Here is a 65,487-nt window from a genome sequence, read left to right on the forward strand (position 1 = left end):
ACGTATTTCCAGTGTTGCGAACAATATACACCGGTGCCATAGTTCTTTTTGTGCTTCATTGCAAAAAACTACGTTTTCATAAAAAAATACGAAGGGTCCCCGAAACACCTATTGAACATGGAAAGAAAAGGTTGCCGATATGTCGCAGAGGCAGCTGTGAAGATGCGAGCCAAATATTACTGCACTGTATGCCGCAGGGAAATTCACAAGCTCACGTTGCAAAAAGAAAAAGAAATCGTTTGTTCTCATTTCCGCAATGCTCTCATGCAACGTCATCGAAAGCAGCTGGCCCGCCAAATGTCATCGCGTGATCGCGAGCGCATACTCAGTAGTACCTAAACGGCGATTTAGAGGGAACTGAAAGGGAAACATATATGTCTGCAATCTCAAAACGACCGACAACTAATTTCACATTTGCGCTGCGCCAGCTGTTCGTGGCCTCCGAGATGGCCGCAGCGTGCTACGTCGTGCAGTCGACCGCGGCCGTCGCGGAGTACTGTGACGAGCGCACTCGCCGCCGCGACAGCCAATTTTTGCCCGAGGCTTTACGCTGTTCGCTTCGCGTTGTGCAGCTTCCAGCGTGCTGACGTATAGATGGAAAAAGAGACGAAGCCGGGTACCGGCGCGATACTCCCCTTACATTTTAAGATGCGAAACACATTTTTGGGCCATGAGATTCGTTAGGCGACGTCTTTCACCAGTGAGACCCTTCATTGATGAGTTAGAAAAGAGTTTCGGGCGCTTTAAGTGGAACAACCGCGCATTTTCCCGGAAGCTTGACAGAACTTATCTCGAAGTCGGTGACTTGCTCAGTATTGGTTTTTCGTGACTATATCGTTTAAGTGAATTGACTCGTGACTGGCCGCTCGAGGCACTTGGTGTGCAGTCACCGGCTTCTTTCACGCTCGGAAAAACACTTTTACACGTAGCACGTGTTGAGCAACAGAAAGCTGTATGTGGAGTTTTTTGCTTGATTCCGGTAAACTTTTGGTGCGCTCTCGGGTCCCACCTTTTACGTCAACATAAAGTGCTAGAGAAGCCCGTTACTATATAATTGGGAAACACATCTGCAAGAGGATTGTAGAAGAGGCGGGGAAATGAGTCTGGTTGTGTTGAACATCGGGCACGCGGGCAACCACGGCGACGTTCCTGTCCGTTCCCTCTTCTGGTTCAGCTTGACCGGAATCTGGCCTTCCTTTGTCAACAGATCCAGATTGTGAATGGCCCAATGCATCTGTCGACCAGTGCAATGAACTGCGGGACATGGTCCTATGAAACAATCACCCGTCACCGACAGGCCTTACGAGAGGTACACAAGTGCTCGTCGGCAAAATCCTTCGCACTGATTGAACACGCCCATGCATAAAATAAATGGTGGGCTTACGTGCCCGTGGCGAAGCGCCGATCGCTTGAGGCATAAAACGACCGATGTCAATCGCAGCTGCCCACGGTCAAGTGCTCGACACCCCGAAATGGAACCCTCCCCAGCATTCACCGCAGGCTCTAGAACTGCCCAGACTTCAAAGGTGTTTGCAACCGCAATCGTTTCAGTTCCAGCACTCTGTATGAGTGAATGTTCCCGCCCGCGGCGGTGGCTACGTCTGTCCTAAAATCTCTGTGGAACATTGTGCTGGAGACTGGCCTGCCCTGCCACGTCTATGCCTTAAGGGGCGGAGCAGGATGTGCCGTCGCTACCGAGTACAATAAAGTCTTTTGAACACCCGTATTCGGCGGCAGCTGTAGACATCGCGCCGCCTCTCTTCTCTGTGCCTGGAAATCTTTCCGCACCAGTGGCATATAAGCACAGCCATCGCTTCATAAATAAAATTTGTATATATACCCACAAGTATATCGGGCGAAATACTGGCTGACTGAACAGCCGCTTGACGCGAAACCTTGGTGGTCCAGAAATAAAGAAGGTTCGCTTTAAAAGCGAGCACGAGTGTCAGAAGAATTTTTCATCCTTAAGCTTTTACTTTCCAAAGTAACTAACTAGGTGTAACGGCTTTCTAGCATTTCGTGCGAACCAAGGCAAATAGGGCATTCGCAAGAAATCGAGGCAATGTAAATTCATCCAGAACTCAAGACGACGAGTGAACTCTGGGAAGAGTAAGGATTATTGCAATACCTAGTTTTTACCTTTATTATAGCACTATAGCACAGTACAAAGATGACGAGGGTAATACTTGATCATACGACAAAAATGACGGCAACGACACGAACACCGTACTACGACTAAACTTGACTGGTATCTACTGCAGCCAAGAGCTGCCTTGTGAGAACTTTGAAAATGACAGCTTCTCTGAAAGCTACGGTGTAATTTATTTTGTTAAATATCACCCATTCAGAAACACTTGAAAACTGATTAATTTATTGACTCGTGGCGGTGGCGAGGAACCTAGGGGCTCGAATTTTGTCATGATTGACAAAAAGCGAGAACCTCGGCTTCCCTTCTCGTCTATTTTATTCATAGCAAGGGTATCGAATCTGGCAGCCTTGATGTCGTTAGCTAGCACACGAGGGTTTAGTAGCCCCCCTGCTAGCTCTCCTAAGGTCACGTATTACGTGAAGCCATCGGGCAAGAAATGATGTTCTACATCCGCCCACCATGGCTTTGAGTGGTACTGACTAGCACTCCTAGGGCTAGATCTAGCAAACATAAATACTCAAGCTAATGGACGCTTTGAGAGCCGTCGCCGGAGCACAATTGGTAGTGCAACGCACGCTTAATGAGGAGGTTGTGGATTCGAATTCTTCCGGCGACACATTATATCTTCCACTTCCATTTCTCTTTCTTTAGTTTATACATTTCCATTTCAACCACAGCTAATTTCCCCAATGCTTTCCGTCGCTTCATTGTCTGTTGGCTTTATACGCTCATGTTTATCGAAAATCGAGCCCCTCGGTTCCCCTCTTCTCGTTTCGTCACGCGATGTAAGATGCGCGCCGCGTAGCGTCTATACGTGCAAACTTCGCATTGCAAACACGCGTGTTGCATCAGGTATGACGACATGTAACAGTTGCATCGTATCGTGCTACGTGTCAGGGACTGTGAAAAGTGCACCGCGTAGTCTCAATACCTGTGTTTACTCTTCGGTGCACGTTATGGCGCCTCCTCGCAAGGTAGGAACCACTGCTGAAGAATGGAATCATGGAGCTACGCGGGCGGCTGCATCCAGCCAACGTCGGGCTCAGCAAACTGCTGCGCAGAGAGCAGCACAAGCCGCAGCTCGCCGTCGACGCCGGGCGGACAGTGCTGTTCGTTTTCGTGAGAACGACGCAAACAGGTTTCGCGGCCAAGTCCGTCTAGTGCGTGCAGCGAAAAATCAGACACGACAGTTTCGCCGCGAGGACCCTCATGTGCATGCAGCAGAAAATGAGACCCGCGACCTTCGCCGCGGAGACCCTCAGATGCGCAGACCTTAATTGTTGCGGATAATTTAAACGTAAATATAAAGGATTTAGCCCAACGCTTGGCTCGTTGTGTGTGCACAGAGACATCGGCATCTTCTTTGTGTCCAAAACAGAATGCAGCTCTTTGCGTACCGGGTCTTGTTTCAACTTCGTATTTATAAACAACGAAGTAACCGTAGCGCCCCACTGCGTGTCATTCGCGACCTACGCTTCGGATCATAAAGCACACCTGAGTGTGTTGCAATAAATGTGTGGAAATCGAAACACGACTTTCTGTATACTCAGTAGTTGCAGTTACCGTTTACAAGCAGTTTACGGCGGTCTCCTATGAAGCCGCTCCTCCACCTCACGCTGTGAGTGTGCTGCGTGGGCTGTGCAGGCCTGCGACCTTAATTTTTATTGCACTATATTTGGGGTCGGCTTACATTTTCACGAGCGGTGACGCGTTAAATGATTTTAAATAATTTTCTGAATTTAAAATTTCAGAGCTATGCAATCTGAAAAGCGTTGATGGCGTAATGGTTACAGTATCGCGTATCTGTGTGTTATAGAGGTCCTGAGTTTCGAATGCGGCCGCTGGCCAATATTACTATTTATTTATTCATTCAGGAAACCACAATTCCGCTATAAGGAAGAAGGAATGAATGCGATAGCAACATGGTGGAGTATTGCACGAAGTAACGCTCGTACATTTAGTAGCAGTATGAGTGGCAGTAAATATCAGCTGGCTAAGTAAAGACGCGCGGTTTGGCGTGCGCAGGCATACATTGTCCGAAAGCACTCAGTGACCGCGAGCAAAACTGCCTAGAACTATATCTGCCTTGCCGGCGTTGTCGCCTTGCCTCGGTCTTGTGTTCCCCTACTGCGGCATGCCCACGGCATTGCCCCTGTTTCCATAGAACCGCAACTGGATGCCATGCGGCGTTGAGCTGCAGCTTGCGCCACACACACCACAGAAGGATATTTCTCCGCCTGGAGTACCGAGGTCTATTTGCGCAGTCGGATAACACGTGGCAGCACGTCTGCACGATGTTGTGGGCGCGGTGCTTCACTGCCGAAACCACGCACCAACAGGTACTACCGTGAGCACTATACGCCTGAGAAAAGAAAAACAAAATAGCCGAAGCTGGTAGGGTCTCCATTACACTTTATAACTGTGATACAGCTCGTTCAGGCAAGCAAATCAGTGTAACTTGATGTCACTGAATACAGCTGCTTCTGCGCGCCGGCCTGTGCAGTTGGAACACCAACATGGCTAGAGGTATTTCGGCACCTGGCGTTCAAGTTCTGACGCAAAGGGAAAGCGTACAGTTAATGGGAAATCAGTATCTTTATTTGTAATTATAAATGGCAACGAAAGATCGCGTGGAGGGTTCATATAAATTATATTTCAATAAAACGCGCTAAGCGCCTCAATGCACTGGTTTGCACAAGGGGAGCAGCTCAGCATGCTCTATGGAAACGGGCTGCTGCGCTAAAGGCGTTCCAATCCGGCTGGGAAATAAGGTTATTTATGTGTATGTCATATATATATATATATATATATATATATATATATATATATATATATATATATATATATATATATATATATATATATATATATATATATATATATATATATATACATGTATGCATTCAGAAAATTACGATTGCAAGTGGTCTGAGGGGCGTATACCTAGTAGCTCGTGCCGGCGCACATCTGGGGAAAAATGGTAGGAGCTCATTGAGAATCACAATGTCGTAAAATACTGTGGCATTCCCACTTGACCTAGCGTCTTGCCAGAACTAAGGACGTAGTTTCTGGACATGATTTTTCCTGGTTAATCAAACTTGCAGTCCTGCCACATACATCAAATTTGTATTTCCACAATCTTTCTCAAGGGCGCTCCCAATGTATTATCTTGTGCCTCAATCTTGTTCAACTCCTAGCATATTAACTGCCTATCTTCCAAGCCCACTCTTGGAATATACTTTCCTTCCACTCCTGCTGCGAAGTGGTCATAACATAGGAGGCTTGAGGTCGCACCTATCCAGACTGCTGGCTTTACAAGTATGGTCGTAGCCGCCTGGTATTCGACATCTTGCGAATTAACCAAGAGTGGCATCCTAAAGAGACTTTTCCTTTAACTTAGCGAACACAGTTTGTTAGTTATCACTATATTGGGGTTTCTGCTGTGGCCTTGGTGGTGCTGCCGCAGTACCTTCTTTAATAACATGAGTGGTTAACGATCACTGTTACTGTGTCTATTTAACGACTATTGATTGTTGCTATTTTGTCGTTCGGTCCCAGTTCGGCACAGAAGGAGCGCACACACGGAGCTGCTAGGATGTTTCCATTTTGTTGCGTGCACTGTGCCCCAGCAGAATTTTCAATTTTTGCGGAACGTTCACAGCTGGTGGAAACGAAAACATTCTCTACTAGCGGGACAACAATGGCCGTACTGTCACATGCGCTGTATACCGCACTGGCAGCGCATTGCTCATAGTGAAAGTTTGCGTGCAACGGCTTCGGCACGGGTATCTGACTCCTTTTCTGTTGACACGTTTATACGTTGTCGCTGATCCAGGGCTGCAGACGAGGTTAAAACTCCAGTACCCGTGCGTCACTTTTGCATCGCGTTCGTGGGATGACAGCTGCATGATTTCAAAGGCGTAGGCTTTATTTTCTGGTTAAATCATTCTTCCAGCGCCTTAAGTGGACCCTATTGCACATTCCTTCTGGTGAGTAGATATGTTCTTACACCGTGTATGAATATTTAAGGCACTCCTGTAACCCATTTAGCGGTAAAACGCGGAGTCGGGTTAGCTGAATGGAAAAAAACTCACACACTTGGGCGCACGCATGCGCTATCACACGCAGTGCTGCCGTGCATCATCTGTTCGTAATAAGAGCCAACATTACAACCGCGTTCGGCGTTAACGATTGGTATATCAATAGCTATAGGAAGCAGCATCTACACTTGGCCTGGTGTGTGTGTCGTGTTGTCAAACGGCACATTTCTGTTAGCAGCGCGACGCAGGACAATAAAAAGAAAAGGAAGCGCGGCGGACAGAGCCGGTGTACTTATTTTCTTGGAGCACGCTTTGTCTTGTTCCCTTTTCTTTGTCTTTTGTCACGCTGTTGAAGAGATTTGCTTTTTCAGCCATAGGAACTATAGAACTTAGAGCAGCGTAGGTTGTGACGCACGATTCCCTATTACTACTGCTATCGACCAAGCACTTAAATTTTGTTGCGATTTTACCATAATGCCGCACCTCTTGGGGGAATGATTGAAAGTGCCGGCATTTCAGAAGATTGTGTTTAAATCTAATGTTTTATTGATCGAGGTGATTTGCTTAAGCGAAATACAGCGAGGTCAACATAGGGCGGAGTTCTGTTGCCTACTACGTAGGCTACGCGACGTCGGGCAGAAAGGTAGAAACAAGTGTGATGAGTCCAGAACGCAGAAGGCGCCATTGCATGAACAAATGTGCACGCAAAGTCCAACAATGCCATTACTGACTATCTCGCACAACCTCCACTTTCTTTAACAATGCGAACATGGGTATGCCCATGATGTGCCGAATGTTCTGCAAACATCCAGCGTGCTGACCATGACTTGAATTTTACATTGCCTCCATCGCACAGTTTTGATGCCGAGTGCCTCCACGTAATATTAGTCGTATATGTTAACATATTACCTTTAATATTGGCAGCTAAATCTTGAAGCGATATGTCAGTCACACAATTCACGTACTTTTCGTGCGAAAACAGCAACATATGGATGATGCAGGCAAGGAAATAGTAGGGACACTGCGACAGCACATGCTCGCACTTCCTGCAAGAGCGCAGGGCTGTGATATTCCAGCGTGGTCTTTCTTTTCATAGCATGAGGGAAATTGCGGGAGAAATGAAGTCCATCAGCACTATTCTTGTGCTTAATAAAAATCTTATAAAAAGAAGTCATGGGTGATATTCTAAGGCTCCAAAATACATTTCGCTTTGCTCCAAATGACGCTTTCCTGTTTCTAGATTGGCAGCTTTGCTGGGAACGACGAATTGGACAAGACCTTTTTATATGTGATCAGAATTGCATTCATTTTACTCGTGTCATGTTTTGCGACGACTTCGTCAGCGATTCAGCCGCTTATGCAGCTCCGTGTCCCACCTTGCCAAATCCTCAACCTTCAATGACACGTCATCACAGGATTGAGATGTTCCTTACGAACGGCTGTTTTACATTCATGGCATCAGTGGACATGTCTGCTTCAGAAACATGCTGATAGCAGAAGCTGCCCATGAGGGGGTTTTCGTTTTCTGACGCCGTTGGCAAAAAAAGAAAAAGAAAAAACACTGCCTCTCTACCACGACCGGAAAAGTGGAGAATGACTGGTTTTTCGATCAGAGAGAAAGAGAGAGAAAGAGAGAATTCATAGGGGAAATGCAAAGAGCTCTGTAGCAAGAATGAGCCCTGTAGGCCACCGTAGTTTAGTCAGAGGATTCAAGTAAACAATGGCAAACTGGCAAATGGCAAATGGAAATCTGTTGGTCCTGAAAACAAAGCGGAGAACAAAGCCTTCTGGGAGTGCCGCATCGCTGTTTACATCCGTGTTTCCTGCACTGTTTGCTTGCTAGCAAGCCCAAACTAAACAATATGTCGCCCGAGTTAACACCCCATAATTGGAGAAAGAGATACTTTTATTCACTCATAAATCTGAGTGTACGTATGGGTGGAGTCTCCAAATAACTGGAAAAATTGTCGTTAGCGGCTGTATTGCTCTGGCAATAGTGCATTTTGCATTATTGTCAGAATTAGACAAAAAAAAATGGAAAACCGTTTTCAGACAATGTGAAGCTGCAGTCCCATGAACATTATCTTGTGCAATGGCATTCGTTGTCTGCCTAATAAAATATGTAATCGCAAACAATGCATACTCTGCTGGTACCACTTTACAGTGCAAAGGTCATAATTTCAAAAGTTTCAGGCGTTTCAAGCCCTCAATGCTCCCCCCCCCCCCATTATCGGCAAACACCTACTTCAAACACGTCAACACTGCCAGTGAACGATAAAACCTTAAGAACGATTCTACTCACGAGCTTCGTAATCCTTCAGCATAATAATATTGAACACGTCTGCTGTGCGTACAAGGCCCAATAATTGGTCGTGGTTGCGATACTTTCCAGTTACTTGAAATTGCTCTTTTTAGTGAATAAGTAGCATGTTTTCATTGGTAAAAAGTAACATGAGCACACAGCAACAAACTTGGAGCTATCGTGTCTTGGTACTTCGACCGTAATATTTTTTTTTCGCATCTTTTGCGCTCGCAACATAGTCCGCTCAACTTGGCAATTCTTTGCAGCCTAGACAGTTTTCTCAGGCAGACAGCCATCCAAGAAATGTAGAGGGGGGAGAGAAACCTGATAAAGATGTTCTTTAGAGCACCTTCTACACACGAATCCTGACGCAACTCTATACTGATGAGGCAGCAATAAAGCACAAGTACTATGAACATAATAACATTCACAATTCAAGAATAAATTTGCAGCAGGAGCTCGGGCGACGATCTGGCGCGACGTTTCTTGTGTTTGTTTTTTTCCCTAGAAGTTTCAACTGTATGAACACAATGGATAATTGTCTTTTTCGCGGAGAAGCGTGCGATGGGGTCGGCTTTCGCGGTCAATGCAAAGCATTGGGACACAAAATATAATTTCTTTTACAGCGCAACTCCAAGGCGCCCGTTCCGTTCTTGCAGCGTGGGTCGGCGTCGGGACCCCTCGTAACCGAGCTAAGGAGCATAAAGAAGGGTGAAAGAGGATCTAAGACGGCGATGGCGATTAGAGTTGGAGGGGGACAGAGGAGGAGGGTGGTTCAATGGAACCATGAGGAGGAAAGCGGTAGAGAAGGGTATGGCGAAAACTTGAGAAAAAAATAGTAGTGCCGCACGAGACGTGCTCTACTGCGACGGTCGCTACGAGATGGCGCCAGAGTAGCGCGCGTCGTCTATTCACTGATGACGCCATCAATGCCATATATAGAAACAAAGCGCTGCATGAGCCGAGGTCATCTGCGGCGGCTGCTCTGAAACGCGCACACGCGTCTCTTACGCGCTGCCTCTCGCGATCTCCCGAATAGCGAGGACCTGTTTCCAACGTGCGGCACGAGATAGGTTGTTCTCGCAAGCCAATATATCACGAAATAGAAATACTTGCAGAGTTGTGCTCAAATTTGGCATTAGTGATTATCGTAATCGCCAGTGAATTTTTGTTATGCAAAATAAACTTGCGTATACTGTTTCCCGCAGAGTTGAGCAGTAGCGCGAGATGTTCTAGACAGTTCATGTCGGGAAAAGCGAAGGGTGCTTATTCAGAATCGGACGGAGACATGAAGGCATTGTAAACAAAACGGTCGAGAAAATTCGGAGGAACAGCAGGTATTGTTTGTAAAAACAAAAGCAACCAAATATAAAGAACAGACACTGAGCATTGGGTGTGCAAAATGCTTCTGTTGAGCGAAACTTCTCGTTGCTTACTACTCCAGCGCAAGCTGCCGCTATATTGTCGCATGACTTCAAAGAGGACTGGCGATGTTTAATGAGGGCAGCTGGCTCCTGACAAACAACGGCAATGGGACCGGGCTATCGAGTGAGGGGGGGGGGGAGCCGTTGCATGCGCACTTCTTCCTTCTTGACCTCCCAGCACTGTGCCGACTACTGGAGGTCGCATTTAGCCCACTCCTTGATAAGAGAATCGGCTCGATGGTTATGAATCCGCGTTAGAAAAAGAGAAGCAAAAGAACAATGGTAAGGCACATGCTCCCGCAAAGAACACATTGACAGCTACAGGGAACACACAAATACAGCAGTGGTGAAGCGTGACGTGCACAGCCTCAAGAAAAAGAGAGGTAACCGAGTTGACTGCAGATATGAGCGGAAATATAAAAATTAATGAACGAAGAAAACATAATCACGAACGCGCAACATAGCGTTACATGCGTACGACGCGAACGATCTCAGCGCCAAGTTGTTGTCTACGCCGTGTTTCAGCCGCACTGTCAGGGACGTCTTCGTAGTTCACATCAATAATGCGGCGCAGCACCTTGTATGAGCCAAAATACCAGCTGACCAACTTTTCATTAGGCCACGGTGGAGAACAGGAGCCCGCACTCGCACTACGTCGCCGTAGTTGAAGCATACTTGCCTGTGACGGATGTTATAGCGCCGTGCATCTGCGTGCTGCTGCTGACCGATGCGCAGCCTCACAAGGTGGCGAGCTTCCTCAGTACGATGTGCAAGTTATTCGGCGTCAGTAGTTACACGCTCGTTGTCTTGACACGGCATCATAGCATCCAGCATCGTCTGAATTTCGCGACCGCAAAGTAGACGAAAGGGTGTAAAGCGCTTTGTTCCTTGTACGGCGGTATTGTACACGAAGGTCGCGTAAGGCAAGCTATGATCCCATGTAGCGTGCTCGACGTCGATGTACGTAAAGATCATGTACGTGATGGTCTTGTTTTATCGCTCCGTAAGTACGCTGGAGTGCGAATGGTAAGCAGTCGTCTTTCGATGCCTGATGTTGCTCAAGTGAAAAATGGCGTGCATGAGCTGTGCTGTGAACGCCGTCCTTTTGTCTGTGATTGCAATAGACGGGACACTATGAGGCAGCGCAATGCGGCATTCGAAGAACTGCGCTACTTCAGAAGACGTGGCTCGTGGGAGCTCCTCTGTCTCGGCATAGCTCGTTAGTCAGTCGTGACAGTCACACACTTGCCGTTGGTTGAGAGAGAAAAAGCCCCAAGAATGTCCAAGCCACCTAAGTCGACTGGCTAATGAGGTGCTTCGATGGGTTGTAATAAGCCGGCGGGCTTCATATGCTTATGAGTGCTGCCTTCCGACGACGACTGAACAAGCTCCTCACCCCAGCGTCGGCACGCGTCGTCCGCGTTGCGGATGGCGGTACTGTGCCAGTCATCGGCATGTGTACGGCACGTGTCAGCATCGCCGGCCGCCACACTCCTGTGCTCTTCGCCGTAATTGCTCATTGCCCCCACGACCTTATTCTCGCTCTCGATTTTCTATACGCCCATTCTGCTCTTATTGACTGCTCTTCCAGTAACCTTCGCCTTGAGTTGCCGATGCTCGCAGAACCTTCTGACGCACCCGATTGCCGCTTACGCTCCACCAGCTTTCTTCGCCTGCCGCCAAAGTGCATAGCCTACATGGAAATGTTGTCTTTCCCACCAGTTCCGCATGGCGAGTACCTCGCCACTCCTCTGCCATACATCCCAATACAGTATGACGTCACCGTGCCTCACAGTATACTTACTATTACTGCGAACCACACTCGCATGCATGTCTGCAACTTTGGATTGGCAAAGCAAATTCTACCGCAAGGTATTTGCCTTGCCACCATTGATTGTCTCGGTGACCAATACGTGGCAGCGTTATCGACCGACGGTTCTCGCGAGCTTAGCAGGCCCCTCGCGCCATCCTCAGGCGTCGATCGCAACACAAAGAAAATAGTTGCGACGGACCTGTCCTCTACGCAGGCTGAATACCTTTGCGAAGTATTACCGTCCTACCGTCATATTTTCGACTTCAGCGATCGCCCTTTAGGCCAGACGCTCGCGGTCAAGCATCGCATTCTTAATGGCGATGATGCGCCTATTCAGCGACGACCGTATCGAGTTTCTGTGTCGGAACGCCGAGTAATTCAAGATGAAGTGAACAAAATGCTCGATAACAACATCATAGAGCCTTCATCGAGTCCCTGGGCGTCACCTGTGGTGTTGGTTAAGAAGGACGGCACGTGGCGCTTCTGTGTAGACTACCGTCACCTGAACAACATTACTAAGAAGGACGTCTACCCGCTCCCACGTATAGACGACGCCCTTGGCTGCCTGCACGATTCCAGCTATTTCTCGTCTATTGATCTTCGTTCCCGATATTGGCAGATTGCTGATGACGATATGGACAGAGAAAAAACCGCGTTCATCACACCTGATGGCCTATACCAATTTAAATTAGTGCCGTTTGGATGATGCAACGCCCCTGCCACCTTTGAGCGTATGATGGACTCCTTGCTCCAAGGTTTCAAATGGTCCACATGCCTGTGCTACCTCGCCAACGTTCGACACTCACGTTGAGCGCCTCACAACTATACTTGATGCATTTCGAAAGGCGAAGCTGCAACTTAACTCGTCCAAATGTCGTTTTGGCCACCGACAAATTACTCTTCTGGGCCATCTCGTTGACGCTTCCGGAGTACAGCCTGATCCCGACAAAACTCGCGCTCTCCGAGGTTTTCTGGTTCGGAAGACAGCCGCGGACGTTCGAAGTTTTGTAGGGCTGTGCTCGTACTTTCGTCATTTTGTTCCAGGTATTGCGACAATTGCTAGGCCCCTAACTAATCTTTTGATGAAAGGCGTACAATCCTCGTGGGGTACTGCAAAAGCCGCCGCCTTCTCATGTCTCGTCACTCTTCTAACCTCACCACACATTCTCGCCCACATCGACCCTGATGCCCCTACAGAATTACGTACAGATGCCAGCGTTCATGGCGTAGGTGCCGTCTTAGCACAGCGTCAGCGTGGCAAGGATCGCGTTATTGCTTATGCGAGCCGCCTCCTAGCACCATCAGAGCGCAACTATTCCATAACGGAACGCGAATGCCTTGCTGTTGTCTGCGCGGTTGCGAAGTTCCGTCCTTACCTTTACGGTCGCCCTTTTTACGCAGCCACTGACCATCATGCTCTCTGCTGACTCTCATCGCTAAAAGATCCTACAGGCCGGCTTGGTCGATGGGCTTTGAGGCTACAGGAAGTTTCGTATTCCGTGGTGTACAAGTCTGGCCACCTGCACCAAGACGCCGACAGTTTGTCGCCTTACCCTGTTGACGACTCTGACTCCTCCAATATTGCCAGTGCTTCTTGCGTATTCTTCTTGCGTATAAATTCGCCGACGAGCAACGACGTGACGCCTACATCAGAGCACTCATCGACCGTTTTGTACACTCTGCGGCCGATGCTGCTCTACGCCTCTTCGTCCTCCGCGACGGTATACTCTGTACCGTCGTAACCTTCATCCGGACGGCTCTGAGTTCCTGCTTGTAGTACCTAAACACCTCCGCTCCACCGTTCTAGAAGAGCTTCACGACGCACCAACGGCAGGAGACCTCGGCGTATCTCGAACCTATGACCGTGTAAGTCGCCGTTTTTTCTGGCCGGGCCTTATCCGTTCCATACAACGTTACGTCACCGCTTGCGAACTTTGCCAACGACGCAAGAAGCCTTCCCAGCTCCCCGCGGGTTACCTGCAGCCGCTCGACATCCCTGCCGAGTCCTTCCATCGTGTCGGCTTGGACCTTCTCGGCCCATTTCCAGAATCGACGTCAGGAAACAAGTGGGTTGCAGTCGCGGCGGACTACGCGACCCGGTACGCCGTAACCCGTGCTCTTCCGACCAGTTGTGCAACTGATTTTTCGGACTTCCTCCTACATGATATCATTTTGATGCATGGTGCTCCGCGTCAATTGCTTACAGACCGCGGCCGCGCTTTTTTGGCTAAAGTCATTGACCATCTCATGCGTGCCTGCTCAATACAAGACGAATTTACCACCTCCTACCAGCCCCAAACGAAAGGCCTCACTGAGCGTTTGAACCGCACCCTTACAGACATGCTATCCGAATAAGTTTCAGACAACCACCGTGACTGGGACCTGGCTGTAACTTACGTTAACTTTGCATACAGCTCTTCCCGTCTCGAAACTGCTGGCTTTTCCCCGTGTTTCCTCTTGTATGGCTGCGAACCGACGCTACCACTGGACGCTGTGCTTCCGTCCGGCACAGTTTCAACTAGCAATTATGCCCGTGATGCAATCGCCCATGCTGACCATGCTCGCCAACTTGCGCGTGCTCGTCTACAAGTGTCTCAAGACAAGCAGAAACAACGCTACGACCTCCGTCACCATGATGTCCAATTTGTGCCCGGCGCCCTCGTGTTGGTTTGGCCACCATCTCGTAAAGTCGGCCTTTGTGAAAAACTGCTTTCCTATTACACAGGCCCATATCGCGTGATACGCAAAGTGACCGATGTCACCCATGAAATCGTTCTTGCCACGCCCACTACGTCGTCCGTTGTGATAACCAGTGACGCTGTCCACGTTGCCCGACTCAAGCCCTACAACTCTCCATGCACCTTGGATATTTAACAGCACCGTGTCGGTGCTTCTGCCGCCGGGGGTAATATTACGATATCGTTGAGCGATGCTCAAGAGACGAGCCGCCGCGAGAACGACGAAGAATTTGGTCGGTGCCCTTGGCACGAGCGAGTGTCAGCCTGGCTGCCTTGCTACAGTGTAAAAAGCGTGTAAATAGCATCTTTCGTCTGTGTCTTTCCACACGTAACAATATCAAGTGTACGTACGTCCCCCTTCTGCCCCACCCGCTTCTGCGCACGTCACCTTCCTATTTGTTATTCCGATTTATGTCCCCCCTCGTCCCTTTTTTGTCTGTTTTTATTATGTTTTTTGAAACACCATCACCAACACATTTCGAAGTGCCAGACGTAAGTATACCTTTTTAGGCGTCTCAGCCACACATGGTATCGCCATTTCTGTATGCCGTCGTAACGACACCTACGTTGAGCTACTGGGGCTGACGGCCCTTGAAAGACCATGTCGCTGCCTTCCAGTTACATTGCACTTGTCGCCATTGCACTTACACTACACTCCTTGTCAAGATTATAACTACTTCAAAAGTCAGCATTGCTACTATGCTGCTGAAGTCACTCTTTTAACTCACGTTTTTTTTTTTTGTGTTACTCGTGCACTGACCGGCTCTTCTAATGCCACAAGAGACATGCCGCCAACGACAGCCCTGAATGCTCCCTAACATCTCGCTTCTCCAACGCTCTCCCATGCCCCCTTCTTTTCTTTTTTTCTTGTTCTTCCTTTTTTTTCCTCTTGTTGTCCCCCCCTCTGTTTTCTTTCTCTGCTTGTCTTTCTTTTCTTTTCTCCCCGCCTTCCCACTCTCCCGCTCTTGTCCCCTCGTCTTGGGAACGACGCTCACAGACGTCAGGCGACAGCGCTCATCACCTCTAAAGTCTCTCCCTTTATAACCAACCGCCACCGACAACTGCACGTGACGTCACTGCGCTAACCCTTTAAAGCTAACATGCCGAGGAAGACGAGGCCGCCTTTGACGAAGCTAGGTCCTCCTATCGGAACGTTGGCCAGCCTTTCTGAGGCACCTTATCCCTGTTTACAAACTTTGTACCACACATGATGGACATTGACACAGGCACTCATCGTGAGATGGGTTTAACCTCCTTAGCTGACAGACCCATTGTTCCCGCTGTTGCGCCTGATGTGTCGCTTGTTTTTGTAGCTGTAAAGGCAAATGCCCTCCCATTCGAAGAAGCCAAAGTTACTCGCTCGCGAACAGTGCTCGCTCCTCTCATACATCGTAATGCCTTTCATGCTAAGTAGAGTTTTTATCCTGTATATCACCTTAGTCGCGCGTTTTGCGCGCCCCTTCCACCATATTTGGCGTCGAGCCATGAGGCTTACCGCCCTGCGGGCCCGGCTTGACTTCCTCGAGGGGGGCTCAGCTTTTTCCTTCTAAATTTTTTTTTTGACGACTGCTACTGAGTCATCCTGTCGAGGCGAAATGTTTAGCTAGGACAAAGTCGGTACGCGTAAGCAAAAAAAGGCTATCGCATTTAAAACAATGTGGAATTCAGGTGTACGTGTACCGATGCAGAAGCGATTTTGCCCTAAAAAGAAAGAACAGGTGTCTGAATGAAGCGTGTGAGGTGATCGCGTGTGATTTGTGGCGCAGAATAAGAGTGTGCATTTCCCTTCGCCAGCACGTTGATTCCGACAATCTCTGTGTACACGGTTCTCAATGACGAGCAACGTTTTCAGTACACGCATTTTTTAAAGGAAGTGATTGCTTTGCGTCATAGAGAAGACAGGAACCACTGAAAAACCTACGAGCATAGCTCATGAATTTTTACGCATGCGAAAGAATTTACCTTCTTCTGAGAGATTTTGCAGTGGGAAGTAGAAAAAAAGGCTTCGCGTAATACCTCCACAGCATAACATACCTACCTATGAAAAATCTGCGTGCGTCGCATTTGATCTAACAGTGCCCATGGGCCTCAACAGCTCATGAGGGTTTGTATGGCTGGGCATCATTGTGATCGAAACGCATGGAAAGCATGGATGTACTCCTGAGAAATGTTATGGGCCTTTCCATTGGTGCCGGCGTGCAAGTGTACCTTGTGAAATTTTCAAGGTTCTGACAACACAAGTAATTCTAATGTAATAATGGGAATATAAGATTTGTTGACTTAAAGGTGGCTATATGTCACAAACAATCAATTAAGAAAAAAAAACGAATATTTTTTTCTATATTTAGCATGCTCTCGCGCGAACAGGAGGTTGTCAGGTAACGTATTTCGCTGTTCTGCTGCATTTTTGAGTACAAGCAAACCTGCAAACAATGTAAGCGAGGATCGAGTTTGGGATGTCATAAATAGATAGTATCGTTATCACATCTAATGTTCGCTGCCGCAGCAGCAGCACAAAATTCCCATTGCTCAGTAGAACGCCTCCACCCCACTGTGCCGTTCTATAAAATGGTCTTGAAACACTTCCTTAAGGCCGCTATTATTGCTCTAGGCCATTTCTTAGCATTTCATAAAAATAACAGCAAAAGGAAGCATTATAGTCAACGCATGCCATTTCATATTACCAGTCGCAAAAGTTCAAAACACAAGCAAAATAAGAGGAACCTTCAACTCCAATTTTCGTGGCTCTGGATGTCACATGTCACTCCTATTACGTTTTCGAGTGGCACCGAGCACTTGCAAGGTATCGACATTACGTAAAGGCAGTTGGCGCACCATGGTGGTCGAGCGTGCTCAGCCTGTTAGTGGTGTCCCCATGGCATCTGAGATTGGGTACCGCGCGGTCAGATGACAGAGGCCATAACATCACAGGTGTTTTGTGGCGAACTTCTGCGCTTGCAATAGCTCCTGGGAGGCGGCCGTTGGCACGACTTGCGCTAGGCGTGTTGCTGCGTTGTTCCCATTGTTACAGCACCTAGCCCGTGGCTGTGCGATGATCAGACAATGCCAAATATGGCCGTAAAACGCAATGTGGCATGGTGTTCTTCACCTACTGGCAATATTATGCGAACGAAAATGGCACATTTTCAACCAATTATTAGTGTGCCACGCATTGGTGTCACGCCCGTCACACGGACTTCACGAAATCGTCGCATCCTGATGCTTGCATTGGTGCCGCCCAAGAAGCTTTCTCGGAAGCATTGTAGGGCACCCCTAATGCACTGAACCATTGAAATATATAACGCGGCTGGCGCATAAGAAAGCTGGGGGATCATATTATAGTATTACTCTTAGCGAGTGAGCACCTGCGTATTTGTAAGCGGTACCTAATTTCGTGAGAACTTGCACTTCTTTCAGAACTGATGGCTGCCTTTCGACGTGCTTCTATTTTGGGCGTGGTCACTTGTCTGTTCGGCAGCATGAACGGCTTCCGAAGTCTTCAAGATATGTCGAAAATGTCGCAAACTGCTTCCCCGTGGACAGAGTCGCTTTTTCTAAGCCAGTAAGCATTCTTTTATTGATACTGAATGAAAGCGATAACCGCGAAATGCACCTTAGTGTTTTTTCGATATCTTAAGCATCGAAAACTTGAGACAAGTGAAAGCACACAACAGCCGGTGATTCTATCAGAAATGTTTCATTGAGTGATTATATCTTTACCTGTTCTTGACTTGCTTGTGCTTTTGTACGAAGGACTGTTTTAGGGGTGCACTTAAATTGCGAAATTGTTTCCAGAAGTTCAACGTTACATCACATCGAGCGTTCCTCCTAATATTTTCAACAGAAAGAAAACGTCATTCTTTGATTTAAAATAAACGTTACATACTTAAAGGGAAGCTGAAGAGTCTGGCGAATTCAATAAGACGCGCATATACGAATGCGGAAACCTTATAAACCATGCACGTAAAAGTTTGGGCGGAATTCTTCACTTAGGAACGACGTAATGGCAGGTTAAAATTGCGCTGTCGCTCCACCCCACGTCGAGCGCCGCGCGCTGCTGCTGACGCTGACGATGCGAGCGGAGACCGGAAACCTCGGCGTAGTGACGTCAGCGCTGGTGTTCCTCTCCTTCGCAGTCTCCGCGACCGTGCCTGACCACGTTTGTCTCTGCGTGCGTGCCGTCATAATCTGCTTCGCTCGAGCCTGCATTCCTTTATTTGTGTGTTTGTAGAGTGGCAGTTGACGTGCGCAGCATCAACTGAAGTGGTGGGCCAATCATGCCGGCGTTCTGTGCAGCCTACGGTTGCACGAACACCAGCTGCCGCGACGATGTTCCACTACTCCCCGCAAGACAAGAAGCTTGCTGCTAAGTGGGAGGCTGCTGTCAATCAAAAGAACTTCAAGCGCTCAAGAACAACACTGCTGTACTCTAACCACTTTCGCGACGACGATTACTACCAGAGTTTATCAATAAGGCGTGAATGAGTGAGAGTACGACTTTCTGCTAGTAGGCATTCTAAACGCAGCGCGAAAAGGTCGGGGCAACGAACGCACAAAGGCGGAATGGATGCGGGCGGACGGGTGGTAACTGGTCTTGGAAGACCTTATGAATACACGAACTCATCCAAACCTGGATTTTGATTTATTGCTAGCTCCTTCGTGTTATCAAGCTGAACGGAAGGTAAACGTTCATCTCCCACCCTTGACGCAGGTTTGGTCGCAAACCGCCGTTAATTTTGTATTCGCACGTGTATTGTGAAACAGCCAACATGCAGCTACCGTAATGCAGTACAAGTGTAAAGTTTTCATGTGTTTGAAAGCTGGCGCACGCCAGGACGCTGCGCTCCCCCTCGCGCACAGAGAGAAAGCGGCTGTCTTACGTAGCCGACGGAATTCGCCGCCTTTACGGCTCCGGTTACGATTAGCGTGCGGATGGCGCGCTGATGAAGGCCACTACACGTGCTACAAGAGCCGGAAAACTTTTCCCGCATATAAACGGTCTGTGTAGATTGCCAACAGCTTTGGGGCAGCACACAAATGCCGACGATCGCATCCCTCCTTACGTTCCACGAGGAGGCATGCAGGAACATAACAGTACAGTTGTTTGCCCGGAAACAAACTCACTGGATCGCTGAATACAGCTTTGCAAAAAACATACTCACCAAAGAACATTTCTAACCTGAGGAGATGCTAACACTTCGCTTTCATTCGCGTCGAAAGTACTGCTTGCTACCAGCATCTTTTGCTTCTTGGAGAGGCCGGCTACGTATGCATGTAGGGAGCAACGCCGAACACCTGAAAGAAACACAAGCCCTCGAAATTTACCATTACCGTCTCACCAAACCACAGCGCCAAGCCACCTTGCACCGAGCTTCATGTGTGGCAGCAGCGGCCGGTCCGGACGAACACCACTGTTGAGGTCACGAGGCGCCCGACCAATCACAGGCGGAAACGAGACGCGCGAGCTGCCCGAGTCTGCTGCTGCACTTTTCGCCGAAATAAAATCTGTTTGCGCTTTCTTTCGCTCAATTTCGATGCGCTATTCGGATTCGGAGGGTTAAAAACCATTACGTTCAGCTCTGCACTCATTTTTTATGGAAAACTCTTCAGCTTCCCTTTAAGGTAGCAAATAAAAAAGGAGCTTACGATATTGAATTGTTTCGTAACTTGTAAACAGTTGAGAGAGAAAACTTGAAGATGGCCGCTGTACGATGTCCTATTTCAAACCGCAATATTAGAACTTTTATGAGATGCGCATGGTAAGAATAAAAGACTGGTAATCTTTTACTTGTATCTACGTCGAGGTTGAAACAATGCACCAACCTCTCCTTCTGGAACTAAAAGACATTGCATGTAGTCGCGTTGTTACAGATGTATATTTCGGGGGTCGCCGGCTTGCGGAAGTTTTTATGGACGGAGAAGGCTTCATCCACTACTGCAACATGCTTGGCGATAGGTGAGACCCTTTAATGTGAAGCTTTCGTTGTAGTGTCGGAAGGTTTTGATTAACTGGTTAATTTTGGACTATTACTGTGCAGGTTCGTTTCATGCTTTCCTGCGCGATTATTGCGGAGGTTATATTGTTTAAAAAGAAAGCTTGCCTTGTGGCAGTCGGCATGTTTAGATACTGTTGTCAGTGGTGGTGTTGCCTGGACTGCGGAAAGAAGGATGCGGAGTTGAGAATCGGGAGAGGGGATTCGCCAAGAAAGTAATAATAAATAATATTTGGGGTTTTACGTGCCAAAACCACTTTCTGATTATGAGGCACGCCGTAGTGGAGGACTCCGGAAATTTTGACCACCTGGGGTTCTTTAACGTGCGCCTAAATCTAAGTACACGGGTGTTTTCGCCCCCATCGAAATGCGGCCGCCGTGGCCGGGATTCGATCCCGCGACCTCGTGCTCAGCAGCCCAACACCATAGCCACTGAGCAACCACGGCGGGTCGCCAAGAAAGTAAATGGCGGGAAAGGTTAGAACTTGCCTTAACAAAAGAAACAACTAAATCTCATTTATTGAGTAGGCATTCCGTACCCGTAGACGGGCTACAAAGAAAAAATTTCTGCTATGTTTCGACAGAAACTTTAGAAAATAGCACTGATCTAGCTAATGTGAACAAAATCGCTCAACTTTGCTCTGCCTGTTTCCCTCCAAGGTAACAAAACATGACATATAAATAACTTTCGCCCGTAGGGGGAAGTCGCGATGGTGAGAGAAAAATGTTAGGATATTTTATGAAGTAAGGCTCTCACAGTTGTGGACAGTATAAAGTGCAGCAAAACATTCGATCACCAACTAAAGATATGTGATAAACAATGGTTCACAGATGAAACACAGATAAACAATGGTTCATTCGATGACCGTGAATACACGCGCTCACTGAGCTGGCGTGTTGATACGCCCCGACGAGGAAGTGTACACGTGCTTCTGCCAAGCCAAACGCTCCGCGGGGCCGCACCCTGCACTGTTTCATAAGTTGCGTGCCTTGGAAAAATTATACGTCATATAACAACCAGGACTGTGTGCGCGGAGGGATAGGGTCATTCGAGGGCAAAATCTGCAGAGGTTTGACAGCAGCAACGCCTAAAATCCTGTCCAGGTCAACGTGATGACAAATGAAATAATACACGCAGGAAGGACAGCACTTAATAGACACATAACGCACGTTAGGTAACATAGAGAATGAATGCATCTCGGTGGGAATAGTGTCTCGACGAAGAGGGTAAATGTACCTTCGTAGCTTGGGACCCACAGGCAGCTCTAGTCCACGGTTCAAGCACCCCTTCTGAATACAGCTGTGAGCACTGAGGCAAATAGTGCAGCAACCTTGTCGGCTTCCCCTCGCGTTCTTTTTAACTGTAAAACAACGCAGCAAAAGAAGGCCGGGCAGAGGAAAGAACACACAGCACAAAGGAATCACTAGCACATGAAGAGTTTATTGCGACGAGGGCAGCATAAAAAGCAAAAATAACCAAGCCTGTGACAGCAGGGGCTCGTTCAAGGCGTTTGCATAAAACCGACAAAAACCGGTCGAGTCCGCTTGTGGGGATGTAATCTGCCTATCGCGCACGTGCAACCAATGGCCTTGTAGCCCTGAGCAAGCGTCGAGCACGGTTGAACCAACGGGACTGCACGGAATAAATTGACACAGCCCAGTCCATCCGAAGGGCACATGTAATGCCGACAGGTCGGTTTGGTGACTCGCACCGAGCATCAATTAATCATACGCGTTGTCATATTTCTGGCCTTGACGAATGTTGTCGTAGCAATTCTGTTGGGTAATCCGTCCTGACGGCGCTAAATAAATGTGAACACGAATGAACTTTAATAAAGCAAATAAAAGAACTTCGTTACCAACATCAAATTATGCAACTTTCTGCTCACTGATCCAATGTCAAGCTGCGTGACCTCTTTTTGTAGACAAGGTCTACTTAGCTGACTTCACACAGGGTTGGTGTATCTTATAATCACTTCCACACAAGAAATTGTGCAGGTCCCACGCACTGTGGGAATCGTTGTATGCGAAGATTTTCGTGCTGGATGCTTTGATTGACGACAACTAGTGGTGATGTTGCCGGCTAACGCTTAATTTCTTCATTGTTTAGGCTAACCGAGAGTGGCGGGTTCATGTTAAACGTTACCTTGCGTGCACCACTGCTGTTTGTCTGCTTAGTGCAGAGAACACACAGGGAGAGGTGCTTTTTCTTAAATTATGGGGTGTAACGTGCCAAAACCACTTTCTGATTATGAGGCACGCCGTAGTGGAGGACTTCGGAAATTCCTACCACCTGGGGTTCTCTAATGTGCACCTAAATCTAAGTACACCGGTGTTTTCGCATTTCGCCCCCATCGGAATGCTGCCGCCGCGGCCGGGATTCGATCCCGCGACCTCGTGCTCAGCAGCCCAGCACCGTAGCCATAGAGCAACCACGGCAGGTAGGCCGTATCTCAGGAAGCCCATATATATTGCATGGTAGAGCCGCACCATCGGTTCCACAGATGCACCCTAAGACATTCCGGCGACAAATTTGAATACATGGGCTATTTCAGTCAACTTCATTTTCATATATTGGAACGAACAGTACAAGGAGTTCAGATACAGCTATTTATTGTGGGCTAACTTGTGCCCGGTGAGTAAATAAACAGGTGACTGGCTGCGTTGCAAACAGGAGATCCGAAACGCCTTCTTTTGTTTTTACTCTCGAGCCAGCTCTTCCCCTCTTCCTCTTCTTGCATCGCTCGACAACTGTCACATACGATGCGAGTGCGCGCGGCGAATTCACGTGCCATTACGTCTTCGTCTCTGTTTTCTAGCTATTGCGCCGTTGTCCTCTTAGAGAGCGCACGAACCTGCACGCATTGTTTAAATATGGTTTCTGTCTTGTATCGTTAAACTTTCCAAGAACGCATCGTCCCGATGTGTAAAGCGATGAAATTGTTGACAAGCTGTTGTCCGTACTAAAGTGCTACATGGTACTGAATAGATGTGTCTGGTAGAATACTCACGGCCTGCCATAATATGGCTTCATGCTGACCACATGCACAGTTTCTGTGCGACGTCGGCATCGTGATGGGCTCACTTGTCCCTCCGGCGTAACTTCGTAGTTTAAGAGACTGATGCGACGAAGTACTTGGTAAGGGCCGAAATGGCGGCAGAAATGCTTTTAGAACAGGCCGCGCGTCTGCACGGGAGTTCACACCCATACTCAGTCGCCTGGTGCATACTCGACTTCTCTTCACCGCAAGTTGTATCGGTCCGCGTCGATGAGCGGCCTTTGTTGAATGCGGTGTCGCGTCCGCTAACGTGTTCTTCTACCTTCTGTGTAAAGTCGTTAATGTCAGGGTTCTGCTCTGCACTGTCGCTGACAGGCAGCATTGCATCCAAGGGTGTGGCAACCGTTTGGCCAAAAACAAGCTGGAATGGCGCTACTTGATTGGTCTCTTCCAATGAGGCATTGTAAGCGAATGTTGCATAGGGTAGTATCTTGTCCCATGTACTGTACACTAAGGCTACATAAATTGACAAAAAATCCGTCAGCGTCCTGTTCAATCGGTCGGTTAGCCCATTTGTTTGAGGGTGATGGGCGGTTGTTTTCCTGTGGCTGGCATGCGTCAGTTTTATAATGGATTGCGTGAAATCGGCTGTGAACGCAGTTCCTTGCAACGAGATAATAATCTCAGGGGCACTGTGCCGTAATGCTATCTTGGTGACAAAGAATTCAGCCACTTCAACGGCCGTTGCACTGATTAGAGAGGATGTCTCGGCATATCGGGTTACGTAATCCATCGCTACTACAATCCAAGTTTTCCCTGAGGGCGGCGGCCACATTTTAATGGGGGCGAAATGCGAAAATACCCGTGTACTTAGATTTACGTGCACGTTAAGGAACCCCAGGTGGTAGAAATTTCTGGAGTCCTCCACTACGGCGTGTCTCATAATGAGAAAGTGATTTTGTCACGTAAAAACCCATAATTTAATTATTTTAGTTCCCTGAGGATGATGAGGATGATTCTTGTTTGAATGGGGCTTCTGGTGGCTATGTTGGTTGAAGGAGGCCTGCGGGTTTTAATGGAGGCGTTTTGGGTCTTTGGCAATTCCGACATGTTCTTACATAATGCCGTACCGAACTCAATAGCTTTGGCCAGTAGTACTTGGCATGAATTCGGACCAATGTTCTCACTCCGAGGTGTCCAACTGATGGGTCATCGTGACAGGCTTCCAACGATGACAATCCCCGTCTGAAAAATCGCGGAACATGGCCGGTGTGCCCTTGCAGATGCATGATGAGTAAGAACAACTCGGCGTCAGACTGTTGGTGTTTGGCCATCTCAGATGTAGGAAACGGCTCCAAGAAACGGAAAGTCATGTCCACCTTCCACAGGAGCGGATTCGACCGGCGCACTTGACAAGCAATCAGCGTCACTGTGCTTTCGACAAGGCTTGTACCTGACCGTTATGTCGTTTTCCTGCAGCCCCAGACTCAATCGAGCAAGTCGCCCAGCAGCATACTTCAGGTTTGCAAGCCAGCACAATGAGTGATGGTCGCTGATTGCTCGGGACGGTCAACCGTATAAGTGTGGTCGGAAGCTTCCTATGGTCCATATAATTGCGAGGCATTCTTTTTCTGTTGCTGAACAGTTAATTTCAGCTCTCAAAAAAGTGCGACTAGCGCGTGTAATCACTTTTTCCTCCCCGCTCTCCCACTGAACGAGGACGGCACCAAGTTCTAAATTGCTGGCGTTCGTGTGGATGTCTGTTTCCGCTTCGTCATCCAAGTGCGAAAGAACCGGGTAGTTTTGAAGTCACCGCAATAGTTCATTAAATGCATCTTCTTATTCACTTAGACAACAAAAGGTACATCTTTAGCCAATCGCGTTAACGACTCGGCAATCTTCAAAAATTTTTTGACGAGACATCTGTAGTAGGCACAAAGTATAATCACCTAAGGGCGTTTTTGTCGGTTGGTGTAAGAAACTGTTATACTGCTGCGGTGTTCTCAATGTAAAGACGGATGCCTTCATAACTAATCACATGGCCAAGGAAAAGGAGGTCATGGAAGCGGAAGTGACATTTTTTGGCCTTATTATCAGCCCTGCTGAACTAATAGCTTTGAGCACAGTTCCTAGTCTTTCCACATGGTGATCAGAGGTGGTAGAAATATCACTACATCATCAAGATAAACAAGGCAGGACTGCCACTTTAACCTGGAAAGCACAGTGTCCATCATCCGCTGAAAGGTGGCAGGTGCGGAAGAGAGGCCGAACGGAAGTACCTCGAACTTATATAGCCCGTCTGGTGTGAAAAATGCTGTCTTCTCACGATCACTTTCCTCCACTTCTATTTGCCAATATCCGCTTTTTGAGGTCAAGAGGAAAATAATTTCACATCCTGTAGTCTATCAAGGGTGTTATCGATCCTCGTAAGTGGATAGACATCCCGCTTTTTGACAACGTTCAACTTCTTCAAACTTCAACGTTAAACGTCAAAAAGGATCAGACAAGATCTGATCCTATTTCTTTACCGGCACCACAGGCGAAACCCACGGGCTGGTCAACGGTTGAATTACGTCCTCTCTAATCATTTCTTTGACTTGGTAGCTGATGACCTCTCTCTCCTTTGGCGACACTCTGTAGGGATGGTGGCAAATAGGTTTCACAGCTTCATCGACAATGATACGGTGTTTGGCGACGGATATTCTCTGGACTTTTGATGTCGTTGAGAAGTACGAGGCGAATTCTCGCACACGGTTTCCTATTTGCTGCTTCTGGTTCCGTGATAGTGCTGCCTCGATGTTGATGGATGCGATTATAGACTCTACGTTATAGGAATTGAGCATCCTAAGAGCTCGAATACGTGATCTGTACGTAATTGTTAAGGCGGGCAATGACAGTTCCCTTGGCAACATGCTGGACTTCACTTGCAAAATTAGTCAGACATTCAAACATCGGCCATGCAGCCGAACAAGACCCCTTGCCATACAGATGCCTTTTCCGAGTAAGAGCTCAGCGTTACTGTCTGCTACTACTTAATAGTCGCATAATACAGTGCTTCTTACGGCGACAGCTATGCTGGATATTGGGGGGGGGGAGGTATCGTGACGTCGTCGTCTATAATCCGAAGCGCATGACATTGTTCTTCACACTGCAATGTCGCAATGGCGTGCTTCGTTGAGAACGACACCCAAGGTTCCTGCTAGTTCATTACTCCACCCTTTGCCTGCAAGAAGTTCATTCCATTAATTAAACATCTTGAGCATTATGACAGAACAATGAAACTAGCGACGTATGTGAAGCCGCGTATTCCAATTCTAGAAGTCCACCTGCCTAGTGGGTCGATAAGATGTCTTCGGGCGGTTCGAATTTGCGGTCCTCTCCAAGGAGTCACTCTTCTGGCAAGTTTTTATAACTGAATGGTCTGCACCTGTGTCTACTAAATCAGTAATTTCGCAGCCGTCTATAAACACACATAAATCGGAAGCAACGTCATTCTTTCTGTAACTGCACTCGCGTCCGTCGTTATATTTCAGAATCACGACTGGAGACATTGTTATTGAGTCGACAGCGGCCTTACCATCACAGGTCGGTGGTATTAGTTATTCCGACGCGGACTTGGCGAGCATCGCCTTGGAGAAATTGAGGCTGGGCACGGCCGGGCTCGGTGACAAATAACTCAGAGGCACTGTTGAGCGAGGTAGTTGTTGCTGTGAAGTGTAAGAGCTTCAGCACGTTGACAAATACTCCCGGATTTCAAAGGTGTTTCACCGTTTCTTGGGCAAGTAGCGTTTACGGAAGACAGCCGAAGTCTCGCTGTGCGGTATTCGCACATCTTGTAGGTATAACCAGCTTCTCCGCAGTGGCAGCACAGTGGGATTCTATCAGAGGTGCGCCATATGTCAGTCTTCCGGAATTTCGTCTCAGGCGGAGACGGTATGAACCGAGGTTCGGATACATGGGTAGTTGTCGTGACGAAAGTACGTCCAGGGGATCCTCTGAGTACCACAGCGTCTGATGCCATCGGCCATACCGGTGACGATGCTTGTGGCTTAGCTTGCGGGTGCTGTTCGCGGACCACTCGTCTCATTTCTTCGCGAACCACTTCTATCAATGAAGAGACTGCTTCAGTAGGGCCATTGTTCAGCTGTTGCCTCTAGAGCTCTTCTCGAACCACAGACCTAATAAGTTCTTCTGAGACCTCAACGCTGTTCCCGAACATTGCCGATGTTGCGTCAACAGGTGTCTCGTTCATATCGCGGTTGTAGAGCCTCGCTTGCCGTTGTAGTGTCCTTTTCATAGTTGTCACCTCGGAGCGGAATTCGGCGACGGTGCATGGAGGGCTCCGAATTAAACCAGCAAATAGTTCCTGGTTCACACCGTGCATCAGATGTCGAAGCTTCTTGTCCTCGCTCATGCTCGAATAGGCCCGGCGGAATAAGCGGGACATATCTTCGACATACATTGCCATGCTTTCCTTGTTTTCAAGTTGAAGTTTTAAAGTTCATTTACTATAAATAACGTATGCAGTTGCAAAGTACACACTTTTGTGACCCAATATATTTGTCAAAGTGTCCCTAACGATTGTTATTTAGAACAAACACTTCTATGACCGCTGCTTTTTATATTCCAAGATCACATAAAACCGAAATAGCTGAAATAACTAAAACAAGAAACAGTAGTAGGGAAAATTTCACAAATGAGATACATTCTTCCAACAATTTTCTTGTCTTACATAATCGAAAACGTCGGCAGAGCAAAAAAAAAGTGCGGATGTGTGCAAGCATGCGCAGCGTTACGAACTCTCAATAAGTGTCTTAATTGTTCAAGAAATGTATGCAGTGTTCTTAGAGCTGTTAGGTTACTATCAAACCTATTCCAGGCTGAGCTGCCTATAACTGAAGTGTAGAGGGACCGTAATTAGTATTTACCTTAGGCAATAAAAAACGACTGCGAGATGCGTTCCCAACGACGGTCACATGTGATGCGACTGCGTGCTGCGAATTCACGCGCCATTATGTGTTCGTCTTTGTTTTTTCACCAATACGCCGTTATCCTCTTGGAGGGCGCACGAACCTGCGTTCGTTCTTTAAATGTGGTTTCTGCCTTGTTTCAATATGAAATATGTGGCGTCCATGACGAATCACGGTCGATGATGACGCCAAGAAAAAGGTGCTTTGTTTCGTAATCAATTACTTGTCCATCTACGCGAGTAACATAATGGAGCCGCAGTTTTGAGTGTAAATTCAACTAAGCGGCACTTTTCTGAGGAGAGTTCCAGGCCTTTCGTATGCAGGCAAGAAAAAGTTTGTGAAAGCCTTCTGTAGTTCGCATGTACGGACGTGTCACGCCGGACGCCCAAATACAGATATATGTATTTATTGATACCTGCACCCTCCTTGATCCAGTGCCATGCAACCGTGCTACATTGAAGAGCGTGGGCCTTAATACTTCGCCTTGCAGCACACATTTGCTGGTTAGATGGTGGGAGGTCATCTCATCATCTGTAAGCACGAAGAAGGATCTATCTAGCAAATAGCTGTGCATCCAGCGCACTGCTAGGCGACCAATGCCCATGTCAATCAAAGCACCGAGGATTGCTTGGTGTGCTACATTATCATATGCGCCTTTGACATCAAGAAACATTGCTACCGCTAATCGTTTCATGTTCTTCTGGTGTTGAATAGATGTTACGAAATTAATTGTGACGTCTTTTATGTAGCCAGGATCGAGAGTCTCCAGATAAACAGAGATGGAACAGAGATGGGCCGCCTATTGAGTCAGTTGAAATTGTCCGTAGCCGCCTCGGAAACAAGGAGAATTGTATACTCTGGAGTTCTTGGCGTAGGAGTCACAGTCGACTTACTTGATGCGCTGCACCCGCTGACATTTCGTCTTTTCGCTTTCCGGCGTGTGTAGACCTCGAAGCCTTCACCGTCAGAAGTGGCGTCACTAGAGGGAGAGTACAGCTTGGTGTCGTCGGTGTCATCTTCGCTATGGGAGCAGTTTCTCTTCGTTGGAGTAACTTCCGTAGACATTGGCAGGTCCGGAAGGTTGTCCACCGATTCCACTTCCATAGGCCAAAAAGGGAGCGGCGTCTCCCAGCAGAAACTGGGAAAAATCTTTATTATTCTGAGAGACCATACCAGTGATGTGTACAACGACCATTTCGTCGTCCTCTCTGCAGAAACTAAAGATTTTACTTAGCTGATGGTATAAATTGCTGGCAATGACATTATAGTTATTACGTTGCATGTTTTCGTTATTTTTATTTTTCGAAAAGAACGCCCATGTAACACATAAAGGCGTCTAATACGTTGTGGTTAGAAGAAACGCGACAACAGTCGTTACGAGCGCTGTTGTTGTAGTTAGTAACCCAATATTTGGTGAAGGTTACTACACTTATGGACAATCGTTTAATAGGAAATTTCAGCCTGCTACTCCATATGGCTGGAACAGTTTACCTAATAGCACTGTTAATAAGTGCAACCTTAATTCTGTCGCAATTTGGTATAAAACTTGGGATATAGAACTTAACCTTAGCAAATGTAAACTAATGCGCGTTTCACGTCAGAGCATTTGTTCTCCGTCTTACAACTTAAACAATATTTCACTAGAGACAGTACGTTCCTATAAGTATTCAGATGTTCTCATATCTGCTACTCTGACTAAGAAACCCCACATTTACTCGATAATGTGTAATGCTAACCGCATGTTAAGGTTTCTTCGGTGAAACTTCTATTAAGCACTTGTCCCTCTAAAAATGCTCATGCATAAGGCAATTGTTCGGTCAAAGTTAGAGTATGCAGCTGCAATCGGCGACCCTAAGAATGCTAACCTATGTCAAGCCATTGAACTTGTCCAGAATAAAGCACCTTATTTTATGCTTTCTAAGTGCAATCGCATAGCCAGCGTATTAGTAATGAATTATAGCTTATCATAGCCATCGCTGTCATCACGCCAAAAGGCTTTACGTCTTTGTTTCTTCCACAAAATTTACAATCACATGTATTTGAGAGACCATCTCATTTCAACACTCAACTAATATTCGTCTCGGTATTACCACAAAAATATAGTCGGCTGCCTCTGCTGCAGTACGAAGACTTTCTCTAATTCTTTCATGCCGCACACAACTATAGACTTGAACCACCTACTGGCTTCAATTGCATCTGTCACCGACAGTGCGCTTTTTTCTAAAATACTTGTTTGATTATTTTTCTTGCGATACTAACGCCTGATATTTTTATTTTTCTTGTTACAATACGTATCGTATACATCTGCAATAAAGATATACATCTGTTCGTGTGGTGCACATTCACTGGGCACCTTATATGATGTCGGCAACTGGCATATTGTTAACCGCTGGTGTTTATTCTTTTTTCCTGTGTTTTCCTTTTGCTTTACCAGGCACTATTCTTGTTTACTGTCATGCCATCTTTACTGTGTGCTATAATTAATGTCGCCATCTTTTTTCCTGAATTTTCAGTTGCTTTATCAATTGTAACCCCACTCATCTCGTTTAACCATCGGCGATTGAGGGTATTTATAATAAATAAATAAATAAATAAATAGATAAATAAACACGGAAAAGTATTACAATTGGTCAATGACCGCATTAAATGTTTATACCAGGTGTCATCTTTCTACTGCGTTGTACAATTGGTTCTGGCTTTTACTTTTTATTTGACTGTATTTCGGCGGCGTGTCTACTTGTTTGCGTGTTTGTGCTGTAGGCTTGATTTGGTACTGGTGTTCCTGGCTCCCCGACACCCCTTTTGTTAATTTCTCGCGGGGCCTTTAGGTGGTAGTTAAATGGAAAAGATTAATTTGGTTCTGTCATACCAGAGTCATGCGCCTGCTACCGTCAGTTCTTCAATTGCTGAACACAAATTATGTTTTTTTCTCTCCTTTGAACAGGGCCCTAATCAATAAATTGCTGTTCTCTGTTCCCATCTCCGTTGTGGATCATGTAAACGTGTATCAAATGAACAACGTTGTACACCAGTGCGCGCAGCGGCCGCAAAACGCCAAGGACTCGTACTTCCCAAAGCTCCAAGAGAATGGACATCAAGGCGCCGTTATGTTTCCAGGTAATGAGAGTGCCGATGAGGTGTTAGCCATGTCACTTCATGCAATAGAAAAAATGATATAGAACAGTGGTTCTTCGTTATACCTTGCTATGAATAGCGCGAGAAGACACATGTAGGACATTGACAGTACGATAAGAACGTTGACGGGACAACTCACTTCACATGGTGAGAAATTAGGGAGGCGCAGCGCTCGTGGCGTATGCGCACTTAAACATTGCACAACATCATCACGCACGGGCCTGAAGCCCCTTTGTGCTCTCGGGCGGCTAATTTGCCAATGTCGCCCGCCCTATGAAAACTGGCACACACGGATGAACTGGAAGACTTCTGTTTAAGGTGCTGAAGAAAGTGCTTGTGTTGTGGTCATTGTTCGATTTCAACATTACAAAAGAAAGGAAATGAAGAGAGATTATATAGTGGCAGGACCTGCAAGCAATAATAAATATGACTAAAACTATTACTGAGCGGGGGTAGAATTAGTAGCATCGAGAAAGTTACTTCTGCGACCAAGATCTGGTCATAGAATCGGCTGTCATATTGGGTGTTTTGGATTCCTGGGTGACCTACTGACAATTTGTTCAGCTACTAATATTTCTAAGAAATAATTCTAGCGAATCCTGTCACTGAACAAATTATTCGCGAAGGCGACCTACTGGTGGCAAAGACCACTTTCGAAGGAAGGGCTTTATGAATTCGGCCGATTCCAACTACACCCACTTTGCCAATTTTTCTATGTTTTCAGCACCAATTAGACTATTTAAATTGATTAAAAATATATTATTGTTAAAATATGCATGAAGCACACGATGGGAACGAAAGCCATGGCGCAGCACACCGGAACTATACTTTTTTTGATTTAGAAAAGCAGTAGTGCAAGTGTAATGGTGATTCACAGCGAAATTGAAACTACTATGACACAGCAGAGCATGAACTAATTTGCACTCTTGGATGGACTAGGCATGATGACATTTGTTTATAATAAATGCAACTGTGAGATAAGAGTGCAGTCGAGTGGACGTAAATATATCGGTAAATATAGAGTGGCCATGAAAGACCGCCACTCAAAAAAAATCTTACCGAACCGCAAGCAAAACTTGAGCGCCATGAAACTGTAGCCTTTTCGTTTACGTGCTCGTGGAAAGGAAAGAATTTGTAACTTCCCGAGTCAAGTCGTGGGAAATCATACAATGCTAAGCGTTAAAGAATACATAATGCTTGCGTTTCGAGGACGTACTGGCACTCAGAATATATACATGTAATACGCTAACCATACAATACGTAGTGGCATGAAGGTCATACTGTCGCAGAGCTCAAATATCACACATGAATAAAAAATGAAAGAAAGACGTTCCACTAGGTAGATAAATATGCCAACGAAGTGGAGGCATCGTGGATGATGTCACTGACGAAGGCGGCGTTGACCAAGGTTCCTGGAGAGGATTACCGATGCCAGTGGCACCAGGCAGGGAAAAAAAATGGCGGCGCGCCGAAGATGAAAACGCTAACGGTTGCTGTGCAAAAAGTGACCGCAGCGTAGGGCGTAGTCCAACAATCCTCGATTCGAAGAAATTTCGAGCGGAGCAATCAAGCGGGTTGGACGAAACAAGAAGAGTACGTGATAACAGTGAACGCATGCAGTGCAAGAAGTAGCGGGTGCATAGGTGACGACGCAACCCAGCCACTGAGTCCACCACGGTCGTTCATTGATGGTGGGGTGTGCGTTAAGTAAGGGTGTATAAGCTGCTGTCAAGATCTCTTCTTCCTGAAGCCTGGCTAATTTGACGGTGTATTTTATGCGCTATGTGTTTCTGCGGAAAACAGCAGCACGTACGCGTCGTTCTTTCATGTATTCAAGCATTTATAGGTCGCACATTTTTCCTAATTCTCAAAGTTTAACGTCCCTGCGTTATTTCTACTTAGATATTCTTCATTAAATGCAAAAACATTTCAAGGTAAACCAGAAAATAACTGATCTCCCGCGCAAAGAAAATGCGCGGACATTACGGTGTCAAGACGCTTTCACTGCATTGGATGATATTATCTGATTCTTGTTGTCTGTCTTGTCAGACTCTGCTAGATGACCACGTTCTTAGTGCTTTCAGTTCTATTCTATAGAAAATGGTCGCCACGGTTGTAGCAGCTGTAAATCTTTTCGCACAATTCACTTTTTTTCGGGCAAGATGGACAGGTGCGGAGTGCATGGGTTGGACCGGTGTGACACGTCTTGTGACTCGTGAGGGAAGGTCACTAAATTAAAAGGGCAGTGAATATGCGGAATGTTCTGCTTGCGCAAGAAGTTGTGCCGCACATTTGATGGCAGAGCTTTACCGATTCTCACACGGACATGCCTTGGCACAGGAACAAAATGGTGCGGCGCTGGAAACGTGGCGAGTAACTATGACGACCTGGGAAAGGCCCGCGAGGCGGACATGTGCTGCCGCGAGCACGACTTGGCGAAGGAGAGCATACCGGCCTTTGGGGCAAAGCGTGGAGTGAGGAACAAGTTGTTCTACACAATGTAAGTTCACTTGCCCGCAACGGATGGCGCCGGTTGCTGTGCAACCAACTTGCGAGCTGCGCAGTCATAATCTGACGAACGTGATCGTAGGCGAACATTTGCAACAACAACAAAAAAAAGAAGAAATTCTGCACGCGCGAGAGAAATGTATTTTCTAACGAAAGATGACATTCTGGAGGGTGCGTCAATTTCTAAATAGTGGAATGATTTGTCACCCGCCGTGGTGATGTAGTGATTTTGGCGTTGCGGTAATAGGAGAGGGCGTAGGTTCAAAGACCGGACGCGGCGGCCGCATTTAGACGGGGCGAAATGCAAGAACGCCCGTGTACCTTGCATTGGGTGCAAGTTCTAGAGACTCAGGTGATCAAAACAAATGTCCACCACTAAAGCATGCCTCGTATTAACATCGTGGTTTCGCGATGTTATGCCCAGAATTTAATTTGGGTAATGACCCGTCGTAGGCTGGTGTCCACGCGCTTGTTTTTTTTTTTTTACTTAGTGACCGCATAAGTGACTGACTAGGGGCGAAGAGCAGGCGTTCTATGGGTCGCCTTATCACTATCTCGTGAAACTCAAGTTACTCAGCTCAACGCAGCTGTACGATAGGCGATAATGTATGTGTGATAGGGATAGCGGAAATGTCCCTCGTTTTCCTACCGTTTTGTGGTTCAGCAGCTGCACGGAAGAGAGCACGCATGCTATTCTGTAAGTACAGTCTTACCAGAAGGGAAACTTGCGTCAGTGGATAGTAATTCGTGTTTCAAAAAGTAGCAGCGCGAAACAGTCAAGGACACAGGCAAAGGCGAACACGGCACTGGCGCTCACTCGAAACTGAAGCTTACTTCGAAGAACGTCACACTTATAAACGGAGGCCGTCAGGGCAACAACTTTGCGACAGTACATGCGCTGCAGGAGCTCTCCTGGTGACGTGCCGAACCACACGTGGGAAACACTAGTGTGTCATCACGTGGAAAAAAATCAGTTCGCCAATGCATCAGCTAAAAACAAATATTGCTAATAGAAGACTGCGCTATCAATCTTAACGGCAATCTACCGTGATAGACTGTCTTGCAAATATCTCAACTAACTTTTGCTAAATACGACAGGCGGCTTAACAACACGCTTTCCCCTTCCCTATCAATATGAAAGGCTTCCATAAGCTCCCTTGTGGTTTCACCTTTATACCAGAACCAACAAACAGCGTGTTTTTTTCGCCATAGGTCGGTACCCACACTCTCTCCTATGCAAAGGCAAGTGCAAAGCCACCGTACCTTTTAATGATGACAAGCGCACATTTAACCTAATGGCCCACATAAACCTTCCCGCATGACAGCGGCAACCGGCACACAACGGATATCTGCATCAAACGTATATATTTTTCAACTTCGCGGAACCGGAACTGCATTCCTTGCAATGGCCCAATAATTTTTGTGCAATCGGGAACAAATCCTAGCAGTTTGTTGGGAGCGGACATGACCACACGGATCCCATACCCACTAGCCACTTCCTGCAAGCAATGCAAAAGCTTGTGAAAATATAGCGCTACCACCGGTTTTTCTTTTTTTACTGCGTACGGAATCTCTTGAATTTCTGTTTACCTTTTCAGTAGCTTTACCCACTTAATCAGATTATGACTGGCCCTCAAGATTTCACTTTCCGGGTAACCCGCGTTGTTCCCGCCGTGGTTGCTTTAGTGGCTATGTTGTTGGGTTGCTAAGCACAATAGAATCCCGGCCACAGTGGCAGCTTTTCGATGAGTTCAATACTGGACGTCCGTTTACTTGGATTTAGCTGCACGTTAAAGAATCCCAGGTGGTCCAAGTTTCCGGAGCCCCCTTTGCGGCGCGCCTCATGATCAGATCGTGGTTTCGGGACGTAAAACCCCAATATTTAATTTACCCGCCTCCTGTTCTCTGAATCTGCCAAAATCTCCAACGAATAAAACTTTCATGTCTTCTGTAGCTCCGCGCGCAGCGCAGCGTAAGCAATGTCGGTTTTTTATTATTTTAGAATGCCGTGTGAAAAATTTTAAAGCGCTTTTGCTGAACGAGGCTGATATACCCAACACAAATAGTCCTCCCGAAACATCAATATAATATCCAGGAATTGAAGTTCATCTTCGACAGGCACCAAAGGTCAATTTTGAACGTTTACTACATTTCCTAAAAATCTTTAAAATATTAGGCACTTTACTAGTTAGGTTCTCTCTTTCCGTAATTATCGAGAAATCATCAACGTACCCAAATACATTAAACGCCAAGCTTCCAAACTTACTGGTGATGCAATTATCAACTCGACTAAGAAAAATATTGCTTAAGGCTGGGGCCACCTTCGACCATATACGAATTCCCGACTTCTGTATTAACGTGCTCCCTTTGTATTCAACAAACATAGAGTGCAAATAAAACGACAATAATTCTAAAAAAAACTATCCACAGATCGGCCGCAGTTACTGACAAACTTGGCGTCGTCATTATCATCAGCCACACAAGGTCCGACACCCCTCATAAGTTCATTATGAAGTAGCCAATAAAATATATCTTCAACGTCAAAACTAGACACTGAACATGGTCCAGGATTCTGTGTCTTGAGAAACTTAACCAGAATATCTGATCTGTTAACATAAAAAGGATCAACAGCGTTAAGAGCCTCGAGCAGTTTTTACTGATGCCCCGAAATTACACATTGCGAAGTCCATCTTTCCGAAATTATGGCCCTAAATGGGAAATCCGGTATATCAGTTTGAAATGAAACGATTAACAACACCGAAAAAAAATGGGGACGGAGCCAGGCACCCCATTGACAAGAACACAGCGTTACCAAGTGTAGCTAACATGCTACTTCAAGGCACACGTTCGTTATTTGTATTTAGAAATATTACTTGAAAAACCAAGACCTCATGCAACATGTGCTGTATGGGGAGACATTTAGCGGCTGATATGCGTTTATTCTTTTTGGCACTTGCAGGACAAGTTGTGATGCCGATAAGAAGTTCTTCAACTGTCTCTTGAAGGCCCAAAGCTTTACTTCTTTTTCCCTGGGCGTCGGCTACTTTGACATACTTAGGACAAAGTGCTACCAGTACGGTCACCCAACAAAATGCACTGACAAGCAGACGTGAGTTTACCACCGCATTAAGTGTAATAGCTGCACTTTCTTATTTGTTTCAACTTATGGGGGATGGTGTCTATTGCCGATAACAGGAGTTGTCTATCCGCGACTATTGATCGCCAGTCATTCTTACCTTTTTGAATATTTTTATTCGCTTTGGTTGCCACGGGGCGTCACATCATTATGGAACTAAATATAAGCATGCAGGTCCATTTCATAGAAATACTGCAATGGTGAGTTATAAATTGTGATTTACATATTCCATCATTCATAGTGTTCAGCTTTATCACTGTTCAGTTCCACACCTTTAAGTACAATTCGCGAAAGTCAAAGTCAACTTTCTATGCACATATATTTTAATGTAAATAAATATTAATTTACACTTTCGCGAATTGTACATAATGGTGTGAAACTGAGCAGTGATATAGCTCGCTCCGGCTCTCTTGAATGATTTTGGCAAGATTTTCACCTCTAATCTCCAAAACGTTGATACCAATGCACGTCTAAGTGCAAAAGGATCACACCGATACTGGACTTTCTCCGGTGCGTGGCCTCATTTCCATATTGTGAATATTTTTGTGCTCAGACCACGCCGCCGCCTTGCTGGCCCTAACGGCAACTGGGCCTAGCCCGGCATGGCGCCGATCGCCGCCACCAAGTGCTGCTGCCGCAACAATTCTGAGATAACAGTGAATATGCCGGTGACAGTTGAATGGGAGGACCGTCCCTATTAAGAATTTTCGGTAGAATTTGGATGGAAGTCGGCAGTTTCGAAGCGCATGTCCGCCAAGGCGTAATCTGTCAACAGCCCCGGCGGCGCCATATGGGAGGACAGGCCTAACGCCGGCGCCTCACTCAGACTTCGGGAAAATGAACTTAAACTCAAGAGCAAGATCATCAGGGCGTCGCGGAAGACTCCCATGCCCAAGGAACATTCCAACATTAACATACACACCCAGGAGGGCTAAATATTCCCAAGACAGGACCCACCGTCAGCGGTAAGGTAATCGTGGAAGCGGCGGGTCTTACCCCGACGCCAGTGAGCTTGGACATCATTTGTCCTAACGTGCAGCAAAACATTATGGTGGCCAGCACGCCCGACCAAGAAAACGCTGCAAGATATAAGAGAATCAGGGCAATTCATCTAGCTGAAAGAGCGTTTGAAGTCAGTGCACACGAAGCCGCCCCCCCCCCCACACCACTTGTAAAGAGGTAATCAGAAACACCCATTTCAAAGACAGTACATTGTACCTGGATCGCAACATTGTCACCGAGAGAAACCTGCTCCCCTCGGCGGTGAAGAGAACTAAGAACGCAGGCACGATCATCATAGCTTCAGACGCACTCAAGGTCCAGAACTTGGTACACAGTGGCGCAGTCCTTGTGAGGTGCTTTCTTTATCACAAGCAAGTCGACATCTGCTATGCATGCGGCAGACTCGGACATCGTGCCGATGTTTTACGTACTCCCGAAGAGTCCACCTACAGGGGATGTGGTGCAGTGAACCAGGATGACCAACACTAGTAAACACCAAAGTGTGGTTTGTACGGGAGCCCACATCTTACGGCGGACAAACGTTCAAGCGGAGATTTCAGATCCCTCACGTCGTCAGAAGATGATGATGGGTGAGAGCGGCGGTGGAGGCTTCGAGAAACGGGGCTTTGCCCCTGCCACCTAGCAACGAGAGCAAGAATCAGTTTCAGCAGCCCCCACCGCAAGACGGTGGCGCAACCCACCGCCCCGTTCCAAAGGGCACGCTCAGAACATCCATCCATTAGTTCTATCTCGCTGCAGAGAGAGCTCCTAGAGTCGCTCTCGACCCAGAGGGCACTGTTATTCCAGAAATAAGGCCAGATCCCGCTCCAGGAGTGGGTCCGGATCCCGGCGCCGAGGCGATCAAGCCGATTCGAGTCGCCAGGATCCTCGAGGTCCTACTCCAGGAATCACAGCCCGAGGCCCACCCTGCCTCTGCCTACCGAGTTCGAGGAACGCTGGAAAAGGTAACGCGAGGCTCAGCGCGAGAGCATGATAGAGGTAACGACAGGCTAACACAACTTGCGCACGAAAACGAGACGATAAAGAACACAATAGCTCGACTCATGGCAGAAATTGCCGAGATTGAGAAAGGCCGTCATAGGGCAACCCGTCATGGCTGACAAGCAGCTGGTCGCTCCCCAGCCAATGGAAGTCCCTATAGTTGAGCAGAGCGATACGGAGAGGCCTGATAAAAAGAGGACAATTGCTAAGAAGCAAGAAAGAGCAGCAGGTAGGACCAAACCAGAGATTTCGAGTTGCTCTCAGTGAGAGCATTAGGCAGAGAAATGAAAACTTTTCGCTCTTCCAAAGCAGCATGGCTTCCACAGAGGAGCGCACTAATCATTGGGTTCGTAAAATTGAAGCCTTCTTAGAAAACGTGGTAGAACCTGTGCTGGGATCTAAAGCTACTACACCCCCTGCAACAGCATTGACTAGTCACAGCGCGAGGGCGATCGGCCCTCTGATGGTTAGCACAGTGACTCCACTGCAATACGATGGCCACACAAACTCGCTCAGGATGTGGCAATGTAATTGCAGGGGTTTGCTTCCAATATATTCGCTCACACGCAGAGAACCCACATGTTAGACTTATTCAGGAAGCACTAACCTCTAAAGTCACGCTGTCCGGCTACGAGTCCATAACTAAGCACGAGAAAGGACGAGAGTCAGCGTACTGATTAGGAACAAGGTGACTCACATCACCCACGACATCAAGATGACGGCAAGTAAAGTCCAATACATAATGATAGAAATTATCCCCAGCCCAGCGAACCGCGAAAGTATATTCATCCTAAATGTCTACAGCAGTCCCAAAGACCTAAGCCAACGCTTTAAAGCCCTAATCACCAAGGCCACGCAACTAGCCGCGACTCCTCTGTGATCATAGCGGGTGACTTCAACGCCCCGTACCATACCTGGGGCGACCCATATAACACTTACAAGGGAGTGGACCTCTGGCGCGAGGCTATAAACATAAACTTGATCTTGGCACAGATTCGGCATTCCCTAGCAGATGCGGGACGTGGTAGAGCCGTGACATGACACCGTATCTCACTTTTGTCAGGAGCATCGCAGCGGTCAAATGGACGAAGGTCGGGGTAGACTTTGGTAGCGACCATATTGGCCACGTACCTCCAGATCGCGCAGATGAGACAGCGTATGTTCCAGTACACACACCGGAACAAGTTTCCACAGATTAGGGAAGCGCGAACGGTGAGAGAACAAGTCTAGCCTCGAACAATGGGTGGCAACGGCTGGATACGGCTTCAAATCTGCCACCAAAGTGGAAAAGAAGAACAGTTGTCTGGCTCACCTATCGGAGGCTAAGCAGTCCCTTCTCGCCAGGTGGAATGGAGAAAGCCTCAACCGCAGGCTCAGAAAAAACATCTGGGAAATCAACAGAATTATATAGGAACAATGCAGAGCCCTCTCTAAACAGCAATGGGACGAGGTGTGCAACTCAGTCGACGGGCAGATGCGCAACGGGGGAACCTAGAATCTCCAAAAGCATCTTCTCGACGAGAGGAACACTAAATCCGGCCAATGCAACACCCTGGCGCGCACCCTACCTGCACTTCGGCGAGGTAATTTTATCCAGACGCGTGAAGTATCCATCGGTAGCATCGGGCCCTGCACTACCTTCACCTGACTACGAAGGATTCTGGAATGTTGAGCTCGATGCAGAATTTGGGATTCACGAGATCAGGCAACCGCTACACGATTGACGCTACTGAAAGGCGATTGACGCTACCGAGGGATACCTCCAGCCCCCGGGAGTTCGGTGCTTACCGCACAAGTCGGAACTGCTAGTATACCGTCCAAAGGGCAGAGGTCCCAAACCGATGGAATGGAAGCCACTCGCCGAATGCGATATCAAACTGCGCACAAGCGATAGAGGCTATATACCGAGAGTGGATGCCATTCGGTTTCTCGGCATGATGACCGAGTCCAGTGGCTCTAACAACCAGACAGTCCTGAAACTCACCAAGAAGATGGCCAATGCGATCAGACTAATACGAGTAGCCAACCGGCAGCAGGCCTTCGGAGAAGAACGTCGTGTGATTGGTACATGCGTTCGTATTGTGTCATTTCACTGACGTCGCGGCCATGCAAAATCGGCAAAGGTCAGAGCAGGATAATATCAACGCATTAATCAGGATGGCAATCAAAAGAGTTCTCGGCCTCCCAATATGCACACACACTGAACGCTTACTTCAACTCGGCATCCATGACACGCTAGAATAAATCGCGGAAACGCAAGAGAGAGCTTAGTTCGGCAGGCTATCTACCACACAAGCTGCAAGACACATCTTACAGGAGCTGGGCGTTCCCCCAACAATAGCCAAGACAATGTTCTGCAGCATCCCTCGAGAGCAGCGGCACCGCATCACTGTCGTCCCGATCCCACGAAACGTCCATCCGGAAAGCAACGTGTGAACACGTCGGGTGCGCGCTAAGGCCATCACGAAAAAGGTCCGTGAACGGGCTTTTGAGAACAGCTTCGTAGATGCAGCGGGCTACACTGACAGATGGGCCTTCGCTGCGGTTATCGTAGACCACGAAAGTCAAGTGAGGAACTCAATCTCAATCTTGACAAGAGGACATCAATCTTCAGTGACTCGACATCAGTCGTTCGGGCATTTGCCAAAGGAACTATATCCGAGCTGGCCCTAGAGAGAGATAAAAGAGATGAGAAAGGCAGGAAGGTTAACCGGAAGATAGATGTCCAGTTTGCTACCCTGCACTGTGGAAAGGGTAAGGGGAGACAAACATTTCCTAAAAGAAGACGGATAAAGTGTACAGACATGAAAATAATGGGAGTGTGGAAAGACAAAAAGAAAAAAAAACACACACACACAAAGGAACGCAGGAGGGTAACAGTCGTTCAAGCAGCTCGCTTGACCGGATAAACCTCAGTAGCGCCTTCGCCGCCTTCCGGTGTGAAGTTCGCGTCAGCCGGCACTCCAAGATCATCGGCTCAGAAAGCGGCCGGTCATCGAGACGTGCCAACGCTGTCACGACCGACTGTCTCTGGGAGTTGTAGCGAGAACAATGACAGGGAATATTTTCGATTCTTTCCGCGCTGCCGCAACTATCACAGACAGCACTGTCAGTCATTATGACGCGGCAAGCAACTGCATTCAGGAAAGATACTCCTAGCCATGGTTGGGAGAGAACAGTTCTCTCGATTCGGGATAGTCCAGATGGAATGCGTAGTCGGAGGGATGAACTAGGAAGCAAGGCGATCAAGTCACACACAGTCATATGGTTTCCATCCCACATGGGAAAAATTGATGGTGCCCCGCCCAACCTCAATGAGTCGGCACACAATGCTACCCGAGGGATCATCGAGCGCGTAGCTACCAGGCAGCGTGACGTTGGGGGTACAGACAATCGGGGCTCTCCTTCCTCGTACAAAGAACTTCCTATCACTTTAACTTGGCTCGGAGGACGTACTCCCTCGCACACTGTAAACCCAATAGACCTCAGGGTTTAACAGTAGGGCTTCTACACAAGGGGGCATACCCAAACCTCATACTTCTTCACAGGATTTGCCCCAAAATTCAGGCAACAAATGCGCGCGCACTATGCAGCGACTTGGCGTACTTAGATCGCATGCTCTGGCAGTGTCCCGCGCGTTACGCTGCGATGAAAGCAACACAGCACGCTGGGATCTAGTAATACACAGCCCAAACCTCAAAGAATAGTCGCAGAGGCTTGGCCTCTCTGTCCGCCTTTATGGCGCGTCGCGGCCCGGCTATCCGTGCCGATCGCGACGTTTGGCTCACGTAGATCGCTTCAGTGGGCAGTGCGAACGGGGTGCGATAACGCTATTGCGTTTCACTCTTGAAGGCAAAGCTTAATCCAATTTTTTTCTTAATGTCAATTAGAATATTGACCATCTGCGTTTGCTTTCTGATCCACACCACTCTCTTCCTGTCACTTAACGTTACGCCTAACATTCTTCGTCCATCGCCTTTTGCGCGTCCTTTAACTTGTTCTCGAGCTCCATTGTTAACCTCGAATTTACTGCCCCCCCCCCCCCATTTTAGCCCCGGCTTGATGCAGTTGCTGAACTTTTTTCTTTGCAATCGCAGTGGCTAGCTCCATGTCAGGAGTTGGTAATGCCTGCCCAATGCACTCCAATCCATTTTTGTTCTTCTGTAAATTTTCTTCTCTCTACCAGGGTCCCCTGTGAGGAAGTGACCTAGAGAAACCTACTCCTGTGCACACTCCTGAAGCTGGCTGGCTATCCTGAATTCCTGTGGTTTTACCAGGCTACTGAACATTATGTTTGTCTTCTGCATATTAAGCTTTAACCCCAGGCTTGCACTTTCTCGGTTAAAATCGTAAATAATTTGTTGTAGTTCAACCCCAGGGCTGGTGAACAAGGAAATGTCATCTGCAAGCCTATCTGTGCTCAGATATTTGCTGTTGATCTTCACTCCTAAGCCTTCCCAGCCTAATGACTGAAATACTTCTTGTAACCATGCAGTTAAAAGAATTGGAGGGATTGTATTTCCAATCTAGCTTCTACTTTTCTTGTCATGAGCAAAGGTAGCTGTGGCATTTTTGCTTATAAAAACAACCATAGAGAGATTCATTGTACTCCGCAGATTTTTCGACTACCGAAATAAACACATGAAAATGATTCATTGCAGAATACCCCTTTTCAAAGCCAGCATGTTCCCTTGGTTGATCGACGTCATGCGTATATGTCTTTCATAATAATAAATCCCCAGCTTATAGTTAGCTCTTATCTATTTTCGTCCTGTGGTGGTTGTATAACTACACCAACTAGACCGCACTTCTATTTTCTTCTGAATGGCTCACAACAATCAATCCCAATTCCGCAATGACAAAGATGTAAAAACATCTGCATAATGCTATTTTCATAAAGTTAGCGTAGCCACAGTGCAACAAAGTTGTGCCCCTAAACATACGTTATTTATTGCGGCGGAGCATAAGAGTTAAAGGGGCCCAGATAAGGGGCAAGATAAAAGGGCACGATATATAGCGTGTCTTCATTGATTATACACGCACACACCCAGCGTTTCCTAACAGAGTACGAGAACAGAGACGCACAACAAGTGTACAAACAGGACTTCAGAGCTCTTTCGCACATGACTGTGGCAATTTGATCCCTTGCTTCCGCCAACTTGCAATCCGCATATATGAAGCAGTACCGGAGCCTAGTACACATTCCTTAATTGTAGATGCGTGAACGATACGGTCACTGTACGAGAACCGATACGTCTAATAATTATCTTGGAATCCGTTCAAAGCTGTTTGTGACGTTGCTGTGGCAATTAATCGCGTTGTTTTGGCGTGACAAGTGCAATGCTTGCTCTGTGAAAGCAATGTTTTTTTTCAAGCGGCTTTTCATGCGGGTCATGCTTTCCGAAGTGTAAAATTATCTCAACAACATAAGATACGTGCTTTCGTGGCTTCCTGTCCGAGTTCTTTGGTGATATGCAAGACGTCTATTTAGGCGGCACCACTGCCATTTGTTTCAACAAATAGTTTCTGGTTGTTTCACAGATTTATTAGGTTAAGGACTCCGTTTAATTTTAATATTAGCTGTTGCTCGAAACAATTTTGTTTGTCCGTACATGTTTACTGATCATTGCTTCGTCGAAAGCAATGCTTTTGTCTTGAATTCATTTGAACTAAAAAAATTAAATATGGGGTCTTACGTGCCAAAACCACTTTCTGATTATGAGGCACGCCGTAGTGGGGGGCTCCGGAAATTTGGACCACCCGGGGTTCTTTAACGTGCACCTAAATCTAAGTACATGTGTGTTTGCGCATTTCGCCCCCATCGAAATGCGGCCGCCGTGGCCGGGATTCGATCCCCCGACCTCGTGCTCATGCAGCCCAACACCATAGCCACTGAGAAAACACGGCGTGTCATTTAAAATTAAGGGCACATGCTATATTTCATGCGACATTGTTATTGTTCTGAGGTACAACACGGTTCCATTAAGTGCTATGACCCATTTTGCAGAACGGACAAAGCAAAGTCGAAGCGGCTGTGTAAAAAATTTAAGACAGACATATGGAAGTCAAAGAAATGGCGTGTGTACGACCCTCCCAATTTTTTCAAGGCCTACGTTACGGCGAAGTCTGGTAACAAGAACGGAATAGGTATGTGGACTTCCGCAACGGAAAGAAAGTGAACAAAGGCTTTTATAGAGAAAAGGAGGGCACAGCAGCACTACGCCGCAGATTTGCGAAAGTATATTAAGTGCTATGCACTCATAATCTGCCTTCGCTGAAGAATCAATTTTGCCATGCGAAATAAAAAATAATAATGTGTCTTACTAACGAATGTGGCATGCCTCTTCCTTATTTCACGTTTATTCAGTTTCATATATTTTACACCCCTGTAAGCTTGACATTCATTGATCTATTTAACATTGGCCACGAAGCTTTTCATACATTAGATTCAATTTTTCTTGTTGCTCTCGCACCTGCGTTTGGAAGCAACAAGCCTATCTCTACTACGATCGCCATCTGGTGGCGTGGCGCACGCAGTGACCACCGTTATTGAGCAGCTGGCAACAAAGCCGTGATAAACGAACACTGGTGGTAAACATGTGAGAGGAATTTTTTACGCGCTGTTTCGCGCGTTCTTTCCGACTGTTTTCGCAATTCCTTGCAGAACTTGGCTCCCACCTATATCCGCAAAACATTCTTTTACACAGAGGGGCAAAATTGAACCTTAGTGACAACCTTCTCCCTTGGCTACAACAAAAGTATACTGTCATAGATAACTAAGGAATGTGCACGTTTTGTGACCTTAATTAAATAGTACGCTTTTCGAGAAATATACCAGGCGACTTGTTTTTCCAGATTGCAGAAAATATGTAATAATTGCTTACGGCAGTTAACATGCTTCCAGTCTCTGAGCTTCATTACTCAAGAAGGCACACAAAATATGCACGGAAAATCAAAGCCCCGTCATGGAATAATTACCAAATTTCAATAGGTACGTTTTAAACAAAACTGTAAGGCCCATACTGCAAACTACAAGCTGTATCCTATTTGTTCGCAAGTTGTATCCACATGGAAGAAATCTTTAGGGTGAAACTAGTTTCGATTTACTCATTCCCAAAGCGCGTGACGAAATACAAAGCCATTCCTGTTACTTCTGTGTTTCAATGCATAATACCGCCTTTCGCTAAAAAATAAGTAGAACAGCAGCGCATTTTACCGCCAGTTTTATAAGGCACATATCAAAACCCATGCCATCCTTAGAGTTCACTCCAAGTGAGTTGCGTTGTGTGCTGCAAAGTAGTTATTAAAAACCTAATTTCTTAATTTTTTCTAATTGCGCAATTATGTATCTCAATTTCTCATTCGAGCAATATCCGCCGCCTTCAGTGATCGACCTCAGCAACAATTATGCTAGGTACCACACGCCATTTCGAAAATTCCGCATTTTAATTTAATTTATTTATAAAGCTGCCAGGCACGCTGGAAACAAAGGGGCAAAGGAAATGTAAAAAAAAATTCCAGAAAGAAATAGTTTAACACACGTTTCGAACATTCAGAATGAGCTTAATTACCTAGACCTGCAGTGCACGCATATCATATTTCTCACACAATTTCATTTCATTCTATTACTTTACAGACCCCGTTCAGAGTATCACATAAGGGGCGCTTGACATGTATACACAAGGAAAGGCAGCTGTTATGGTGAAATACAAGATTTGAATAGTTTCCACACATTCTGAATGACATGTGATGGCAGCACCATAGCGGGTTAGGTCATCAACAAAGTACGTGTTTCACTCACCTTTTTTTAAAATTTCTTATGGATGTCGAGGGACTGGAATGATGACATTACTTCGTCCTCATTGTTTCCTCGATCACGACCGGCCTGCTCTTGCTCAATGAACTATTTGTTCCGTAGCACTATCCCTGGTAGTAGAAATACCGTCCCGGTGCTCTAAAGAAAGCCGTCAGAAGCACAGTGATAGATATCAGGCCTTCAAACGTGAATGACGTCATTAGACGGAAGGAGAGACGACAATTCGGAACTGATGGGGGCAATCTCGTAGGCCTACCTGCCGCACCGCACGGTATTGCCCCCTATACCGGGAAAGAAGCTTTTCGAGGAAGCCCACACGGCGGGAAAGGGACAAGAAAAGCACAATCGCACCAGAAGAAATAGGCGCGTCGGAGCCACGTCGCTGATTACATTATGGCGCCGTAAGCCGCGTATGGAGAAAATGGCGGACGTGGTCAGCACGTCCAGTGGCGTCATGTGCGTACTCGCTAGTAGAGGCAGCAGATGGTGGAAACATAGTGGCCAGAGCTAACGTTGGCTTTCGTCTGTGGCATAGGTAAACAGGCGACCGTTCAGCTGCATCGCGACGAGAGAAAGTATACGCAGAAGTTGCGCGCGGAAGAGCAACGTCCTAATCAGGGTGGTTCAGTAAAACATACATAGCGTGCATGTCTACGAGAGTGCAACTCAAGCGTCCTGTGAGGTCATTGGTATGGGGATGGTGAGAACTGGTCAGTTAGCTTTGAGTAGAGCTTGAACGCAGTATGTCGGCGATTACTTGAGAAAGTAGCATGGTCACGTAGTAACACGGTCAGCGAGAAATTGTTTCACGGCGCCGCTAAGCACTATAACGTCACGTAAAAAAAGTACATGCATAGTAACCAAATGTCAGTGTGGCTTTCGGAAAGGGCTCTCCACCGAGCTGGCGCTCCTGACACAAAAAGAATTTCTTCTAGACGATGTTGAACGTAAATTACTAGCGCTCCGGATACCCATGAATTTTTCAAAGGCATTCGATCGGATAAATCATGAAAACTTGTTGATCAAACCTGAGATACATGGATTCAGGGGTGTCTTTTTAGCTTTAATCAATAGCTATAGGAAATTTCGCAGTCACAGGGTTGTAATAAATAGTGAAGCTTCGAGCGATCTCGCAGTCGCATCAAGTGCACCTCAAGGAAGTATTCTAGGACCCTTTTATTTAACCTGTACTTAAATGAGATGTTAAACATTTACCAAAAAACTAGGTTTATAATCTGTGCGGACGACACCAACTTATCCTTCAACTCGACAGACGCAGAAGATTTAGTGCACTAAGCAAACATTGCGTTCAGCAAATAAACGCATGAAGCAAATCAATTTTTGTATGCGCAGGGGCCAACCACCAAGCTGTGCGGAAGGATCTTTGGGAGAGGATGCCGTGCACAGCACGTAGGGGTCGCTAACTATAGAGCAGGGTCGTCAGTATAAGTATGGTCTCAATTTAGCAACCACCCAAACGACGGCCAAATACTCGGGCCCTATATCTGGGCCGTCCAGCAGGTCCTCGGGGCGCTCGAAAGGCAGGGACCCAGCGAGCCGGCAACGGCGAGCGGAGACCCGTGCCGAGTAACGGTGGCTTCGTAGATGACGTAGGCCCTCGTCGGGGCGCCCGAGCGCCCAACTGCAGGCACAAATAAAGTTGGCTCCAGTCCAATCCAATCGGGCCCTGTAATGAAATAATTGCGCTCAGTGGCAGATAGGAGCTAGCTAGCCTACACATGGTCATGGCCGCGTTGGCGTTGGGCTACTACTGCACGGACTACATTCCCACTTGCCTCGGTATGGACCTCGGTAGGAGCAGCCGGGTCAAAGCGGATATGGATCGGAGAAGTAATGAGTAGTCTGATGAAGTGCGAGAAACGCGAACCCGTTGCGGGTCCCATGAAAAAGCAACGTATTGCCTCAAAAGCTCACTAAGTGAGCTCAGTATACCCAAAACATTCTTCACGAAGTAGTCGAAGTATAAGCATAGCCCTAGAAAGCTTCGAACATGCTCTGCATATCGGCCAACAGGGAAGGGCTTAACTGCGAAGATTTTTACAGTATCTGGTGATTGAAGCATTGTCATTTGGAGGCGGCCTAACTGATATTTGGACGAGTTCAGCTGCGATTCCAGGTGAAGAAAAACGCGGAGAACGGTTCTCTATATGCGTTTTTAAAGTTGAGGGAAAACGAGGACATTGTCGAAAGTAACGTAAACAAGCTGGCCATTTAAAGACTCTGAGCCAAGAATGCGTCAGGGGCTTAAAAGTGTGCGGATGTTACGAATTCCGAATGACATTACCCTAAAGTGGATAATGCCATCAGGTGTTAGAAATTCCTTATTTTCATGGCCGACGTCGTCCACGGCAATCGCCAGTACTGGAAGCAACAGTCGATGGCGGGAAAATAGCGGGTAACATACAAGCAATCAAGCGGACCGTCGATGTCGAGTAGAGGGTAGACATTCTCTTTTTTATAATTCTGTTAAGGTGGCGAAAATCCAAGGTGATCGGCAGGTGCCGTCTTTATTTCTGACTAGCACGACAAGTGATTTCCAGGGACTGCAAGATGGATCGATGAGGTTCCTGGCGACTGCGTTGTCAAGTTAAATTTGAATAATTTGTCATTCACCGGCGGGCGCCCAATATGGGCGACATTGAAGTGAAAACACCTCACCAGTATTTATGCGATGAGTCTTACCAGTACCTTGGCCCAACACACAGCCGCTGCTGTCGAAAATGTGGATATAGGAAAGCAGAACGTGGTGGTCATATTAAGCCTACTGAGGTGTTAAGTCAGAAGCGATGAAGTATTTAAAGGGGCTGTGAGGTCAAGACGTGGTTTGCTGAGGAGTGAAGGAATCGAGGCGAGTGGCCACCAGGAAAACTTCTATTTTATGTTCATTGAAAGCACAAAGTAAATCGAGTTAAATCCCATGTGGCAGCATTTGCGTTGTCAACTGAAATTTACCAAAAGAAGGAAAGTCCGGTTCACCACTACAGACAGAACTCTATGGGGTGATACTCATGCGGTGATACACAGTAGTGATACCGTGGGTGAGCAATGTGTCAGTGATGGGCATCAAAACATAGTCAGCATAGGAACGAAAGGCGTCGACATGATATCGACGTAAGTCAGCCATTGCGGTGGCAAGCGGGCGTGCTCAGCGGATCAGAGGGGGCTCGGAAGTAGGAAAGCGGTGCCCAAAAGGCAGAGATCAAGACGGAGGATTCTGCCCGAACAGTAGAACATCGACCAAGCGGTACGCATTCTAACGACAGCGGCTGTCCCGCCATCGGCGGCGTGGAAGACCTCGTAGGTGCCACGAAATCTTGGAGTCGAAGACTTCAGCGCGCAAGCCGACCAACTGGATCTTTTAAATTAGTCAGCCAGCAAAGTGCATGTTGATCACTGACAACGGTGAAACATCGACCATACAAATATGGCGGAAATTTCAGGGTGGCCTTCACCAGTGCCAGACATTCTTTTTCTGTACTGGAGCAGTTAGGCTCCATTCTTAATAGCATCCTGCTGGTGTAAGCAATCACTCGTTCGGTGCCGTCCTGCCGCTGTACAAGCACTGCGCCAAGGCTGACATTACTAGCATCGATATGAAGAATCGTAAGGGCGTCTTCATGAAAGTGTGTGTGCACGGGAGGCGTCTGCAGCCGTTGCCGCATGTCGTGAATCGCCCGTTGTTGGTCCTCACCCCACACGAAGGGGACTTCTTCTCGCGTGAGATGTGTTAATGGCCATGCGATTCGCGAAAATTCTGAAATAAACCGTCGGTAGTAGGCGCAAACGCCTAGAAAACGTCGCACAGCCTTTTTATGTGATGGCGTTGGGAAATTAGCAGCGGCAGAGATTTTATCAGGGTCAGGTCGGACACCTTCACGACTAGCAACGTGACCAAGAAATTGAAGTTGTTCAAAACTAAAATGGCACTTTTCAGGTTTCAAAGTTAGGCCAGCTGAGCGTATTGCTTCAAAGGCCGTCTTTAGTCTCCGTAATTGTTCCTCTAACGTGGCGGAGAAAACAATCACGTCCTCGAGGTACACCAAGCAGGTTTGCCATTTGAGGCTTGACAGTACCGTGTCCATTAGTCGTTGAAAGGTTGCCGGCGCAGAACACAAACCGAAGGGAAGCACCTGAAATTCATAAAGTCCGTCAGGCGTCAAAAAAGCGGTCTTCTCGTGGTATCTTTCATCGACTTCTATTTGCCAGTAGCCGCTTTTCAAGTCCATCGACTAAAAGTAACGTGCGTTTCGTAGCCTGTCCAGTGAATCATCGATACGTGGTTGCGGATAAACGTCTTTCTTTGTGATCTGGTATAGTTTTCAATAGTCGACGCAGAAGCGCAGGCTACCGTCCTTCTTTTTCACCAATACGACAGGCGATGCCCAAGGACTCTTAGATGGTCGAATAACCCCGTCCTCAAGCATCATCTTCACTTGTGCTTGTATTGCCTCACGCTCTTTCGGTGCTACACGATAAGGATACTGCCGAATCGGTCTGGCATCGACTTCGGTGACAATACGGTGCTTAGTGAGCGGCGTCTGGCTAACTCGTGACGTGGATGAGAAGAAGCTCTTAAACTCATCGATGAGCACAAGAATGCTGTTGCGTTCGACGGGCGATAAAGTGGAACTGATATCAACCACAGGGGCAGGTATAACCACGGTGGACGTCGCGTGCTCCACTGAGAGGCAGTCCTGTATTGAGGCAAATTCGTCCAAGTAAGCAACAGCCGTGCCTTTAACAATGTATCGACGTTCCCGGGTAAAATTCACCAGTAGGAGTTCAGCATCTCCGTCGTGTACGTTAATTACGGTCCTGGCAACGGAGACCCCTTGACTCAGTAGCAATGCGTCGATGTGTTCGGCGACGCCAGTCCCAGTGTTAAAGTTGTCGCAGATTACAGGTTCGAGGGAACAGCATCGCGGCGGAAGCGTGACGTCGTCGTCGGCGATACGTAAGCGGGGTCGCTGGTGCTCCGCGGGATCGACGTCGTCTGAGCTCGTAGAAAATGTGACGACGAGGTTTCGGACATTAATCACTGCACCATACTCTCTCAAGAAATTCATCCCCAATAAAATTTCCTTACAACACTCAAAGAGAATGACGAGGGTGGCGACGAAGGGTGCATCGGCGATTGCTATTCTGGCTGTGTATTTTCGAATCGGCGTCACCAACTGGCCGCCGGCTGTTCTAATGTTGGGCCGGTCCATGGCGTCTTCACTTTTCGCAGCCTATCGGCCAGCGTTTGAATTATTATTGAAAAATGCGAACCAGCATCGACGAGAGCGGCCACTTGGTGGCCGTCAATGCAAACGACAAGATCGGCGCTGACGGCGTCGGTTATAGGGGGTATGGGTGGAGTCGTCGGAGCTTTAGCGTCGTCAATCGTCGGTGAGGGGGGCTCTTGGAAAACTAGCCGGTTTGCAACCTCACACCCGGAGGTCGCGGCCTCTAGTTTGCCCGGCATGGTCTGGGTACCTGCCCCTAGAGGCGTCAGAAATATCGTGAGTGGTCGGTGGGGTGTAACGAGCCGGAGAAGGGGAACGCGATCGAAACGTCGTTGAACCTTCCGGCCGAAAGTTTGTAGAATTTCCGTTGCATGTACGTGCAGCATCGAACTCAGGGAAATTGCAGTTGGGAAATCTTGGATACCCAGCCGCCCGGTAGTGGCACGCGCGGTAAACATGCCCTGCTTCGCAGCAATGAAAGCATAACGGCCGGGGGTCAGCGGTGCCAACACAAATCGGTCTTTCGAAGCGGGCAGATGACAGGGGATTCGCCGTAAGAACGAGGCGCAGCGATCGTCTGGCGGCGATACGGCATAGCTGGCGGTGGCTGTGACTGTCGAAAATAGGGCGTCGGGGGTGGCGATGATGGCTGCGTCGCAGTGGTTGACAGTGTCAGCAGCATCGAAGTGGCGGGAGGTGGTCGACAGACAGCTTCCGCGTAGGTTAATCGTCGCGGCACCGCCTGCCAGTCGGGCGACGAAAAGGCCTGTCGAACTTCCTTCCGAATGACATCAGCGACAGAAGTGTCCGCTGGTGCCACGGGAGAAATCCCGAGATGCCAGATCTCCTCTCGCGCCATCTCTCGGATGACTTCACGCAGAGACGTGCCGCAGCTCTCAGGTAGAACTGAAGCATGCACCGGTGAGTTCTGGCGATCATATTGGTGGTACCGTTGCTGTAGTACCCGTTCTATAGCGGTAGCCTCCTTGGTAAATTCGGCCACTGTCGTCGGTGGGTTACTCACAAGTCCGGCAAACAGCATCTCATTCACTCCGCGCAAGAGATAGCGCAACTTCTTTTCTTCGGCCAGCTCAGGGTCTGCTCTGCGGGAAAGGGGGGTCATATCTTCTGCAAATATGGCAACGCTTTCGTTTGGTTTTTGAATACGGGATTCCAGAAGGCGCTGTGCGTTGTCTCTTCTGTCGCTACTAGTAAAGGTTCTAGCTGCTGGGTGCGGAACGCATCCCATGTGGTCAAACTTCTGTCCCGGTTCACAAACCACGTCTGCGCACTTTTTTGAAGCGCAAAATAGACATTAGCCAGCTTTTGCTTGGAACCCCAGTAATTATAACTGGCGACACGCTCAAATTGGTCCAGCCAATCGTGCACATCTTCTAAAGCGTCGCCATAGAAACTTTCTGGGATCTGAGGATTCTGCAGCGTCACCTGCGGTAGAGTTGCAGTGGCCATGGCGGAAGTCTGTAGACGCGTTCCTGCAGGTCCTGCAATGGGTTGAACTCGGGCGTCAGGCCTATCAAGCGGCGACTGTACCGGTGAACAGGAGTTTCGAAGTGCGAAGGTGATTCCGCGTCCGATGTATAGCTCCGCGAAGGGGTGCCGAGCATGAGGCAATCCTACCCCGCACCTCCACCAGTGTCACTTTATCAGAGCTGCTGCTGCTGCTGCTGATGGTGATGATGATGACGGCCTCATATTATGACTCGTACCTACAGTGGGGGATTGGCCAAGAATTGCATGCTGAAGCGATTACGCACTCTTTTGAAGTGTTACTTACTCGACGAAAGAAAATAAAAAACAACGATAAGGAAATCTACAAAAACTAATAAATTACAATTAAAGAGAACAATCAAAAAGTTATTCGTTTTGTTGATTTTGTGCAACCGCAAACGGCATCAAACACGTCCCTGTGGCTATAATTGACACGCCGAAAGGTAGTATGATTTCTGATGATAACATTAACCCTAATTTAGCAAGCGGAAGTTCTAGATGTCTTTTTCTTAACAATTTGTATCAGCGACATACCAAGAAGTGGTGATCTAATGATTCTATTTCTTGGCAGTATGGACACAGGGGCGATAGTGTCAGACCAGTCCTGTGTAAATATGGGTTTAATGTTGGGACACGGCAGCGTTATCTCGCGGTCACTACTTCTGATCGTCTTGATGGGCACCACTCGGTTTTCCACGGAAATGTTAGGTGCTGATATTCTGTCCACGTTGTTATTAATTCACTGACATCTCTATGAATTGAATATTTTCTATATTTCTATATTTCTATAGCGCGAGCATCCACTCAGGGATGCTCGCGCTAATGAGTCTGCAATTTCATTTGAATGTAAGTCACAGTGGCCAGGTACCCATAATAACTTTAGAGAATTCAACTGCGGAGGAGCTAATCTTAGAAACGTCTTTAGAGTTGCAGAATTGGATGAAGCTGTAAGCTGTAAGCGAAGTGCAGACCAAAAGGGAATCTATTATAATGACCGCACTTATTGAGTTTGAAGGGAGTTTCCGAAGCGCTAAAATCACTGCTAAAAGTTCGGCTTCAAAAACGGGCGTGAAATCTGGTAGTCTCAAAGAGAATGACCAGCCAAAAGGAAGCGAGAAAATGCTTACGCCCGCCTTTTCGTAGTTCACTGAAACGTCTGTAGCTATTATGTTTTTTTGTTTGTACGTGTGCTAGGTAATCATGCAACAGGTTATTTAAAAAAAGTGGCTGATTGATACTTAGAGTTTGGGGGTAAAGTGTCATCAAAATGAATCTTTATATTCTGATTTGATTCGGCTGTTGGAATTACCTCTCGAATGTTCACATTCAGGCTGTCTAATTGTTTTTGTAGATATATAATCTGTGGAGTGGCGAAACGAGGCCAATGAGCAAGGAAGAAAGAATTTGGATCATTTATAAAGGCGTATTCAGATCGTCTAAGCGGCAAGCTGTAAAATTTCAGAAATGCTTAAATTGTAAAGATGCGAAATCTGCAAGGCAATGTTGGAAGGCGCGCTTCTTGATAGATAACATTTTTAGCCAAAAACCTGGGGAGTCACCGACACAGGCGTAGGGCCTCAAGCTGCAGAAGAACCAGAGGCTTTATTTTATAAGCAGGGCTGCCTGAGAACAAGACGCACCCAAATTCCAATATGGGGCGCATATACATTTTATAAATCATCAACAGCGAATCCCTACGTAGTCCATATTGTCGGTTACTCATTCTGCGCAGAATACCTAAAGCTCGTTGTGCCTTACACACTTCACTTTCTATCTGTGGACTCCAGTACTGTGTTCTATTATATGTGATTCCCAAATATTTGAGAGACTCCACCTGTGGAAGGGGTTCTTGCTTATAAGCTATAGAAATTGAAACGAGATCCATGACCGGGAACACAAAAATTGCGCTTTTGCTTACATTTAATGGCATAGAATTTGTCTGAAGCCATACCTTTAGCATACTCATGTATCTTTGTAATTTTTAGCATAAACTATTAATGTCGGTGTCGGCCGCAAAGAATGCAATGTCATTTGCATAGACGTTAAGGTGCACATCCTGACAACTGGGGATGAAGCTCATTATTATATTAAATAAAATTGGGGATAGGACCGCTCCTTCTGGAACACCGCGAGTCTGTCTGAATTTAGACGACGAACATCTGTCCTTGAAGCAATAAAATTCTCCTGATCGCAAAAATTCTTCCAACCACGCGGTAATATAATTTGTGAAATCACGACGCTGCAGAATATCGAGTAGTATTGAATGTTCAACGCTGTCATAAGCTTTAGCTATATCTTATTTCACCAAAGCAGAATATTCTCTCCTTTTCTGGGCAAGTTGGATGCGGCTCTCTAAATCAGCATGGGCGCACCATATTGAGCAATTAGCTCTGAAGCGTATTTGATTTGGACTTAATATTGAATTATCCGTCATCCAGATAGTAATTCTGCAATGTAATGCCCTCTCTATGAGCTTGACCACATTAGAAGTAAGAGAAATAGGCCTGATGTTTTCTATGTTATAACCTACTCCTGGTTTTTTAGGTATCGGGATTACTTTAGCTACTTTCCAATCGTAAGGTATCCAGGCTTTGTGTAAGAAATAGTTTATAACGCTTAGAAGGTCTCCAGGAGATAGATCGAATAAAATTTTTATCATGTGAGCGGTAATTCCATCGGAACCAGGGGCTCACGTGGGTAAGTTTCGAATCACTTGAGCCAATTCAGGCGAAGTAACTTCAGTAAACACTCATGACGGGGCTAATTCTTGCAATATATAGGACATAGATGTGAATTTACTCTTCAAGCCTTTAACAAGGAGTTCAAGAGATTCGCTCATTTCATCAGGAGGCATATTGACATAATCAATATTAGTTGGCGATGGCAGAATTTTTCCGATATCTCTTATATCTAAACAACGATTTTTTTTGTTTTTAGATTTAGAAAGGAAATCATATGTTTTCTATCATAATCTTCTTTAGCTTGAGCAACTGTACGTAAAATACAGCAGCGTGAAACTTGCAATCAGACCAATTTTTGGGACACTGGTTGTAGAGGAGCTGCTTCTAACCTGCCTGTTGGCGTCGGTGGTCTCGTGTGCAGTCTTTATTCCACCAAGGGTTATAAGATGTTTTCTTTGCAGATGTAACACTAAATTCAGCCTTATTGTATGTTCTTTTAGTTACCGCACAAAGTTTCATAGCCTTCGTGTCTTCTTGCTCTTCAGAATAAGAAGTAAGATGTACCTTAAGATTGGACCTAAATTTATTATAATCTACAAATACGCATACCTGGGAGCATGATTACATAATTGGGCAAGCAATTTCAACCATTAATGGAAAGTGGTCGCTGTTGGTAGCACAGTCTAGGGCTGTCCTGGATGAGCTAGTGAAGGACGAACTTACGAAACTTAAATCCTATGCGGAGCGGGATTGTTTACAAATATATGTAGGAATTCAAAGCTGTCCCCGCGACGTCGTTGTCGTCTCTGTTTTTCTACTCGCGCGGTACTTCAGCGTCGTTTTCATTACCTGGCACATACCCGCGGCGACCATATAGGATGTGGGAATATAGCCTTGTCGTCGGGAGTTCGCTTATGGACGGATTCCGGGACCGAGGAGGGAAGATTGATGTGGGTCGATCGTGGTGGGTCGCAAAATGTGGCAAAACATCGAAGCAAGCCGGTGAGGAAAGGGAGTATAAACCCATATTGGCGACCTCTTGTTGGACGATGGCTTGATTAAGGATTATAGGAACGAAAGGCAGGCGGAAGTACTTAGGTTACCAGATAGTTGGAGTGGCCGCTTCGAGCTCACTACAAACGATACGTGTAACGTAATCGTAGGTGCTGGCTGGGTTAAATAGATCCTCGCATGACCTCGCTACATTATTCGGAAGGCGCTGGAACTAATGTGTGACGCGTCGGCTTTTGGCTGGTTATAGGCGGCGGCATTCTTTAATGGTGGCGCCAGCAGTTGAAAAATTCGTAAACACCAGCAAGTTGAAGGCATCGTCAGGATTACAATTAACGACGTAAGCAACTTTGCTTACCTCGGCCATGTTTCCGTTGGCTTTGCAGCAGAGTTAAGACGACCTTCAACTTAGTGAAATTGGCTCCGTTGACGTCTGCACTCGAGCGGACAGTTGTTCCTCCTTGGCCGCGAGCTCTCAATCCCTTGGGTTGACAGCTCGCATTCGTGAATCTTCTGATTCAAGCCTACAATTTGCCTACAATTCTTCTCGCCTTGACACTACCAGCTATTGCCCGTTCTAACTCTTGTATGGCCGGGAACATACGCTAGCAATAGACACCTTGCTCACACCGATTACGACCTCGGCAAGTGAATATGCACGTGATAGAGCTCTCAACCACTTGGGTTGACAGCTCGCCATCGTGAATCTTCTGATTCAAGCCTACAGTTTGCCTAGAATTCTTCTCGCCTTGACACTACCAGCTATTGCCCGTTCTACCTCTTGTATGGCCGGGAACATACGCTAGCAATAGACACCTTGCTAACACCGATTACGACCTCGGCAAGTGAATATGCACGTGATACCATCGATCACGGCGTCCATGCTCCACAACTTGCACGCGCTCACGTATCAGTGTCATAAGAGAACCAGAAGCACGGCTACGACCTCTGTCACCATGAAGTGCACTTTACGCCTGGTTCCCCAGTGCTGCTTTGGTTGCCTTCCCCTCGGGTCGGCACTTGCTAGAAGCTCCTGTCCAGTTAGAAAGGCCCATATCGTGTGGTTCTCCGAGTGAATGATGTCACGTAAGAAATTGTTCCAGCGAGCCTCACTATGTCCTCCGATCTGACCACCAGGGATATGGTCCACATCGTCAGACTGAAGGCCTATAGTTCTCCGCTTGCCGCAGATATCTAACGGCACCGGGTCGGCGCTTTTGCCGCGGGGGTTTTGTTGCGGTACAACTGACCCTTACATGACATAGCGAAAAGGAAGACGGAGACAGGTATCTGGGCATGCCACGAGCTGGCTTCCATCTTGGTCTCCAGCCTCGCTGCTTTTGTAAATAGACTTTAATTAGTTGTTTTGTTTGCGTTTCTCCACGCGTAAGAACACGTAACTGTAAAAATGAGAAATTACTTATCCTAACTGTACCATTACCAGCGTTTCTCATTTCTGCGTGCGTTTTGAAAGATTTAGCAATTACAACATCAAGCAACGTCGTGATATGCTGTTACCGGTAATAAAAATGCGCAAGGCCTATCATATCACGGTTTGAGGACAATGACACGACGGTGGCCTGACACAGGAACCGAACGACGAGACCTGGTACGCCGCCGTGGAGAGGACTCGGAAATCATTATGACAACCTGTGGTGCTTTACCGTGCACCTAATTGACCTGCATTTTTGCACTATGGCGGCATCCGGATGAGTCTGCCGCTATACCGAGTCGAACCCGCAACATCTTGCTTAGCAGCGCAACGTCAAAGCCACTAAACTACCAGGGAGGGAGGGCGCGTTGCTTGCGAAAAGTGATTGGGCGATGACCATGATGACGGCAACGACTGCATGAACATGGCACGACCAGAAAACTCAACACTAAACCCGTATTCAGAAGTTCACCAATACATGCTTGACTTGATCTAACTGACACCCGGTGTGAACGTGCACACGACGCTCATTGCACTTCCTTCGGAGCTTTCACAACAGGCGGCGTTCAGACCAACTCAATTACGAACTTCAAACTAAGATGCATTTCTGAATACCGGGATAACATGGCAAGATGATCATCGCCATGACACATCGACGACACAGGCTAGCATCGAACTAAGTTAGTCTGCTTTTATTGCTAAGAGGACAACTACAAGGTCATGTGTATCAGTGCAATTTCAACGCCTCGCTGCGAGGACGTCCCATGGCGGCGACAAAGAAAGCTCAATAAGCGAATATTAACCCTACATTCTAATACCTTGCGCATGAGAACGCAAAGAAAACACAACGTCGCTTGATCGAAGTGAAAAACAAAGCCTGACTAGGATTTCTTGTGCGCAGTGCAACTTCCTGTACAGCCTGCTAGCAGGCTGTTCAGCCACTATTTGCATCAATATTTGAACAACAACGAAGTTTCTATCGTTCTTGACTTTGATGCTGCTTGCGAAAAGTGTTTTCTAAACCGACTACATCAAAATTTGTATGACACTTGAGAATGGACCCCACTATTTGTTGACCGCGGTCCTTTTTGCCGTCTGATTTACCGTTTACCGCTTGTATTGGAACAGGGTCTTACACCGTGATTCCATGGCGAATCCAGCCGCTCATTTTAGGGGTGTCGCTTTTTTTAGTGCCGTGGGCAGGGAGGTGTCCTATATTTTTTTATGGCACACTTGAAAAAAATTCCGTAATTATCTAGAGGATTTCCGACATTATACAGAGGAATTGCAGGTAACAATACTGAAAGCATGTCGCATTTAAAAAATACGGCAAAAGCTTCCTTTACTATGCGGAAATGCTCCCCGTTATATTTCTTATAATTTTAATTTTAGTTACAATTTAATCATATGCCCAAATATATGCGTGTGTTTGCAACGTTCTGAAATTAAGCGCTTTGTAGTAAATAATGCAGCATATATGTTTAAGTGAACGAAGCGCCGTGGCCATACTTGCAAGTGTAAACAAACTTGCGGCACTCAGATGCTGGTGCACTGGGGAGGACATTGGTGCTCTACACCGAAAATTGTGCCCACTATTAGTCAGTACCGAAACGCCGGGAGTGGTACAATGACCGTAACTGCGTGTACATTTAGCAACAAACGTTCTCGAAAGTAACTGGCCGCCTTTATATCGAAGTACAACGGCTGAATGAAATCTTAGAATGCGGGAATCAAGTACCCCAAGAGTGAAAGGGTTTGCTGAACTGTACTGTTGGTAGGGTAACTCATTCCCATAATAATTCCAGAGCATCTCGTCTCTGTCAATAACTCTGCATTCATTAGCACACAACAATTACGCAAAATCTTCACTGTTCGTGTGTTGTCAGTTCTTGCAGTATTATGCAATCTAAATATTTGGCACTTCATCTTGTAACAAGATCGGTGAGCACGCACGTTCTTGTACGGCGGAATAAAGATCGCGAACGTGCACCGATATGTGTACAAACTACAGGAAGGTGACTGGAGATGAGGGACCTAGTACCATGCTAGTACTGTGTGTGCTGTCAAAAAGCAAAAATAAAATAAAATAAGAAGGCAAGAGAGAACGTGCAGTGCCGAGTTGGCATAATGATTTAAGCTTTATTTATTTTTGGCCCAGCATACATGTGAAGTCCCGATGGTTTTTACGGCGCCAAAAAAACTGGCGGGCGTGGAAAACATAGTGCAGGGAAGGAAGAAAAGAATGAATGCAGTATCAAGCACGTTGACAGGTTAGTCCCAAGCAGAATAGGGTTAGTGCACCAGATATCCCTCTCTTGTGGCAACAGCTACATAGGGCAGCTGGGACGGTGTCTAAACGTCAGACTGTAGGAGCACTGCGCAAGGGTAGAAGGATAAGCGGGGGGTGGCAAACTGGCTGACCATTGTCGCCACTGTCGTAATTGCACGCCTAGATTCCGCGACACTAAAGTCTTGAAGATGTTAGCGTCACAACTGAGGCGAGAAATCTTTGAATCTTACAGTATAAAACTGCAATCTGGCAGCTGCGTAAGCAGCTCTTCAGTGTCACTGAGTGATAAAGAGTTCAGTTATTTATATGCAAATTTATGCTACTCACGTCCACATGGGAATGTCGAGTGATGGTTGTCCGATGATTATTAAGTGTGATTATGATACATATATATAGATGTGGGCTTTCCCGGAGTAAATCTCAGTTGAAGTTCCGCGCCTGTCCTGTGTGTTTCCTTCTTCGTCCGTTATCGTTTGCACGGTTACATAATGCATTACAATATCGACCACCAACTAGCCCGCCTCTCCCTGTTAAATACAACACCATTTGTTTCATGTGCTTTTATCCATGGGTAAATGTTATGACGCAATTATTTACCTATTCATTACATGCACCAAATAGCTCAAATTAGTACAATACTACAGCTTATTGACACTTCGCAGTACACTGCTTTGCAGTGCATTGGAACACTGGGGTTTGCTATCCACCTGTAGGAAACCGTCTGGTTGACCTCCCTGCCTTTTTAGAGCGCAGCTCTTTGGCGTCCGTTCCTGGGTTTCGCGTCGTCGTCGGCGTTGTCGTCGGCCTCGTAACCAGCTCCGCCCCCCTTTCATCCCCCCAGCGCTAGCAGCGACCGACTGATACCGCTGGATGCCGCTGACGCCGCTAGAGAGTCAAGATAACGTGACTGCATAGAACACCGTCGCCGCCATGCAGAAAGAGGAGGAAAGGGTCCCCCCCCCCTGTTCTTGTGTGGCGGATAGGGTGCTCTTCAGTTGCCGACGCGCCGGTTATTTCACGTAGGCCCCGGCACGTCGAAGAATACGTGACCACCTTCCCACGGCTAGACCTGGTTCTTAGCGCTGCGGAAGCGAGGGTATCATATTGTTTGTGTCGGCATCGGCGGCGTTGTCCCTGAAACCAACTCCGCAGCTGGGGTTGACTCACTATCGGCGTCAGCGGCATCAGTCAGTCGCTGCTATCTCTTCCCCCCTCCCTTTATCGTGTTGTCCGCTTGCTGCGCGCGCTTCTGCCCCCATCGTTTGCCGCTGGGTGTACACGCCGCCCCCCTCCCCCCTCTTCCTGCGAGTCTCCGGTTGTCAAAGCGCCGGCTCGAACTTAATTCCTTTCTTCGCTCCTCCTCCAATGCAACCCCTGTGCGGTGGCAATCAGAGAGCCAGATCGGTGGCGGCGGATCTGTATATGTGCACCGCCCGAGCCGAAATTGCCGCTGCCGTTCGCCCTGTGCGGTGGCAATCAGAGAGCCAGATCGGTGGCGGCGGATCTGTATATGTGCACCGCCCGAGCCGAAATTGCCGCTGCCGTTCGCCACTGCGAAATTATCTGCCAGTTCTTTCTGAGCCATGAGCGAGACGACCAATGGAAGTCCTCCGTCTGCTGCTGCTGCTGCTGCTGCTGCTGCTGCTGCTGCTAAACGAGCTGCCAGAGCAGAGGCCCAGCGCCGTCGCCGTCAGAATCCAGAGGTGCGTGCCGCCGAAGCAGAAGCTTACCTAGTGGAGTCTTTGTTAAAGGAATACGTGTGAAAAATAAAAAAAAAATTCTGTGATAGCGCATACATGTGTTGCTCGATTTCTTTGCCTCAATCTATCGAAAAGGTGAAACAGCTTATTTGCTGCGCTCAAATTTCGCATTAGGAAGTAACGTAATCGTCGGTAATTTTTTTCTTCTTGCATTCTTTATCTCTTTTTATAAAATGCACTACCTTGTGGGAGAGAAAGCGTTGTCCTCTTTCGTAATTCAATCATTTCTTAATCAGTTATCTTGCGGTTCCAGCAACTACAGTATAAATGCGAAAACGAAACCGATTCTGTTTTGTTCGTGCCCACAGTGTTCAGCCCCAGAGGGCAGCGCGCGCAGCACTTCCGATCACAGAAACCTGCCATGAGTAAGTACTTAAGAGGAAAAGAATGAAATCAGGAAAGAAACAATTTATGATAACTAAAAGGGAAGCGCGCTACATTTCGAAGCGAGGTCAGGAGGCCTTAGAGCACGCACCTATAAAACGAGATATAGGAAGGAAGAAAAGCACGTGCTTGCTGCGGTAAAGCTAGGGAAACGATAGAGCATGTTTTACTAGAATGTGAAGATATCTGCCCAGCCGTCGATTTAGGCACCACTGGCCCCCTTGGAGCCCTTTGATCCAGCTAGAGCCGGGGGAAAGTAAACATGTCCGCAATAGAGATTAGTAAGAGGCGGTTGGAAGATTGGTGCAAGTAGGGAAGCGAGAAAGAATTTAGACGTAGAAAAGAAAGTTCACACTAGGGGGTAAGACAATTTGGTTATGCGAATTCATCGCCGGGTTTTTCGTTTTGTTTTTTGTAACCTAGGTAGGACACTTGGCAGTATAACAACAATAGTTTGGTGGCACAACCCACCGCTCTATTCCAAAGGGGACGCTCATACATTCATCCATCCATCCAATCTAAGGAGCCGTAGACAAAGCTGCACATGTGTAGTCAGCCGGCTTTTATCGTTTAATGTTGTAAAATTTGTTATTTTACCGTAAATATGTCTTGATTTGTATTCAAGAGTGGAGCGAGGCCCCAAGAAAGAGAGATTGACGCGTCGGGAGCGACGAACAGAAGCGCAGGATGGTTACGCTGCTTGGGTCTCGGCGCGTTCGAATTGGCAAAGTTCCAGATTTGTCACTGTGTGGTGTACGGTTGCGTGCTCGTTTTGTGCCGTCATAGCACGTGGATGTTTGCCCTGAATCTGTTTCACTTCGTCTACAAACCTGCACGCATCGAAGAAGTTGTTCTGTGTTCGGGTACCACGTTAGCGCTTGGAAACACGATAGCTGCTCTCAACGGATGTTCAACATTCTACGCGCGCTCGTGACTTGATCATGAGGTAAGCCAATTTAATTTTGTTTTGTAATTTTGTTTAATTATGTTTTGCATAACATAGGTGTTAAAATGATGCATGGTGAAGCCAGCGTCACGAACAGAAATATTGTTTCAAAAGGTCACTAAGCAACGCTTTAGGGCAAAAATGACGCATCAATGGGGAAAAGGATCACCTATCTCTTCAGATCGATTTCAATGGTAGAGCGATCGGCTCAATCGCGATTCTAATTTTCCGTGTGGCACTTGTAAAATGGTGATCGCTTGCATTAGAAGCGTACAATAAAAATGCCTGCAGTTGCGCACTTGTGTGGACGCTTGTACCGGCTTGAGAGCATACTGTATCCGATACGGCAACAACTTCTGTTAGAATACTGAAGTAAACATTCGAAATAATAGCAGCCGCTCACCACGTGTGATCGTTACTTTCTTGTTTGCATGCGCGTTTTTATTGTAGCGAGCAAAGAAGAAAGTTATTTGCTCTAGATGCTCTGCTGTGTGCTTGTGTGTTTCCTTGGTCCAACTGCTTGCGGTGCAGCAAGACGTTTTGCTTTGAATTATGTCTGGATAGTCAAGGCATTCGTGTCAGTAAGCAAGCTGTAAATGTTGTATCAGTTACGAAAAAATTTGCACACACAAGAGACGCGGATGAAATCATCATAGAGTGATTACGAAATCGGAGAGTAGATATGCACGGAAATCAGATTGTATTGATACTCGTCATGAAAAAGGTAACTTATTATTACTAATTATTCATTTTCTTTTACTGAAAGAATTGTTGCTCTTGTCCTGCTGGGAGCTGAGAAGAGGTCTGCTGCCTGCAAAGGGTCCATCTCTCTCAAGTCACCACCGTATTGTTGCTCTCAAAGTGAGTGGAGTTTCTTTTCTCTCAACATTTTGCTACCTGAATCATGACCATCCTCTTAGCTGTGTCGGTGACCGCTGTTAGTGACATTGGAGTGCTGGTTGACAAGCACCCCTTCATTATTGCAACACACATGAGAGAATGCAGCTGTGGCAGTATGCGGAGGTGTTGATATATAAGCCAAAAGAGGTTCTCCGAGTTTATATGCTAATATATTGATGTCATTCGATTGCGGTCTAGCAGGCAAAATGCTAAACAAGAAGTAATTTTAGTTTGCGCTGGGCAAGTTGTGCAAACAAATCAATTAGGCTGTCACACATGAAACGGGGCATTTGTAGAT

The 65,487-nt window shown here is 47.0% G+C and overlaps 1 protein-coding gene across 1 annotated transcript; it reads left to right on the forward strand.

Moving 5' to 3' along the window:
- The first annotated feature begins 5,875 nt into the window (after positions 1 to 5,875).
- LOC142587495 (phospholipase A2 hemilipin-like) lies at positions 5,876 to 45,526 on the forward strand. Its single transcript, XM_075698550.1, has 7 exons — positions 5,876 to 6,138; positions 17,884 to 18,028; positions 20,324 to 20,422; positions 31,373 to 31,545; positions 33,904 to 34,063; positions 37,031 to 37,180; positions 45,219 to 45,526. Exons 2-7 carry the CDS (start codon positions 17,889 to 17,891, stop codon positions 45,388 to 45,390), a joined length of 894 nt encoding a protein of 297 aa, XP_075554665.1. The 5' UTR covers positions 5,876 to 6,138; positions 17,884 to 17,888; the 3' UTR covers positions 45,391 to 45,526.
- Positions 45,527 to 65,487: the final 19,961 nt, after the last annotated feature.

Source organism: Dermacentor variabilis, chromosome 7 (assembly GCF_050947875.1).
Source record: "Dermacentor variabilis isolate Ectoservices chromosome 7, ASM5094787v1, whole genome shotgun sequence".
NCBI classification, from domain to species: Eukaryota; Metazoa; Arthropoda; class Arachnida; order Ixodida; family Ixodidae; genus Dermacentor; species Dermacentor variabilis.

Excerpts from the sequence above, each read along its gene's own strand:
- LOC142587495 (XM_075698550.1), top strand. The coding sequence starts at position 17,889 with ATGGCTGCCTTTCGACGTGCTTCTATTTTGGGCGTGGTCACTTGTCTG. Across the intron at positions 18,029-20,323 it reads GAGTCGCTTTTTCTAAGCCA|TCGCGTTGTTACAGATGTAT; the intron begins GTAAGCATTCTT and ends CATTGCATGTAG. Across the intron at positions 31,546-33,903 it reads AGGCGCCGTTATGTTTCCAG|GAACAAAATGGTGCGGCGCT; the intron begins GTAATGAGAGTG and ends GCCTTGGCACAG.